A 70,365-nucleotide genomic window follows, 5' to 3' on the forward strand; every position below is an offset into this window, starting at 1 on the left:
ACTGTGCCTTTCCTGCCCGTCTGCCGTGGGTGAGTGGACACAGCCTGATCCGCACTGCGCCCTGCCTGCCCATCTGCCGTGGGTGAGTGGACATACCCAGATCCACACAGCACCCTCTCTGGCCGTCTCCCGTGGGTGACTGGACACAGCCAGATCCACACTGCGCCTTGACTGCCTGTCTCCTGTGGGTGAGTGCACACAGCCAGTTCCGCACAGCACCCTGCCTGCCCGTCTGCCGTGGGTGAGTGGACGCAGCCAGATCCACACTGCGCCTTGCCTGCCCCACTCCCGTTTTTGAGTGGACACAGCCAGATCCGCACTGTGCCCTGCCTGCCCGTCTGCCATGGGTGAGTGGACACATCCATGTCCACACAGCACCCTCTCTGCCCGTCTATCGTGGGTGAGTGGACACAGCCAGATCCTCACTGTTCCTTGCCTGCCCGTCTCCCATTTGTGAGTGGACACAGCCAGATCCACACTGCGCCTTGCCTGCCCGTCTGCCGTGGGTCAGTGGACACAGCCAGATCCACACTGCGCCTTGCCTGCCCGTCTCCCGTGGGTGAGTGGACACAGCTAGATCCGCACTGCGCCCTGCCTGCCCGTCTGTCGTGGGTGAGTGGACACAGCCAGATCCGCACTGCGCCCCGCATACCCGTCTGCGGTGGGTCAGTGGACATAGCCAAATCCACACAGCACCCTCTCTGCCCGTCTACCGTAGGTGAGTGGTCACAGCCAGATCCACACTGAGCTCTCACTGCTCGTCTCCCGTGAGTGAGTGTACACTGCCAGATCCACACTGAGCCCTCACTGCCCGTCTCCCGTGGGAGTGTGGACACAGCCAGATCCACACTGTGTTCTGCATGCCCGTCTTCCGTTGGTCAGTGGACATAGCCAGATTCACACAGCACCCTCTTTGTCCGACTCCTGTGTGTGAATGGACACAGCCAAATCCACACTGCACATTGCCTACCCGTCTCCCGTGGGTGAGTGGACACAGCCAGATCCGCACTGCGCCCTGCCTGCCCGTCTGCCGTGGGTCAGTGGACATAGCCAGATCCAAACAGCACCCTCTCTGCCCGTCTGCCGTGGGTCGGTGGACATAGCCAGATCCACACAGCACCCTCTCTGCCCGTCTCCCGAGGGTGAGAGGACACAGCCAGATCCACACAGCACCCTCTCTGCCTGTCTCCCGTGGGTGAGTGGACACAGCCAGATCCGCACTGCGCCCTGCCTGCCCATCTGCCGTGGGTGAGTGGACACAGCCAGATCCGCACTGCGCCCTGCCTGCCCGTCTGCCGTGGGTCAGTGGACATAGCCATATCCACACAGCACCCTCTCTTCCCGTCTCCCGTGGGTGAGTGGACACAGCCAGATCCGCACTGCGCCCTGCCTGCCCGACTGCCGAAGGTCAGTGGACATAGCCAGATCCACACAGCACCCTCTCTGTCCGTCTCCCGTGGGTGAGTGGACACAGCCAGATCCGCCCTGCGCCCTGCCTGCCCGTCTGCCGTGGGTCAGTGGACATGGCCAGATCCACACATCACCCTCTCTGCCCGTCTCCCGTGTGTAGTGGACACAGCCAGATCCATACTGCGCCTTGCCTCCCTGTCTGCCGTGGGTCAGTGGACATAGCCAGATCCACACAGCACCCTCTCTGCCCGTCTCCTGTGGGTGAGTGGACACAGCCAGATCCACACTGCGCCTTGCCTGACCGCCTCCCGTGGGTAAGTGTACACAGCCAGATCCGCACTGCGCCCTGCCTGCCCGTCTACCGTGGGTCAGTGGACACAGCCAGATCCACACTGCGCCTTGCCTGCCCGTCTCCCCTGGGTGAGTGAACACAGCCAGATCCGAACTGCGCCCTGCCTGCCCGTCTCCCATGGGTGAGTGGACACAGCCAGATACGCACTGCGCCCTGCCTGACCGTCTGCCGTGGGTGAGTGGACACAGTCAGATCCGCACTGCGCCCTGCCTGCCCATGTGCCGTGGGTGATTGGACACAGCCAGATCCGCACTGCGCCCTGCCTCCCCGTCTGCCGTGGGTCAGTGGACATAGCCAGATCCAAACAGCACCCTCTCTGCCCGTCTCCCGTGGGTGAGTGGACACAGCCAGATCCGCACTGCGCCCTGCCTGCCCGTCTGCCGTGGGTGAGTGGACACAGCCAGATCCGCACTGCGCCCTGCTGCCCGTCTGCAGTGGGTCAGTGGACATAGCCATATCCACACAGCACCCTCTCTTCCCGTCTCCCGTGGGTGAGTGGACACAGCCAGATCCACACTGCGCCTTGCCTACCCGTCTCCCGTGGGTGTGTGGACACAGCCAGATCCACATTGTGTTCTGCCTGCCCGTCTTCCGTGGGTCAGTGGACATAGCCAGATTCACACAGCACCCTCTATGCCCGTCTCCTGTGTGTGAATGGACACAGCCAAATCCACACTGCACATTGCCTGCCCGTCTCCCGTGGGTGAGTGGACACAGCCAGATCCGCACTGCGCCCTGCCTGCCCGTCTGCTGTGGGTGAGTGGACACAGCTAGATCCGCACTGCGCCCTGCCTGCCCGTCTGCCGTGGGTCAGTGGACATAGCCAGATCCACACAGCATTCTCTCTATCCGTCTCCTGTGGGTGAGTGGACACAGCCCGATCCACACTGTGACCTGCCTGCCCATCTCCCGTGGGTGAGTGGACATAGCAGGATCCACACTGCGCACTCATTGCAGGTCTCCCGTGGGAATGTGGACACAGCCAATTCCAAACTGTTCCCTGCCTGCCCGTCACCCGTGGATGAGTGGACACAGCCAGATCCACACTGTCCACTCACTGCCCGTCTCCCGTGAGTGAGTGGACACAGCCAGATCCACACTGAGCCCCCACTGCCCGTCTCCCGTGAGTGAGTGGACACAGCCAGATCCACACTGAGCCCTCACTGCCCGTCTCCCGTGGGTGAGTGGACACAGCCAGATCCACACTGCGCCCTCACTGCCCGTCTCCCGTGTGAGTGTGGACACAGCCAGATCCGCACTGCGCCCTGCTTGCCCGTCTCCCATGGGTGAGTGGACACAGCCAGATCCGCTCTGTGTGATGCCTGCCCGTATGCCATGGGTGAATGGACACTGCTATATCCTCACTGTTCCCTGCCTGCCCGTCTCCCGTGGGTCAGTGGACATAGCCAGATTCACACTGTGCCTTCACTGCCCATCTCCCGTGGTAGTGTGGTCACAGCAAGATCCACACTGAGCCTTGCCTGCCCGTCTCCCGTGGGTGAGTGGACACAGCCAGATCCACACTGCGCCCTGCCTGCCCGTCTCCCGTGGGTGAGTGGACACAGCCAGATCCACACTGCACCCTGCCTGCCCATCTATTGTGGTTGAGTGGACACAGCCATATCCACACAGCACCCTCACTGCCCATCTCCCGTGGGTGAGTGGTCACAGCAGGATCCACACAGCACCCTCAGTGCCCGTCTCCCATGGGTGAGTGGACACAGCCAGATCCACACTGCGCCTTGCCTGCCCGTCTCCCGTGGGTGAGTGGACACAGCCAGATCCGCACTGCGCCCTGCCTGCCCGTCTGCCGTGTGTCAGTGGACATAGCCAGATCCACACAGCACCCTCTCTGCCCATCTCCTGTGGGTGAGTGGACACAGCCAGATCCACACTGCGCCTTGCCTGTCCGTCTCCCATGGGTGAGTGGACACAGCCAGATCCGCACTGCGCCTTGCCTCCCCGTCTGCCGTGGGTGAGTGGACACAGCCAGATCCGCACTGTGCCCTGCCTGAACGTCTGCCGTGGGTCAGTGAACACAGCAAGATCCGCACTGCGCCCTACCTGCCCGTCTGCCGTGGGTCAGTGGACATAGCCAGATCCACACAGCACCCTCTCTGCCCGTCTCCCGTGGGTGAGTGGACACAGCCAGATCCGCACTGCGCCCTGCCTGCCCGACTGCCGTGGGTCAGTGGACACAGCCAGATCCACACTGCGCCTTGCCTGCCCGACTGCCGTGGGTCAGTGGACACAGCCAGATCCACACTGCGCCTTGCCTGCCCATCTCCCGTGGGTGAGTGGACACAGCCAGATCCGCACTGCACCTTGCCTGTCCGTCTCCCGTGGGTGAGTGGACACAGCCAGATCCGCACTGCGCCCTGCCTGCCCGTCTCCCGTGGGTGAGTGGACACAGCCAGATCCGCACTGCGCCCTGCCTGACTGTCTGCTGTGGGTGAGTGGACACAGCAAGATCCGCACTGCGCCCTGCCTGCCCGTCTGCCGTGGGTCAGTGGACATAGCCAGATCCACACAGCCCCCTCTGTGCCCGTGTCCCGTGGGTGAGTGGACATAGCCAGATCCACACAGCACCCTCTCTGGCCATCTCCCGTGGGTGAGTGGACCCAGCCAGATCCACAGTGTGCCCTGCCTGCCCTTCTGCCGTGGGTGAGTGGACACAGCCAGATCCGCACAGCGCCCTGCCTGCCCATCTGCCGTGGGTCAGTGGACATAGCCAGATCCAGAAAACATCCTCTCTGCCCGTCTCCCGTGAGTGAGTGGACACAGCCAGATCCACACTGCGCCTTACCTGCCCGTCTCCCGTGGGTGAGTGGACACAGCCAGATCCTCACAGCGCCCTGCCTTCCGGTCTGCCATGGGTGAGTGGACACAGCCAGAACCACACTGCGCCCAAATGCCCATCTCCCGTGGGAGTGTGGACAGAGCCAGATCCACACTGTGCCCTGCCTGCCCGTCTCCCGTGGGTGAGTGGACATAGCCAGATCCACACAGCACCCTCTCTGGCCGTCTCCCGTGGGTGAGTGGACACAGCCAGATCCACACTGCGCCTTGCCTGTCCGTCTCCCGTGGGTGAGTGGACACAGCCAGATCCTCACAGCGCCCTGTCTGCCCGTCTGCCGTGGGTGAGTGGACACAGCCAGATCCACACTGCGCCCTCACTGCCCGTCTCCCGTGGGAGTTTGGACACAGCCATATCCACACTGTGCCCTGCCTGCCCGTCTCCCGTGGGTGAGTGGACATAGCCAGATCCACACAGCACCCTCTCTGCTCGTCTCCCGTGGGTGTGTGGACACAGCCAGATCCACACGGCGCCCTCACTGCCCGTCTCCCTTGGGTGAGTGGACACAGCCAGATACACACTGCGCCCTCACTGCCCGTCTCCCTTGGGTGAGTGGAAACAGCCAGATCCACACTGCGCCCTTACTGCCCGTCTCCCGTGAGTGAGTGGACACAGCCAGATCCACACTGTGCCCTGCCTGCCCATCTCCCGTGGTTAGTGGACATAGCCAGATCCACACTGCGCACTCACTGCCCGTCTCCCGTGGGAGTGTGGACACAGCCAATTCCCACTGTGCCCTGCCTGCCTGTCACCCGTGGATGAGTGGACACAGCCAGAACCACACTGCGCACTCACTGCCCGTCCCCCGTGTGTAGTGGACACAGCCAAATCCATACTGCGCCTTGCCTGCCTGTCTGCCGTGGGTCATTGGACATGGCCAGATCCACACATCACCCTCTCTGCCCGTCTCCCGTGAGTGAGTGGACACAGCCAGATCCACACTGTGCCCTGCCTGCCCATCTCCCGTGGTTAGTGGACATAGCCAGATCCACACTGCGCACTCACTGCCCGTCTCCCGTGGGAGTGTGGACACAGCCAATTCCCACTGTGCCCTGCCTGTCTGTCACCCGTGGATGAGTCGACACAGCCAGATCCACACTGCGCACTCACTGCCCGTCTCCCGTGAATGAGTGGACACAGCCAGATCCACACTGAGCCCTCACTGCCCGTCTCCCGAGAGGGAGTGGACACAGCCTGATCCACACTGAGCTCTCACTGCTCGTCTCCCGTGAGTGAGTGGACGCAGCCAGATCCACACTGCCCCTTGCCTGCCTGTCTCCCGTGGGTGAGTGGACACAGCCAGATCCACACTGCGCCTTGCCGGCCCCTCTCCCATTGGTGAGTGGACACAGCCAGATCCGCAATGCGCCCTGCCTACCCGTCTTCCGTGGGTGAGTGGACACAGCCAGATCCGCACTGCGAACTGCCTGCCCGTCTGCCGTGGGTCAGTGGACATATCCAGATCAACACAGGACCCTCTCTGCCCGTCTCCCGTGTGTGAGTGGACACAGCCAGATTCACACTGTGCCTTTCCTGCCCGTCTCCCGTGGGTGAGTGGACATAGCCAGATCCGCACTGCGCCCTGCCTTCCCATCTGCCGTGGGTGAGTGGACACACCCTGATCCGCACTGCGCCCTGCGTGCCCATCTCCCGTGGGTGAGTGGACATACCCAGATCCACACAGCACCCTCTCTGGCCGTCTCCCGTGGGTGACTGGAGACAGCCAGATCCACACTGCACCTTGTCTGCCTGTCTCCTGTGGGTGAGTGCACATAGCCAGTTCCGCACAGCACCCTGCCTGCCCGTGCCGTGGGTGAGTGGACGCAGCCAGATCCACACTGCGCCTTGCCTGCCCGACTCCCGTTGGTTAGTGGACACAGCCAGATCCGCACTGTGCCCTGCCTGCCCGTCTGCCGTGGGTGAGTGGACACAGCCATGTCCACACAGCACCCTCTCTGCCCGTCTATCGTGGGTGAGTGGACACAGCCAGATCCTCACTGTTCCTTGCCTGCCCGTCTCCCATTTGTGAGTGGACACAGCCAGATCCACACTGCGCCTTGCCTGCCCGTCTGCCGTGGGTCAGTGGACACAGCCAGATCCACACTGCACATTGCCTGCACGTCTCCCGTGGGTGAGTAGACACAGCCAGATCCGCACTGCGCCCTGCCTGCCCGTCTGCCGTGGGTGAGTGGACACAGCCAGATCCGCACTGCGCCCTGCCTGCCCGTCTGCCGTGGGTCAGTGGACATAGCCAGATCCACACAGCATTCTCTCTATCCGTCTCCTGTGGGTGAGTGGACACAGCCAGATCCACACTGTGCCCTGCCTGCCCATCTCCCGTGGGTGAGTGGACATAGCAGGATCCACACTGCGCACTCACTGCAGGTCTCCCGTGGGAATGTGGACACAGCCAATTCCAAACTGTTCCCTGCCTGCCCGTCACCCGTGGATGAGTGGACACAGCCAGATCCACACTGTCCACTAACTGCCCGTCTCCCGTGAGTGAGTGGACACAGCCAGATCCACACTGAGCCCTCACTGCCCGTCTCCCGTGAGTTAGTGGACACAGCCAGATCCACACTGAGCCCTCACTGCCCGTCTCCCGTGGGTGAGTGGACACAGAGAGATCCACACTGCGCCATGCCTGCCCGTCTCCCGTGGGTGAGTGGACACAGGCAGATCCACACTGCACCCTGCCTGCCCGTCTCTTGTGGTTGAGTGGACACAGCCAGATCCACACAGCACCCTCACTGCCCATCTCCCGTGGGTTACTGGTCACAGCAGGATCCACACAACACCCTCACTGCCCGTCTACCGTGGGTGAGTGTACACATTCAAATCCACACTGCTCCCTGCCTGCACGTCTCCCATGGGTGAGTGGACATTCCCAGATCCACACAGCACCCTCTATGCCCGTCTCCCTTTGGTGAGTGGACACATCCATATCCACACTGCGCCTAGCCTGCCCGTATCCAGTGGGTGAGTGGACACAGCCACATCCACACTGCGCCTTGCCTAACCGTCTCCCGTGGGTGAGTGGACACAGCCAGATCCGCACTGCGCCCTGCCTCACCGTCTGCCGTGGGTGAGTGGACACACCCAGATCCGCACTGCGCCTGCCTGCCCGTCTGCTGTGGGTCAGTGGACATAGCCAGATCCACACAGCACCCTCTGCCCGTCTCCCGTGGGTGAGTGGACACAGCCAGATCCACACTGCGCCTTGCTTACCCGTCTCCCGTGGGTGAGTGGACACAGCCAGATCCGTACTGCGCCTTGCCTGACCGTCATCCATGGGTGAGTGGACACAGCCAGATCCGTACTGTGCCCTGCCTGCCCGTCTGCCGTGGGTAATTGGACACAGCCACATCCGCACTGCGCCCTGCCTGCCCATCTGCCGTGGGTCAGTGGACATAGCAAGATCCACACAGCACCCTCTCTGCCCGTTTCCCGTGGGTCAGTGGACACAGCCAGATCCGCACTGCGCCCTGCCTGCCCGTCCGCCGTGGGTGTGTTGACACAGCTAGATCCACACTGCGCCCTGCCTGCCCGTCTGCCGTGGGTGAGTGGACACAGCCAGATCTGAACTGCGCCCTGCCTCCCGTCTGCCGTGGGTGAGTGGACACAGCCAGATCCGCACTGCGCCTGCCTGTCCGTCTGCCGTGGGTCAGTGGACACAGCCAGATCCGCATTGCGCCCTGCCTGCCCGTCTGCCGTGGGTGAGTGGACAGAGCCAGATCCGCACTGCGCCCAGCTTGCCCGTCTGCCGTGGGTCAGTGGACATAGCCAGATCCACACAGTACCCTCTCTGCCCGTCTCCCGAGGGTGAGAGGACACAGCCAGATCCACACAGCACCCACTCTGCCCGTCTCCCGTGGGTGAGTGGACACAGCCAGATCCGCACTGCACCCTGCCTGCCCGTCTGCCGTGGGTCAGTGGACATAGCCAGATCCACACAGCACCCTCTCTGCCCGTCTCCCCTGGGTGAGTGGACACAGCCAGAACCTCACTGCGCCTTGCCTGCCCGTCTCCCGTGGGTGAGTGGACACAGCCAGATCCGCACTGCGCCTTGCCTGTCCGTCTCCCGTGGGTGAGTGGACACAGCCAGATCCGCACTGCGCCCTGCCTGACTGTCTGCCGTGGGTGAGTGGACACAGCAAGATCCGCACTGCGCCCTGCCTGCCCGTCTGCCGTGGGTCAGTGGACATAGCCAGATCCACACTGTGCCCTGCCTGCCCTTCTGCAGTGGGTGAGTGGACACAGCCAGATCCGCACAGCGCCCTGCCTGCCCATTTGCCGTGGGTCAGTGGACATAGCCAGATCCACAAAACATCCTCTCTGCCCGTCTCCCGTGAGTGAGTGGACACAGCCAGATCCACACTGCGCCTTACCTGCCCGTCTCCCGTGGGTGAGTGGACACAGCCAGATCCTCACAGCGCCCTGCCTGCCCGTCTGCCATGGGTGAGTGGACACAGCCAGAACCACACTGCGCCCAAATGCCCATCTCCCGTGGGAGTGTGGACAGAGCCAGATCCACACTGTGCCCTGCCTGCCCGTCTCCCGTGGGTGAGTGGACATAGCCAGATCCACACAGCACCCTCTCTGGCCGTCTCCCGTGGGTGAGTGGACACAGCCAGATCCACACTACGCCTTGCCTGTCCGTCTCCCGTGGGTGAGTGGACACAGCCAGATCCTCACAGCGCCCTGTCTGGCTGTCTGCCGTGGGTGAGTGGACACAGCCAGATCCACACTGCGCCCTCACTGCCCGTCTCCCGTGGGAGTGTGGACACAGCCATATCCACACTGTGCCCTGCCTGCCCGTCTCCCGTGGGTGAGTGGACACAGCCAGATCCTCACAGCGCCCTGCCTGCCCGTCTGCCATGGGTGAGTGGACACAGCCAGAACCACACTGCGCCCAAATGCCCATCTCCCGTGGGAGTGTGGACTGAGCCAGATCCACACTGTGCCCTGCCTGCCCGTCTCCCGTGGGTGAGTGGACATAGCCAGATCCACACAGCACCCTCTCTGCTCGTCTCCCGTGGGTGTGTGGACACAGCCAGATCCACACGGCGCCCTCACTGCCCGTCTCCCTTGGGTGAGTGGACACAGCCAGATACACACTGCGCCCTCACTGCCCGTCTCCCTTGGGTGAGTGGAAACAGCCAGATCCACACTGCGCCCTTACTGCCCGTCTCCCGTGAGTGAGTGGACACAGCCAGATCCACACTGTGCCCTGCCTGCCCATCTCCCGTGGTTAGTGGACATAGCCAGATCCACACTGCGCACTCACTGCCCGTCTCCCGTGGGAGTGTGGACACAGCCAATTCCCACTGTGCCCTGCCTGCCTGTCACCCGTGGATGAGTGGACACAGCCAGAACCACACTGCGCACTCACTGCCCGTCCCCCGTGTGTAGTGGACACAGCCAGATCCATACTGCGCCTTGCCTGCCTGTCTGCCGTGGGTCATTGGACATGGCCAGATCCACACATCACCCTCTCTGCCCGTCTCCCGTGTGTAGTGGACACAGCCAGATCCACACTGCGCCTTGCCTGCCCGTCTGCCGTGGGTCAGTGGACACAGCCAGATCCATACTGTGCCTTGCCTGCCCGTCTCCCGTGGGTGAGTGGACACAGCTAGATCCGCACTGCGCCCTGCCTGCCCGTCTGCCGTGGGTGAGTGGACACAGCCAGATCCGCACTGCGCCCTGCATACCCGTCTGCCGTGGGTCAGTGGACATAGCCAAATCCACACAGCACCCTCTCTGCCCGTCTCCCGTAGGTGAGTGGTCACAGCCAGATCCACACTGAGCTCTCACTGCTCGTCTCCCGTGAGTGAGTGTACACAGCCAGATCCACACTGAGCCCTCACTGCCCGTCTCCCGTGGGTTTGTGGACACAGCCAGATCCACACTGTGTTCTGCATGCCCGTCTTCCGTTGGTCAGTGGACATAGCCAGATTCACACAGCACCCTCTCTGTCCGTCTCCTGTGTGTGAATGGACACAGCCAAATCCACACTGCACATTGCCTGCACGTCTCCCGTGGGTGAGTGGACACAGCCAGATCCGCACTGCGCCCTGCCTGCCCGTCTGCCGTGGGTGAGTGGACACAGCCAGATCCGCACTGCGCCCTGCCTGCCCGTCTCCCGTGGGTGAGTGGACATAGCCAGATCCACACAGCACCCTCTCTGCTCGTCTCCCGTGGGTGTGTGGACACAGCCAGATCCACACGGCGCCCTTACTGCCCGTCTCCCGTGGGTGAGTGGACACAGCCAGATACACACTGCGCCCTCACTGCCCGTCTCCCTTGGGTGAGTGGAAACAGCCAGATCCACACTGCGCCCTTACTGCCCGTCTCCCGTGAGTGAGTGGACACAGCCAGATCCACACTGTGCCCTGCCTGCCCATCTCCCGTGGTTAGTGGACATAGCCAGATCCACACTGCGCACTCACTGCCCGTCTCCCGTGGGAGTGTGGACACAGCCAATTCCCACTGTGCCCTGCCTGCCTGTCACCCGTGGATGAGTGGACACATCAGATCCACACTGCGCACTCACTGCCCGTCCCCCGTGTGTAGTGGACACAGCAAGATCCATACTGCGCCTTGCCTGCCTGTCTGCCGTGGGTCAGTGGTCATGGCCAGATCCACACATCACCCTCTCTGCCCGTCTCCCGTGTGTAGTGGACACAGCCAGATCCATACTGCGCCTTGCCTGCCTGTCTGCCGAGGGTCAGTGGACATAGCCAGATCCACACAGCACCCTCTCTGCCCGTCTCCTGTGGATGAGTGGACACAGCCAGATCCACACTGCGCCTTGCCTGACCGCCTCCCGTGGGTAAGTGTACACAGCCAGATCCGCACTGCGCCCTGCCTGCCCGTCTACCGTGGGTCAGTGGACACAGCCAGATTCGCACAGCACCCTCTCTGCCCGTCTCCCGTGGGTGAGTGGACACAGCCAGATCCACACTGCGCCTTGCCTGCCCGTCTCTCGTGGGTGAGTGGAAACAGCCAGATCCGCACTGCGCCCTGCCTGCCCGTCTACCGTGGGTCAGTGGACACAGCCAGATCCGCACAGCACCCTCTCTGCCCGTCTCCCGTGGGTGAGTGGACACAGTCAGATCCGCACTGTGCAATGCCTGACCGTCTGCCGTGGGTGAGAGGACACAGCCAGCTCCGCACTGCGCCCTGCCTGCCCGTCTGCCGTGGGTCAGTGGACACAGCCAGATCCGCACTGCGCCCTGCCTGCCCGTCTGCCGCTGGTCCGTGGACATAGCCAGATCCACACAGCACCCTCTCTGCCCGTCTCTGGTGGGTGAGTCGACACAGCCAGATCCACACTGCGCCTTGCCTGCCCATCTCCCGTGGATGCATGGACACAGCAAGATCCGCACTGTGCCCTGCCTGCTCGTCTCCCGTGGGTGAGTAGACATAGCCAGATCCGAACTGCGCCCTGTATTCCCGTCTGCCGTGGGTCAGTGGACATAGCCAGATCCACACAGCACCCTCTCTGCCCGTCTCCCGTGGGTGAGTGGACACAGCCAGATCCACACTGCGCCTTGCCTGCCCGTCTCCCGTGGGTGAGTGGACACAGCCAGATCCGCACTGCGCCCTGCCTGCCCGTCTCCCGTGGGTGAGTGGACACAGCCAGATCCGCACTGCGCCCTGCCTGCCCGTCTGCCGTGGGTGAGTGGACACAGCCAGATTCGCAGTGCGCCCTGCCTGCCCTTGTGCCGTGGGTCAGTGGACATAGCCAGATCCACACAGCACCATCTCTGCCCATCTCCCGTGGGTGAGTGGACACAGCCAGATCCACACTGCGCTTTGCCTTCCCGTCTCCCGTGCGTGAGTGGACACAGCCAGATCCGCACTGCGCCCTGTCTGCCCGTCTGCCATGGGTGAGTGGACACAGCCAGATCCGCACTGCGCCTTGCCTGCCCGTCTGCCGTGGGTCAGTGGACACAGCCAGGTCCACACTGCGCCTTGCCTGCCCGTCTCCCATTGGTGAGTGGGCACAGCAAGATCCCCAAGTGGACACATCCAGATCCGCAATGCGCCCTGCCTGCCCGTCTGCCGTGGGTGAGTGGACACAGCCAGATCCGCACTGCGCCTAGACTGCCCGTCTGCGGTGGGTCAGTGGACATAGCCAGATCCACACAGCACCCTATCTGCCCGTCTCCCGTGGGTGAGTGGACACAGCCAGATCCACACTGCACCTTGCCTGCCCCTCTCTTATTGGTGAGTGGACACAGCCAGATCCGCAATGCGCCCTGCCTACCCGTCTGCCGTGGGTGAGTCGACACAGCCAGATCCGCACTGCGATCTGCCTGCCCGTCTGCCGTGGGTCAGTGGACACACCCAGATCCACACTGAGCTCTCACTGCTCGTCTCCCGTGAGTGAGTGGAAACAGCCAGATCCACACTGAGCCCTCACTGCCCATCTCCCGCGGGTGAGTGGACACAGACAGATCCACACTGTGCCCTGCCTGCCCGTCTTCCGTGGGTCAGTGGACATAGCCAGATCCACAGAGCACCCTATCTGCCCGTCTCCTGTGGGTGAATGGACACAGCCAAATCCACACTGCTCCTTGCCTGTAAGTCTCCCGTGGGTGAGTGCACACAGCCAGATCCGCACTGCGCCCTGCCTGCCCGTATGCCGTGGGTGAGTGGACACAGCCAGATCCGCACTGCGCCCTGCCTGACCATCTGCCGTGGGTGAGTAGACACAGCCAATTCCGCACTGCGCACTGCCTGCCCTTCTGCCGTGGGTCAGTGGACATAGCCAGATCCACACAGCACCCTCTCTGCCCGTCTCTGGTGGGTGAGTGGACACAGCCAGATCAACACTGCGCCTTGCCTGCCTGTCTCCCGTGGGTGAGTGGACACAGCTAGATCCGCACTGCGCCTGCCTGCCCTTCTCCTGTGGGTGAGTGGACACAGCCAGATCCGCACTGCGCCCTGCCTGACCATCTGCCGTGTGTGAGTGGACACAGCCAGATCCGTACTGTGCCCTGCCTGCCCGTCTGCCGTGGGTCAGTGGACATAGCCAGATGCACACTGCGCCTTGCCTGCCCATCTCCCGTGGGTGAGTGGACACAGCCAGATCCGCACTGCGCACTGCCTGCCCGTCTGCGGTGGGTGAGTGGACACAGCCAGATCCGCACTGCGCCCTGCCTGCCTGTCTGCCGTGGGTCAGTGGACATAGCCAGATTCACACAAAACCCTCTCTGGCCGTCTCCCGTGGGTGAGTGGACACAGCCAGATCCACAGTGCGAGTTGCCTGCCCGTCTCCCGTGGGTGAGTGGACACAGCCAGATCCGCACTGCATCCTTCCTGCCCGTCTGTCGAGGGTGAGGGGACACAGCCAGATCCGCACTGCGCCCTTCCTGCCCGTCTGCCGTGTGTAGGTGGACAGAGCCAGATCCACACAGCACCCTCTCTGCCCATCTCCCGTGGGTGAGAGGACACAGCCAGATCCGCACTGCGCCCTGCCTGCCCGTCTGCCGTGGGTGAGTGGACACAGCCAGATCCGCACTGCGCCCTGCCTGGCCTTGTGCCGTGGGTCATTGGACATAGCCAGGTCAACATAGCACCCTCTCTGCCCGTCTCCCGTGGGTGAGTGGACACAGCCAGATCCACACTGAGCCTTGACTGCCCGTCTCCCATGGGTGAGTGGACACAGCCAGATCCGCACTGCGCCTTGTCTGCCCGTCTGCCATGGGTGAGTGGACACAGCCAGAGCCGCACTGCGCCCTGTCTGCCCGTCTGCTGTGGGTCAGTGGACATAGCCATATCCACACAGCACCCTCTCTGCCCGTCTCCCGTGGGTGAATGGACACAGTCAGACCCACACTGCGCCTTGCCTGCCCGTCGCCCGTGGGTGAGTGGACACAGCTAGGTCCGCACTGCGCCCTGCCTGCCCATCTGCCGTGGGTGAGTGGACACAGCCAGATGCACACTGCGCCCTGCATACTCATCTGCCGTGGGTCAGTGGACATAGCCAAATCCACACAGCACCCTCTTTGCCCGTCTCTCGCAGGTGAGTGGTCACAGCCAGATCCACACTGAGCTCTCACTGCTCGTCTCCCGTGAGTGAGTGGACACAGCCAGATCCACACTGAGCCCTCACTGCCCGTCTCCCGTGGGTGAGTGGACACAGACAGATCCACACTGCGCCCTCACTGCCCGTCTCCCGTGGGTGTGTGGACACAGCCAGATCCACACTGTGTTCTGCCTGCCCGTCTTCCGTGGGTCAGTGGACATAGCCAGATTCACACAGCTCCCTCTATGCCCGTCTCCTGTGTGTGAATGGACACAGCCAAATCCACACTGCACATTGCCTGCCCGTCTCCCGTGGGTGAGTGGACACAGCCAGATCCGCACTGCGCCCTGCTTGCCCGTCTGCCGTGGGTGAGTGGACACAGCTAAATCCGCACTGCGCCCTGCCTGCCCGTCTGCCGTGGGTCAGTGGACATAGCCAGATCCACACAGCATTCTCTCTATCCGTCTCCTGTGGGTGAGTGGACACAGCCAGATCCACACTGTGCCCTGCCTGTCCATCTCCCGTGGGTGAGTGGACATAGCAGGATCCACACTGCGCACTCACTGCAGGTCTCCCGTGGGAATGTGGACACAGCCAATTCCAAACTGTTCCCTGCCTGCCCGTCACCCGTGGATGAGTGGACACAGCCAGATCCACACTGTCCACTCACTGCCCGTCTCCCGTGAGTGAGTGGACACAGCCAGATCCACACTGAGCCCTCACTGCCCGTCTCCCGTGGGTGAGTGGACACAGCCAGATCCACACTGCGCCCTCACTGCCCGTCTCCCGTGTGAGTGTGGACACAGCCAGATCCGCACTGCGCCCTGCTTGCCCGTCTGCCATTGGTGAGTGGACACAGCCAGATCCGCTCTGTGTGATGCCTGCCCGTCTGCCATGGGTGAATGGACACTGCTATATCCTCACTGTTCCCTGCCTGCCCGTCTCCCGTGGGTCAGTGGACATAGCCAGATTCACACTGTGCCTTCACTGCCCATCTCCCGTGGTAGTGTGGTCACAGCAAGATCCACACTGTGCCCTGCCTGCCCGTCTCCCGTGGGTGAGTGGACATAGCCAGATCCACACAGCAGGCTCACTGCCCGTCTCCCGTGGGTGAGTGGACACAGCCAGATCCACACTGAGCCTTGCCTGCCCATCTCCCGTGGGTGAGTGGACACAGCCAGATCCACACTGCGCCCTGCCTGCCCATCTCTCGTGGGTGAGTGGACACAGCCAGATCCACACTGCACCCTGCCTGCCCGTCTGTTGTGGTTGAGTGGACACAGCCAGATCCACACAGCACCCTCACTGCCCATCTCCCGTGGGTGAGTGGTCACAGCAGGATCCACACAGCACCCTCAGTGCCCGTCTCCCGTGGGTGAGTGGACACAGCCAGATCCACACTGCGCCTTGCCTGCCCGTCTCCCGTGAGTGAGTGGACACAGCCAGATCCGCACTGCGCCCTGCCTGCCCGTCTGCCGTGGGTCAGTGGACATAGCCATATCCACACAGCACCCTCTCTGCCCATCTCCTGAGGGTGAGTGGACACAGCCAGATCCACACTGCGCCTTGCCTGCCCATCTCCCGTGGGTGAGTGGACACAGCCAGATCCGCACTGCGCCTTGCCTCCCCGTCTGCCGTGGGTGAGTGGACACAGCCAGATCCACACTGTGCCCTGCCTGAACATCTGCCGTGGGTCAGTGAACACAGCAAGATCCGCACTGCGCCCTACCTGCCCATCTGCCGTGGGTCAGTGGACATAGCCAGATCCACACAGCACCCTCTCTGCCCGTCTCCCGTGGGTGAGTGGACACAGCCAGATCCGCACTGCGCCCTGCCTGCCCGACTGCCGTTGGTCAGTGGACACAGAAGATCCACACTGCGCCTTGCCTGCCCGACTGCCGTGGGTCAGTGGACACAGCCAGATCCACACTGCGCCTTGCCTGCCCATCTCCCGTGGGTGAGTGGACACAGCCAGATCCGCACTGCACCTTGCCTGCCCGTCTCCCGTGGGTGAGTGGACACAGCCAGATCCGCACTGCGCCCTGCCTGCCCGTCTCCCGTGGGTGAGTGGACACAGCCAGATCCGCACTGCGCCTTGCCTGTCCGTCTCCCGTGGGTGAGTGGACACAGCCAGATCCGCACTGCGCCCTGCCTGACTGTCTGCCGTGGGTGAGTGGACACAGCAAGATCCGCACTGCGCCCTGCCTGCCCGTCTGCCGTGGGTCAGTGGACATAGCCAGATCCACACAGCCCCCTCTGTGCCCGTCTCCCGTGGGTGAGTGGACATAGCCAGATCCACACAGCACCCTCTCTGGCCATCTCCCGTGGGTGAGTGGACCCAGCCAGATCCACACTGTGCCCTGCCTGCCCTTCTGCCGTGGGTGAATGGACACAGCCAGATCCGCACAGCGCCCTGTCTGCCCATCTGCCGTGGGTCAGTGGACATAGCCAGATCCACAAAACATCCTCTCTGCCCGTCTCCCGTGAGTGAGTGGACACAGCCAGATCCACACTGCGCCTTACCTGCCCGTCTCCCGTGGGTGAGTGGACACAGCCAGATCCTCACAGCGCCCTGCCTTCCGGTCTGCCGTGGGTGAGTGGACACAGCCAGATCCACACTGCGCCCTCACTGCCCGTCTCCCGTGGGAGTGTGGACACAGTCATATCCACACTGTGCCCTGCCTGCCCGACTCCCGTGTGTGAGTGGACATAGCCAGATCCACACAGCACCCTCTCTGCTCGTCTCCCGTGGGTGAGTGGACACAGCCTGATCCGCACTGCGCCCTGCCTGCCCATCTCCCGTGGGTGAGTGGACATACCCAGATCCACACAGCACCCTCTCTGGCCGTCTCCCGTGGGTGACTGGACACAGCCAGATCCACACTGCGCCTTGCCTGCCTTTCTCCTGTGGGTGAGTGCACATAGCCAATTCTGCACAGCACCCTGCCTGCCCGTGCCGTGGGTGAGTGGACGCAGCCGGATCCACACTGCGCCTTGCCTGCCCGACTCCCGTTGGTGAGTGGACACAGCCAGATCCGCACTGTGCCCTGCCTGCCCGTCTGCCGTGGGTGAGTGGACACAGCCATGTCCACACAGCACCCTCTCTGCCCGTCTATCGTGGGTGAGTGGACACAGCCAGATCCTCACTGTTCCTTGCCTGCCCGTCTCCCATTTGTGAGTGGACACAGCCAGATCCACACTGCGCCTTGCCTGCCCGTCTGCCGTGGGTCAGTGGACACAGCCAGATCCACACTGCGCCTTGCCTGCCCGTCTCCCGTGGGTGAGTGGACACAGCTAAATCCGCACTGCGCCCTGCCTGCCCGTCTGCCTTGGGTGAGTGGACACAGCCAGATCCGCACTGCGCCCTGCATACCCGTCTGCCGTGGGTCAGTGGACATAGCGAAATCCACACAGCACCCTATCTGCCCGACTCCCGTAGGTGAGTGGTCACAGCCAGATCCACACTAAGCTCTCACTGCTCGTCTCCCGTGAGTGAGTGTACACAGCCAGATCCACACTGAGCCCTCACTGCCCGTCTCCCGTGGGTGTGTGGACACAGCCAGATCCACACTGTGTTCTGCATGCCCGTCTTCCGTGGGTCAGTGGACATAGCCAGATTCACACAGCACCCTCTCTGTCCGTCTCCTGTGTGTGAATGGACACAGCCAAATCCACACTGCACATTGCCTGCACGTCTCCCGTGGGTGAGTGGACACAGCCAGATCCGCACTGCGCCCTGCCTGCCCGTCTGCCGTGGGTCAGTGGACATAGCCAGATCCACACAGCATTCTCTCTATCCGTCTCCTGTGGGTGAGTGGACACAGCCAGATCCACACTGTGCCCTGCCTGCCCATCTCCCGTGGGTGAGTGGACATAGCAGGATCCACACTGCGCAGTCACTGCAGGTCTCCCGTGGGAATGTGTACACAGCCAATTCCAAACTGTTCCCTGCCTGCCCGTCACCCGTGGATGAGTGGACACAGCCAGATCCACACTGTCCACTCACTGCCCGTCTCCCGTGAGTGAGTGGACGCATCCATATCCACACTGCGCCCTGCCTGCTCGTCTCCCGTGGGTGAGTGGACACAGAGAGATCCACACTGCGCCATGCCTGCTCGTCTCCCGTGGGTGAGTGGACACAGCCAGATCCACACTGCACCCTGCCTGCCCGTCTCTTGTGTTTGAGTGGACACAGCCAGATCCACACAGCACCCTCACTGCCCATCTCCCGTGGGTTACTGGTCACAGCAGGATCCACACAACACCCTCACTGCCCGTCTACCGTGGGTGAGTATACACAGTCAGATCCACACTGTTCCCTGCCTGCACATCTCCCATGGGTGAGTGGACATTCCCAGATCCACACAGCACCCTCTCTGCTCGTCTCCCGTTGGTGAGTGAACACATCCATATCCACACTGCGCCTAGCCTGCCCGTATCCAGTGGGTGAGTAGACACAGCCACATCCACACTGCGCCTTTCCTAACCGTCTCCCGTGGGTGAGTGGACACAGCCAGATCCGCACTGCGCCCTTGCCTGCCCGTCTCCCGTGGGTGAGTGGACACAGCCAGATCCGCACTGCGCCCTGTCTGCCCGTCTGCCATGGGTGAGTGGACACTGCCAGATCCACACTGCGCCTTGCCTGCCCGTCTCCCGTTGGTGAGTGGACACAGCCAGATCCGCACTGCGCCCAGACTGCCCGTCCTCTGTGGGGAGGGAGTTCCAGAAGAAGGCCAGGATGTCATTTTGAGGGAGTATGTGACCAGAACTCGTCCCGTTGCTTTTGGGGTTCTATGGGCTACACGTAGGAATCTTTGGTGGCGGCACCTGATGTTGGGGGATCCAGAGTCACACCCAGACCTGCTCCACAGGCCTCCTTTTACTTTTCTCTTCGGATTCATTATGTTTAAAAAGTGTCTCTGCCGGGCGCGGTGGCTCACGCCTGTAATCCTAGCTCTTGGGAGGCTGAGGCGGGCGGATTGCTCAAGGTCAGGAGTTCAAAACCAGCCTGAGCAAGAGCGAGACCCCATCTCTACTATAAATACAAAGAAATTAATTGGCCAACTGATATATATATAAAAAAATTAGCCGGGCATGGTGGCGCATGCCTGTAGTCCCAGCTACTTGGGAGGCTGAGGCAGAAGGATCGCTTGAGCCCAGGAGTTTGAGGTTGCTGTGAGCTAGGCTGACGCCATGGCACTCACTCTAGCCTGGGCAACAAAGTGAGACTCTGTCTCAAAAAAAAAAAAAAAAAAAAAAAAAAAAAAAAAAAAAAAAAAAAGTGTCTCTTATCTCTATGATTGCATTTTCTTTTCTCTCTCTTTTCAAGCAGATGATGGGAGTCCAAGTATTAAGGTGACATGTGTTGCCCGTGCCCCCTCCCCCCTGTGTTCTTATTCATTAACCTCTGATGTTGTTCCAGCGTATTGTGGGGGTACCAATGTTAAGGTCGGGTACGTTGCCCTCTCCCAGCCTCCCCCCTCGGGTCAGAGCCTCAAGTGCGCCCATCCCCCAGTCGGTGCGCACCCACCCCATTCCTAATGGAGGTGTATGCCCATCCCCTCCCCCCACCCGCCCGACACCCACCCGATGAAGGTGATTCCTCTGTGTCCACTTGGGTGTCCGTCGGTTCGTACCCATTTGCTGGTGAGCGCGAGCACGTGGTGCTCGTGTGTCCATTCTTGGGCTACCTGGCTTACTGGAACGGGTTCCAGCTCTGGCCAGGAGAACCACGAGAGGTGCCCTCTCACCGCTGCTCCTCCTAGCTGAATAGCACTCCGTGGTGTCCACGCGCCACATTTCATTTACGCACTCGTGGGTCGATGGGCACTCGGGTCGCTTCCAGGTCTTTGCGATTGTGACTTGTGCCCTGACTCTAACCCTAACCCTTACCCAGCCCCGTCTCCTCCTCGGCCCCTGCCTGACTGACTCCTTCCCGCCCGGCCTGTCACCTGTCACCGTCCTCTGCCCCTGCCTGACACGCTCCTCCCCGCCCGGGCCGTCACCGTCCTCGGCCCCTGCCTGACGGGGCTCCTCCGTCGCCTGGGCCTTCCAAGGGCTTGGTGTGGACGCTGGTTCCAGGACGCCCTCCCAGCAACCCGGTAGCAGGGCGGCCGCAGCGTCTCGCGCCACCCAACCGTCCGCCGGCCGGCGGCCGTCGCTAAGTGGCCTGCGGGGGACGTGCCCCCACTGTGGGGCGGGCGCCCAGCCTGGTGTCTTCTCTGAGGCCCCGTGGCTGCTTTTCCCCCCCGCAAGGGGAGAGCCGCGGAGGTGGGGACCGCCTCCTCATGGGGACGTACACCCAGCTCTCCACGTCGGATTCCGGGGCTCTCTGTCCTGCCAGAAGGCCCAGCTGGCCTGCGGGTCCTTAGAGTGGCAAAAACATCCGAAAACTGAGATTGAGGGTCCGGTGGTTGTCTGCACTTTTGTGCTGGGCACCCCAGGGAGGCCCGGGGGCTGGCTGGACAACGCGGTCTGCTGGGCGGGGGGGGGTTTGGAGGAGCAACTGATGCCCTTTGCACTTTGGGTAGCAAGTGTCTGAGGTGTCTCTGAGCCCTGCGCCATGTCGGGGGTGGGGGTGGGAGGTCGGGGGGGGTGGAGGAGCAGGAGGAGGAGGAGGAGGAGGAGGTGGGAAGGGCCGTGGCCTGCAGTCGTGTTCCCGGGGTGGCTTCTTCCACAGGCTGCTTGGCCTGGGCTCCCTGCACCTGGGCCTTTGGAGGACTGGCCCTGTGCTTGCCAACGCTTCCCCTGCAGGGACCCAGAGCTGGGAGGTTGCATCTCTCAGCCCTGGGTCGGGCAGAGCCCCAGCGGGCCATGCCCACAACCTCTCTCAGCACGGGTCCCCCAGAAGGCTCCTTTGGGACCAGGATTCTCTTGCGGGTGGCTCTTTAAGGTCTGGCCCCTGGATGGAGGGGCACCAGGAGTAGAGGAGCAGGAAGGGGAAGGGGGTGGCCGTGCGAGGGGACACTTTCAGGCCAAGTCCCAGCTTCAGCCTGATCCTCCTGGGAACCCCGGGGTGTACGTCACACCTCCTGGTTGTCCCGCTCTGAGACAAGGAGCCGGGCTTCGCATTCCCCCAGCAGCCAGTCGTGGGCTGAGGACACCTGGGGCGTTGGGAACTCCCTGGCTTCTCCTTGGCTTAACATCTGGAGCTGCTTGTGAATCGTGCCGCCACACACACCCGAGTGCAGGTGTCTTCTGCACAGACTGCGGGCCTCGCTCTTCTGAATGCCGCTAGCTCGCCACCCACCCACGGGTGAACCTGGTCAGGGTACTTTCTCTCGGGGGCAGACTCTGATCCTGGCGGGCTACCGGTGTCTCTGTTTGCTCGTTTCTTTCTTCCATTTCGGGAAAGGCTTCCTTACTGGGTGTGGAAATCTCCTATGCCTTTCCTCGCCTATTCTGTCAGCTTTAAAATTCTCTTTCAGTTGCCACCCTCACAGATGGATTAGGAAACTCTTTCCGGTGCACTCATTAGTGAAATGACCTCAAGGAAGCTGGAATCCAATATCTAATCGCCGATTTTTAGCGAGTCCACACGCCAGGGTGGTCGGGGTCCAATGCAGCCCCGGCCAGGCCCAGGCCCCTTGGACTGGGCCACAGGAGGACACAGAGGAGGGTCCCGGCCCCCACGGTCGCGTTGCCGGCAGTTCTCCAAGGGCTTGGGCGTTTTCCAGAGGTAGGAGATGGAGGGGACTGATTTCTTCAGCGCCCCACTAACCACGCCACCCCACCCATGGGACACATCCCTAGAGAGAGAGAGAGACGCCCCATACACTCGCTCCCCTCCCCCATGCGCTGTGCCCCAGCCCGGGCCCGGGGGAATAGGCGGCAGCCCACCCACAGGGTGGGGGGCGCAAGGGGTTGTCGGGGAGGGCGGCCCCTGCCTGGGGTCAAAGGGCGGGCGACCCGCGCGTGCGCAATCGGCGGCGGCGGCGGCGGCGGGGGCGGCCACGAGCTGGGGGTGGGCCAGGCGAGGAGAGGAAGGGGGCTGGAAGGTCTCCACCTTGGCGAGTCCAGCCGTGGAGGCGCATCTTGTGTGTGTGTGAGTGAGTGAGTGTGAGTGTGAGTGTGTGTGTGTGTGTGTGTGTGTGTGTGTGTATAGAGAGACAGCCCCCCACCCCGGCCCGCCCCGCCCCGCCTGTCACCCCCGTCCCTCGGAGCCCGCCGGACCCGGCCGGTGAACTCAACAGGCCCGCCCGGTGCGGGTCAGCGCCGGCGCGGGGCCTGGGGCGGGAGGAGGCGGCGGGGAAGCGCAGAGAGGCTCGGCTTCTTGAGCGGGGCAGGGGCGCCCTCCGCCGTCTAGGGCCACACCACCCTGAACGCGCCCGATCTCGTCTGGTCTCGGAAGCTAAGCAGGGTCGGGCCCGGTTAGTACTTGGATGGGAGACCGCCTGGGAATACCGGGTGCCGTAGGCTTCTTCTTTTTTTTTTTTTTGTTTTGTTTTGCCTCTTGTTCTGTCCCCTCTCTGGGAGCGAGGCGGCGGCCCGGGGCGGGGGTCACCCCCACCCTCAGCGCCCGCCGCGGTGCCTGGCGCCCCAGCCCGCACCGTGGGGCCTCCTCTTGTCCCAAGCCGCGACACCGCCGTCACGCGGCAGCATGCGTGGCTTCTGGACTGTCAGGTCTCAGACCAAAGGTCTGCTCTGTGGGAACCGACACGCTGGGGGAAACCTTGAGAGTCTGAGAGGGGAGGGAGTTCCAGAAGAAGGCCAGGATGTCATTTTGAGGGAGTATGTGACCAGAACTCGTCCCGTTGCTTTTGGGGTTCTATGGGCTACACGTAGGAATCTTTGGTGGTGGCACCTGATGTTGGGGGATCCGGAGTCACACCCAGACCTGCTCCACAGGCCTCCTTTTACTTTTCTCTTCGGATTCATTATGTTTAAAAAGTGTCTCTTATCTCTATGATTGCATTTTCTTTTCTCTCTCTTTTCAAGCAGATGATGGGAGTCCAAGTATTAAGGTGACATGTGTTGCCCGTGCCCCCCTCCCCCCTGTGTTCTTATTCATTAACCTCTGATGTTGTTCCAGCGTATTGTGGGGGTACCAATGTTAAGGTCGGGTACGTTGCCCTCTCCCAGCCTCCCCCCTCGGGTCAGAGCCTCAAGTGCGCCCATCCCCCAGTCGGTGCGCACCCACCCCATTCCTAATGGAGGTGTATGCCCATCCCCTCCCCCCACCCGCCCGACACCCACCCGATGAAGGTGATTCCTCTGTGTCCACTTGGGTGTCCGTCGGTTCGTACCCATTTGCTGGTGAGCTTGAGCACGTGGTGCTTGTGTGTCCATTCTTGGGCTACCTGGCTTACTGGAACGGGTTCCAGCTCTGGCCAGGAGAACCACGAGAGGTGCCCTCTCACCGCTGCTCCTCCTAGCTGAATAGCACTCCGTGGTGTCCACGCGCCACATTTCATTTACGCACTCGTGGGTCGATGGGCACTCGGGTCGCTTCCAGGTCTTTGCGATTGTGACTTGTGCCCTGACTCTAACCCTAACCCTTACCCAGCCCCGTCTCCTCCTCGGCCCCTGCCTGACTGACTCCTTCCCGCCCGGCCTGTCACCTGTCACCGTCCTCTGCCCCTGCCTGACACGCTCCTCCCCGCCCGGGCCGACACCGTCCTCGGCCCCTGCCTGACGGGGCTCCTCCGTCGCCTGGGCCTTCCAAGGGCTTGGTGTGGACGCTGGTTCCAGGACGCCCTCCCAGCAACCCGGTAGCAGGGCGGCCGCAGCGTCTCGCGCCACCCAACCGTCCGCCGGCCGGCGGCCGTCGCTAAGTGGCCTGCGGGGGACGTGCCCCCACTGTGGGGCGGGCGCCCAGCCTGGTGTCTTCTCTGAGGCTCCGTGGCTGCTTTTCCCCCCCGCAAGGGGAGAGCCGCGGAGGTGGGGACCGCCTCCTCGTGGGGACGTACACCCAGCTCTCCACGTCGGATTCCGGGGCTCTCTGTCCTGCCAGAAGGCCCAGCTGGCCTGCGGGTCCTTAGAGTGGCAAAAACATCCGAAAACTGAGATTGAGGGTCCGGTGGTTGTCTGCACTTTTGTGCTGGGCACCCCAGGGAGGCCCGGGGGCTGGCTGGACAACGCGGTCTGCTGGGCGGGGGGGGGGGTTTGGAGGAGCAACTGATGCCCTTTGCACTTTGGGTAGCAAGTGTCTGAGGTGTCTCTGAGCCCTGCGCCATGTCGGGGGTGGGGGTGGGAGGTCGGGGGGGGGGTGGAGGAGCAGGAGGAGGAGGAGGAGGAGGAGGTGGGAAGGGCCGTGGCCTGCAGTCGTGTTCCCGGGGTGGCTTCTTCCACAGGCTGCTTGGCCTGGGCTCCCTGCACCTGGGCCTTTGGAGGACTGGCCCTGTGCTTGCCAACGCTTCCCCTGCAGGGACCCAGAGCTGGGAGGTTGCATCTCTCAGCCCTGGGTCGGGCAGAGCCCCAGCGGGCCATGCCCACAACCTCTCTCAGCACGGGTCCCCCAGAAGGCTCCTTTGGGACCAGGATTCTCTTGCGGGTGGCTCTTTAAGGTCTGGCCCCTGGATGGAGGGGCACCAGGAGTAGAGGAGCAGGAAGGGGAAGGGGGTGGCCGTGCGAGGGGACACTTTCAGGCCAAGTCCCAGCTTCAGCCTGATCCTCCTGGGAACCCCGGGGTGTACGTCACACCTCCTGGTTGTCCCGCTCTGAGACAAGGAGCCGGGCTTCGCATTCCCCCAGCAGCCAGTCGTGGGCTGAGGACACCTGGGGCGTTGGGAACTCCCTGGCTTCTCCTTGGCTTAACATCTGGAGCTGCTTGTGAATCGTGCCGCCACACACACCCGAGTGCAGGTGTCTTCTGCACAGACTGCGGGCCTCGCTCTTCTGAATGCCGCTAGCTCGCCACCCACCCACGGGTGAACCTGGTCAGGGTACTTTCTCTCGGGGGCAGACTCTGATCCTGGCGGGCTACCGGTGTCTCTGTTTGCTCGTTTCTTTCTTCCATTTCGGGAAAGGCTTCCTTACTGGGTGTGGAAATCTCCTATGCCTTTCCTCGCCTATTCTGTCAGCTTTAAAATTCTCTTTCAGTTGCCACCCTCACAGATGGATTAGGAAACTCTTTCCGGTGCACTCATTAGTGAAATGACCTCAAGGAAGCTGGAATCCAATATCTAATCGCCGATTTTTAGCGAGTCCACACGCCAGGGTGGTCGGGGTCCAATGCAGCCCCGGCCAGGCCCAGGCCCCTTGGACTGGGCCACAGGAGGACACAGAGGAGGGTCCCGGCCCCCACGGTCGCATTGCCGGCAGTTCTCCAAGGGCTTGGGCGTTTTCCAGAGGTAGGAGATGGAGGGGACTGATTTCTTCAGCGCCCCACTAACCACGCCACCCCACCCATGGGACACATCCCTAGAGAGAGAGAGAGACGCCCCATACACTCGCTCCCCTCCCCCATGCGCTGTGCCCCAGCCCGGGCCCAGGGGAATAGGCGGCAGCCCACCCACAGGGTGGGGGGCGCAGCTGAAAGGGGTTGTCGGGGAGGGCGGCCCCTGCCTGGGGTCAAAGGGCGGGCGACCCGCGCGTGCGCAATCGGCGGCGGCGGCGGCGGCGGCGGCGGCGGCGGCGGCCACGAGCTGGGGGTGGGCCAGGCGAGGAGAGGAAGGGGGCTGGAAGGTCTCCACCTTGGCGAGTCCAGCCGTGGAGGCGCATCTTGTGTGAGTGTGAGTGAGTGAGTGTGAGTGTGAGTGTGTGTGTGTGTGTGTGTGTGTGTGTATAGAGAGACAGCCCCCCACCCCGGCCCGCCGCTCCCTGCCCGCCCCGCCCCGCCTCGCCTGTCACCCCCGTCCCTCGGAGCCCGCCGGACCCGGCCGGTGAACTCAACAGGCCCGCCCGGTGCGGGTCAGCGCCGGCGCGGGGCCTGGGGCGGGAGGAGGCGGCGGGGAAGCGCAGAGAGGCTCGGCTTCTTGAGCGGGGCAGGGGCGCCCTCCGCCGTCTAGGGCCACACCACCCTGAACGCGCCCGATCTCGTCTGGTCTCGGAAGCTAAGCAGGGTCGGGCCTGGTTAGTACTTGGATGGGAGACCGCCTGGGAATACCGGGTGCCGTAGGCTTCTTTTTTTTTTTTTTTTTGTTTTGTTTTGCCTCTTGTTCTGTCCCCTCTCTGGGAGCGAGGCGGCGGCCCGGGGCGGGGGTCACCCCCACCCTCAGCGCCCGCCGCGGTGCCTGGCGCCCCAGCCCGCACCGTGGGGCCTCCTCTTGTCCCAAGCCGCGACACCGCCGTCACGCGGCAGCATGCGTGGCTTCTGGACTGTCAGGTCTCAGACCAAAGGTCTGCTCTGTGGGAACCGACACGCTGGGGGAAACCTTGAGAGTCTGAGAGGGGAGGGAGTTCCAGAAGAAGGCCAGGATGTCATTTTGAGGGAGTATGTGACCAGAACTCGTCCCGTTGCTTTTGGGGTTCTATGGGCTACACGTAGGAATCTTTGGTGGTGGCACCTGATGTTGGGGGATCCGGAGTCACACCCAGACCTGCTCCACAGGCCTCCTTTTACTTTTCTCTTCGGATTCATTATTTTTTAAAAGTGTCTCTTATCTCTGAGGACTGAACTCTAATTTTTTGCTAAAAACTCCTTCCTAAGGAGGCCAGCTGGGTTAGGCTGGCAAATGGTAAGGAGGCCAGCAGGGTTAGGCTGACAAACAGTAAATTCCCACTAAGCGGCTTTTGTTAACCAAACGAAGCAGTGGTTTACTTCCTGACCTGATTCTGGTATGGCATTAACATCACCTAAAAAATAAGAAGCCCCTGTCTTAACTCAAGCATCCTAGCAGATGCCTATTCTTAAATTTAAACCATCTTAAAACATCCTAGCAGGCGCCTATTGTAAATTTAAAGTGTCCTCCTGTCTGGACCTCCCAGAGTGCTCATACCCTTATCTTAAAGTAAGCATATCTTTTCTGGTCTTCTAGATAAAGACTAACTCTCTCAGCCAATTGCCAGCCAAAGAATCTTTAAACCCACCTATAACCTGTAAGCCCCCGCTTCGAGATGTCCCACCTTTTTTGGGCCAAACCAATGTATGCCTCTCATGTATTGATTTGTGACTTTGCCTGTAACCCCTGCCTCTCTGAAAATGTATAAAACTGAACTGTAGCCCAGCCACAGCGAGTCCACTTGCCCAAGGCCTCTTGGCAGTGGCTCTGGGTCATGGTCCTCAAATTTGGCTCAGAATAAATCTCTTTAAAATTATTTTACAGAGTTTGGCTTTTTTCCGTCGACAATTTTGGCGTAGCCGGCAGGATCTCAGAGAAGACTCAGGACCGCCTAAGGAGCAGCGCGGACTCGGCGCCAGGTACCGGCACGGCCCTTTTAGGCCTCGGACTCCGAGCTTCTCCTTCAGCGGGACTGGTAAGTCCTCCTGAGATCCGGACCTCCCGCTTTTGGTTGATGGTCTTGGTTTATTCTGAGCTGGTTCTTTTCCTAGGAATTGTTGTTTGGGATCCTAATTTAGGTTTGGAGGTGCACTCTAAAGGGCTTTCTCCGTTGCCTTTTTTTTCCCTCTCAAAACTAGTTTCAATTGGCTTGTCTGCGCATTTGGCAAGGAACCCAACTGTCCTATTTGTAGATAGATGAGAGACTGAGTTTCTCAGCTCCGAAGAAAAGGGGCAGCTTTCTCCTCCCAGACCTAAGGCAGCTCTGGGTGACCAGGGCCCTGAATGGGAGTTGCCTGGGGCGATTCCCCAAGGCGTGAGTAGCCCCACAGGGAACCCCCCAACAAATTAATTAAAAAAAGGCTCGTTCAGGAAACGCACATAAGAGCTGATCACTCAGCGTTTTGAGCCCTCTCGGAGGTACTAGACCCCCGAGAGAGAAACTGAGACACGTAAGAGGGTGGGACCGACTCAATGGTGAAACATTGAGGAGCCCCACCCACAAGCAGCACACTGTGATCCAGGACACCAAACCCTAGACCGCAGTTCGGTTCCTTGAAGAAAAAAAAAAGAAGAGGAAGGGCAAGGAAAATGACTCTTTTGGGGGCACCCCAGTTGGTTTGTGGTACCTCTACTTGCAAGTATTTTTGTAAACAAAAAGATTCAAAGGCATGCCAGGTTTTCTAGGGCTCCAGCTGGTTATAGCTAATTCTTGTGCACAAGGTTTTAAGAAAGGGCAAAATTACATCAAGAAAAATTCAGAGCTGAAATGGTCGACCCCCCACTATTAAAATGTCTCAAGCTATCTCTCTTCCTTTCTGGCTACTCTAAAATCTGCTAACTTTTTCTAGTGATGTTAAGATAACTCATTGTTTGTGGTATTTACAATTGAAAGGCTGCCTGGAGACCTTGCAGCCAGTTCTAGCTAAAATGCTAACACAGAATACTCATTTTGCACTGAAGAAAAAAATCAAACTGCCATAGAAACTGCTTTACCCAAAACTTTGATCCACAGGTCTAATTAAGTTACCTATCAGGTCAACTAAAGTTTGCCAGGTGTACAAGTTCCAGTCTCATCAGAAGAAATTTAGATCCAGCTTTCTGTTACAGACTGGTGAGTTTGTGTTACCATTTCATGGCTAACATTCTAAGGTAAAATTTATCAGAAACTTTGTGTGTATGTATGCGTCTGAGAGAGTGTATATGTTTGGGTATGTTTTATGTCTGTCCATGTATCACATGTTTGTGCTTATAGGTTTCAGACTGTTTTAAAATTAAGGAAGCGCTCATAAATTAAACCCAAATGCTTCATGTGAATTTAGTAACTGTTGGTAAATAAGCTGTGTTATTATTAATAAATAAGGTGTTATTAGTAAAGTAATAGTAAAAATGCTTTCAAACTGTCAGCATACATTTGTTTTTGCCTGGCTTTTACTGGACATTTTTAAGTTCTTGAGGTGTAAAGGTTTGATAAAAATGTAATGGGTGATTTTTGTTAAGTAAATTTAATATTTGGTCAAATGATATTAACTGAATCTGGGTTACCAACAAAAATACTTATGTGTTTAACTTTAAGGTAAAAATGCAAATGTACCTGAGTCAACAAATTAGAATAAATAAAACACCAAGTATAGGAAAAAAAAATCCAAATTTAATTGTTAAAGGTGTATAAAAAAAAAAAACATTTTGGTTTTGGTCTTTTAATCCTAACTGCAGAAATAGTTTACCTCCACTCATTCAATGCCTGTAGAGAGGTGCACAAGGTGTGTTCAACTCATTTAACAGTACTGTTAGGAATTCAAAGTTGTCCTGAAAGTTGTAAAGAACTTAAATTGAAAGCTTTAGTTTTACCTTGGTCTTGTCCATTTTTGTCCTACTCTTTACAATCTAGCTGGTTATGATTACATTGTGTTACTGTAATAGAGTTTTTGCCTAAAAAAAAATTCTAAATTATTAATTTTTATATAGCAATTTAAGATAAAAAGTGACTGATGGCTAAAATCCATGAGACTCTCAAAGTAATCTTACTCTATAAATGTGCTAAAGTTTATGCACTAAACATTGTTTTGAGATCATTTAGATAGTTTGTTTTTTTTAACAGCTTAATCTTGAACCTCATGTAAAAAGCATGTTACCACTTTGTATCATTGTTTGAGGTGCTAACAAATGGTGCTGAAAGTTTTTTTCCTCAGTCTACAGCCAGGAGATCTTATGTTGATGGGATTTAAAAAAAAAAAAAAACTAGCTTAAAATAAAGGCTTCAAAAGCAAAATTTTCTGACCTTGCTCACCTCTTGTGCCAATTCTTCCCTAAAGCTAGCCATAAAACCTAAAATTATTCATGTAAAATGCCCATAAAGCAATTATCTGACCTACTTTGTTTTTACTTTGTTTTACTGTAAAACCCCATGCCAGAAAGGGCTTTGTCCTACACCCAAAAGGGAAAAATGCACACTCAAGAGGCCAAGCAAAATCTAAATATAAAATGCCTTGCTGGTTCTGCCACTAAGCCTGTTAGAATTAGCTCATATCCTTTTTGTCCAATCATCTTTCTACACAGCTGTCCATACTTTAAACATAAAAAATGGACAATTTCCCCTGCATCTTTGTGTTCATTCTAAAAACGTCCATGTATAAGTTTTAAGTCCTTCTCTTATTAATCCTATTACTTTTAATGTCAGTAGATTTTCAGCAAGCCTTTAGGAGAACAGTGGCCTTTGCTCCCAAACTTTGGGTGCCAGAGACATTCCCCTATGATGCCAATAGATTTTGTTTGGGGATGTGATGTTTTGGAAGGATCTAATTAGCAAATACCTTTAAACAAGATATTCTAAAATGACTACTATGTTTACAAAATTTAGAAGTGATGTTATATTTTGTTTAAAATAACAAGTCTTATTTAAATGCTTATTGTTTCTGATAAGATTTGAGTTTGTATTTTAATCCGTGTTCTGTTATATATATCTAATTTACAGGGTATAAAAATGGTTAATAAAGTAACTTAAACTTTTAATAGCTAGGATCTAAGTAAGCTGCTAATATAGATGAATTACGTAAATACAAATGCAATAAATACAAATAAATCTTAAAGTCATGTTAAGTTAAAAAATAATCATAAAATGTCATTATATGTCCCTTAGAAATGGGTCATTTATAAGGTAAAGTACTAGAACATCAGTTCTTAAATATAAGTTTAAGTTTATACCTTCATAGCCTTATATTTAGGAATACTAATACAATTGGTGACTAATAGTTCAAAGTTAATTTAACTTCCTAAGTTTTTCTAAGAGTTGACATTATGATTAGTACGTGTAATTAAAACTTCTAGATAAAAGAAGAACAACTCTGTACAAAAATTCTTTTAATAAAATGTTATACAGCATAAGTATTAGTTTGTTAAAAGATAATTTTGTTTATAGGCATTTATGGAAACAAACTTTCCTCTCAGGACTGCTTTAGCTGTGTCCCACAGGTTTTGACAACTTGTGTTTGATAACTTGTGTTAAAAAAAAAAAAATCTTTTGATTTCCATCTTGATTTCCTCATTTATGAAGTGATCATTTAGTAGAAGGTTGTTTAGTTTCCATGATTTTGTGTAAAAATGAGAGTTCCTGTTAGGGTCGATCTCTACATTTACTCCATTGTGATCTGAAAAAAGACACGGTATAATTTCTATTTTTTAAAAAAAAAAAAAAAATTGTTTGAGATATGCTTTGTCCTAGGATATGGTCAATCTTAGAGAATGACCTATGAGTTAATGAGAAGAATGTGTATTCAGTGGTTTTGAGGTAGAATGTCCTATAAAATGTAAGTCAGGCCCAATTGTTCTAGAGTTCTGTTTAAGTCCATTATTTTGTTTAATTGGTTTTTTGAAACTACTTATCCAATATGTAAATGATCATTAAAAATTAAGTAGATATAAAAGTTAAAGGTTATAAAAGGTTTATAAAAGTCTTATAGTCTTATAGGTTAAAATTAGATTGATTTGTTTATAAGATTTTATTAAAATTAACTTTGATGATTAGTACACTAACACAATGAAATTTGGCTTTCTCTTTTAAACTAGATTGTCATATGATATTAATAGGAATAACAAGATTTTTTATTCATCTTTTAATAAACTGCAAAAAAGACACAGATTCAGCTTCCTTATTAACTTGTACTGCAGTCTGTCTATTTAGGTCTTATACTTGTTTGAGACACTGAGTCTCCTTTCTCTAAAAAAATAGGATTTTGGCACTTAAAAAAATATATATATATTTGAATTATTAATTTGGCTATAATTTTACAGTAACCTACAATCTTGTTTCATGACAAGTGTCTTAGGATAAACAATTCATGACTTCCTACTTTTTAAAGTTTTCACTAAAATTTAAAGTTACTAAAAATAAAAATTCTAGTCATTGTATGTAATTCTACATATAAGGTGTACCAAAGAATATAAAACAGAATGTTCTTATTAAAATGTGTAACTTTGTCTAATAAGGGCTGAATCAAAATAAATTTAGAAAGAAAATACAAAATTCCACTTGTGTAAGAAAAAGATGTAAAGGGACAATGAATATAGAAATATATTTTGGTAAGAAAGGTTAAACAGAAAGAATAATGTAAAGAAAGGATCTTGCATGAAATTTTTGTCCTAAAATGAATGGTTATTTAGAAAAAGGGAATGTTAGGACAAAATCGAAAGTTTTAAGGTATGTTTTGTAAATGGTTTGTGGTACGTGCAGGTGAGGATGAAGTTTATAAAAAATTTATTAAAAAATTTTGGCTAAAACAAAGATTTCTGTCAATATTAATTTACTCTTAATGAAATAACATGATGTGTACTCATTTTGATTTTATAACATGTTTTTTTTCCTCTTAATATAAAAGGTAGTGTAGTACAAAAGGTTTTTGTTTAATTTTGGTAATTGGCATTTTATGCTTTGGTAAAACATTTTATACTTTGTCAGATAATCTCTGTGCTCTCTTTATTAGGTTTTGACTAACTAGAAAAACTAAAAAAGGGTTAAGATTTGTATCCATATAACTTTATCACCTTTAGATTTATTTGATATCTATCTCTTTGTTAAATTATTTTATAGTGGTTTGTGATTATATATGCACAAATGCTTTAAGCCTTTGATATTTGACAACCTTTCCAAAACTTAAATTCTGAATCCAGCCTTTTGACCTTAAACTAGCTTTTTACACATTAGGATCACCAAAAGTCTAAGACAGACTTTAGATTTATTTTAATGTGTCAAAACTATCCAGGGAACATTATCAAATATAAAATGGTGTTTAACTTTCTTTGGGCTGTACTTATAAGTATATTATTAATATACTAGTATTGTAAAATATTGACATGTCTTGGTATGTGTTATCAGTAATAATTATGGTTATTAGGTAAATTGCTATATGTCACAAAATAACCAATTTGGACTCTCTGTAACCATGGCTGGTCAAGTTTTATCATCTTTTAAGTTATTATTTTACTTTGATTCATCTCAGAAAATGATTCTTTCTGGCTAAGTCTAAAATTGGCTTCTTCAAGTAAAGGCCATGGAAAGGACTGACAAATCCACTTAAATACTGGTTTCTAATAACTTTGGAGATTATATATACCACTGGACTAAAAGAAAACGAAATTCCAAGACTTTAATTAAAAATCTGATATGACCATGAGTATAGCTAATTCAAACCTCATGAGACGGAACTAAATTTTCATATAAAGACTCTTTATTTAAAACATTACTAACTCTTTTATTTTGTTTTCCAGAGTCCTGACAAATTTTAAGTAATTAGCAAGTTTACCTGATCTCTGGGACCTTAAAACCATAGAAATCTGCCAAAGCCCTGTTCAAATGTCCTCCCTCTAAGCCCAGGGAATATCTTGGAAGAGGGGGCGTGCCAGATTGTAAGGGCCAATTCTGAGGGATGGAATTAGTTTAGACCCTCCAGATGAAGGAGGGACACACAAAAGCCTAAAGGAATACTAAATAAGATACTCCGTCTTTTCAGGCCACATGCTGCAGATAGCCATCCCAATCATAAAAGTCTTTCTCTGCTTCCTATAGACTTAGAACTTACTAAGTATAATTTTTATCAGTTATGGATTTATCCAAAAAGAAATATAATAAGTAATTTATCAGCCACCTTACTATAAATTACTAAATTTCCTCCTTAGCTTAATTGTTAATAATGCTTATATTTTGCTACAAGTTGTAGGTAAATTAGTTTTATAACTTTGCCTTTAAAATATTAAAGATCAAATGTTTCTCAAGTTTAATTTATGCCCTCCTCAGGATGTTATACCTATGGAGACTAATTGTCCAGAGGAAAAATTAAATTTATTAGATTCTGAATTGGTATCAGTTTTGTAATCCTCAAATAAAATTTACCATAAAGTTCAATTGACTGTTGATACAGAGGGTAAACGCATTGTAAGTCTGATTAAAAAAAATATGATGATGCATGCAAAGGATTTTTTTGGCTGGTTAGGCTGCTTGTTACCTTCTGATTCTACCTATGACTCTTATTAAGTTTCCTGTAAATGCTATACCAGATACAGGAAAAGGAAAAAAAATCAATCAAAGGCCCAGATCATGATAGCTCGCAAAACAGATCTGGTTCAAGATGTTTTTTTTTCAGAGTAGGCCGGAGGCCTGACTCTATCTGGCCCCCTTTAACAATTGGCTATTAAATCAAGTGGAGTCATGTCCCCCCCCTAAGATATAACACCGCCTATTTCACAACACCATGCGACCAGATAGACAACTCTAGGAATGAGCCTTCCTAGCACCATGGGACCAGACATCTCTAGGAATGAGCCTTCCTAGCACCGTGGGACCTCATGCTAGTTATTGGCCTACATATGCATTCCATGGAATAATCTTTGGCCAACAGGGGGAACTGAGGACTGAACTCTAATTTTTTGCTAAAAACTCCTTCCTAAGGAGGCCAGCTGGGTTAGGCTGGCAAATGGTAAGGAGGCCAGCAGGGTTAGGCTGACAAACAGTAAATTCCCACTAAGCGGCTTTTGTTAACCAAACGAAGCAGTGGTTTACTTCCTGACCTGATTCTGGTATGGCATTAACATCACCTAAAAAATAAGAAGCCCCTGTCTTAACTCAAGCATCCTAGCAGATGCCTATTCTTAAATTTAAACCATCTTAAAACATCCTAGCAGGCGCCTATTGTAAATTTAAAGTGTCCTCCTGTCTGGACCTCCCAGAGTGCTCATACCCTTATCTTAAAGTAAGCATATCTTTTCTGGTCTTCTAGATAAAGACTAACTCTCTCAGCCAATTGCCAGCCAAAGAATCTTTAAACCCACCTATAACCTGTAAGCCCCCGCTTCGAGATGTCCCACCTTTTTTGGGCCAAACCAATGTATGCCTCTCATGTATTGATTTGTGACTTTGCCTGTAACCCCTGCCTCTCTGAAAATGTATAAAACTGAACTGTAGCCCAGCCACAGCGAGTCCACTTGCCCAAGGCCTCTAGGCAGTGGCTCCGGGTCATGGTCCTCAAATTTGGCTCAGAATAAATCTCTTTAAAATTATTTTACAGAGTTTGGCTTTTTTCCGTCGACATCTCTATGATTGCATTTTCTTTTCTCTCTCTTTTCAAGCAGATGATGGGAGTCCAAGTATGAAGGTGACATGTGTTGCCCGCGCCCCCCTCCCCCCTGTGTTCTTATTCATTTACCTCTGATGTTGTTCCAGCGTATTGTGGGGGTACCAATGTTAAGGTCAGGTACGTTGCCCTCTCCCAGCCTCCCCCCTCGGGTCAGAGCCTCAAGTGCGCCAATCCCCCAGTCGGTGCGCACCCACCCCATTCCTAATGGAGGTGTATGCCCATCCCCTCCCCCCACCCGCCCGACACCCACCCGATGAAGGTGATTCCTCTGTGTCCACTTAGGTGTCCATCGGTTCGTACCCATTTGCTGGTGAGCACGAGCACGTGGTGCTCGTGTGTCCATTCTTGGGCTACCTGGGGGGGGGGGGTTTGGTGGAGCAACTGATGCCCTTTGCACTTTGGGTAGCAAGTGTCTGAGGTGTCTCTGAGCCCTGCGCCATGTCGGGGGGGGGGTGGGAGGTCGGGGGGGGGGTGGAGGAGCAGGAGGAGGAGGAGGAGGAGGTGGGAAGGGCCGTGGCCTGCAGTCGTGTTCCCGGGGTGGCTTCTTCCACAGGCTGCTTGGCCTGGGCTCCCTGCACCTGGGCCTTTGGAGGACTGGCCCTGTGCTTGCCAACGCTTCCCCTGCAGGGACCCAGAGCTGGGAGGTTGCATCTCTCAGCCCTGGGTCAGGCAGAGCCCCAGCGGGCCATGCCCACAACCTCTCTCAGCACGGGTCCCCCAGAAGGCTCCTTTGGGACCAGGATTCTCTTGCGGGTGACTCTTTAAGGTCTGGCCCCTGGATGGAGGGGCACCAGGAGTAGAGGAGCAGGAAGGAAAGGGGGTGGCCATGCGAGGGGACACTTTCAGGCCAAGTCCCAGCTTCAGCCTGATCCTCCTGGGAACCCCGGGGTGTACGTCACACCTCCTGGTTGTCCCGCTCTGAGACAAGGAGCCGGGCTTCGCATTCCCCCAGCAGCCAGTCGTGGGCTGAGGACACCTGGGGCGTTGGGAACTCCCTGGCTTCTCCTTGGCTTAACATCTGGAGCTGCTTGTGAATCGTGCCGCCACACACACCCGAGTGCAGGTGTCTTCTGCACAGACTGCGGGCCTCGCTCTTCTGAATGCCGCTAGCTCGCCACCCACCCACGGGTGAACCTGGTCAGGGTACTTTCTCTCGGGGGCAGACTCTGATCCTGGCGGGCTACCGGTGTTTCTGTTTGCTCGTTTCTTTCTTCCATTTCGGGAAAGGCTTCCTTACTGGGTGTGGAAATCTCCTATGCCTTTCTTCGCCTATTCTGTCAGCTTTTAAATTCTCTTTCAGTTGCCACCCTCACAGATGGATTAGGAAACTCTTTCCGGTGCACTCATTAGTGAAATGACCTCAACGAAGCTGATGGGTCCAATGCAGCCCCACAAACCACGCCCCACAAACCACGCCACCCCACCCATGGGACACATCCCTAGAGAGAGAGAGAGACGTCCCATACACTCGCTCCCCTCCCCTATGTGCTGTGCCCCAGCCCTGGCCATGGAGAATAGGCGGCAGCCCACCCACAGGGTTGGGGGCGCAGCTGAAAGGGGTTGTGGGGGAGGGCGGCCCCTGCCTGGGGTCAAAGGGCGGGCAACCCGCGCGTGCGCAATTGGCGGTGGCGGCGGCCAGGAGCTGGGGGTGGGGGGCGGGTAGGTGAAGGAGGCCAGGCAAGGAGAGGAAGGGGGCTGGAAGGTCTCCACCTTGGCGAGTCCAGCCGTGGAGGCGCATCTTATGTGAGTGTGAGTGAGTGAGTGTGAGTGTGTGTGTGTGTGTGTGTATAGAGAGAGACAGCCCCCCACCCCGGTCCGCCGCTCCCTGCCTGCCCCGCCCCTCCCCGCCTGTCACCCCTGTCCCTCAGAGCCCACCGGACCTGGCCTGTGAACTCAACAGACTGGCCCGGCGCGGGGCCTGGGGCGGGAGGAGGCGGCGGGGAAGCGCAGAGAGGCTCGGCTTCTTGAGCGGGGCAGGGGCGCCCTCCGCCGTCTAGGGCCACACCACCCTGAACACGCCTGACCTCGTCTGATCTCGGGAGCTAAGCAGGGTCTGGCCTGGTTAGTACTTGGATGGGAGACCGCCTGGGAATACCGGGTGCCGTAGGCTGCTTCTTTTTTGTTGTTGTTGTTTTGCCTCTTGTTCTGTCCCCTTTCTGGGAGCGAGGCGGCGGCCCGGGGTGGGGGTCACCCCCACCCTGAGGGCCCGCCGTGGTGCCTGGCGCCCCAGCCCGCACCGTGGGGCCTCCTCTTGTCCCAAGCCGCGACACCGCCGTCACGCGGCAGCACGCGTGGCTTCTGGACTGTCAGGTCTCAGACCAAAGGTCTGCTCTGTGGGAACCGACATGCTGGAGGAAACCTTGAGAGTCTGAGAGGGGAGGGAGTTCCAGAAGAAGGCCAGGATGTCATTTTGAGGGAGTATGTGACCAGAACTCGTCCCGTTGCTTTTGGGGTTCTATGGGCTACACGTAGGAATCTTTGGTGGCGGCCATGGCTAAGTGGCCTGCGGGGGACGTGCCCCCGCTGTGCCGTGGGGGCCCAGCCTGGTGTCTTCTCTGAGGCCCCGCGGCTGCTTTTCCCCCCGCAAGGGGAGAGCCGCGGAGGTGGGGACCGCCTCCTCGTGGGGACGTACACCCAGCTCTCCACATCGGATTCCGGGGCTCTCTGTCCTGCCAGAAGGCCCAGCTGGCCTGCGGGTCCTTAGAGTGGCAAAAACATCCGAAAACTGAGATTGAGGGTCCGGTGGATGTGGCTGCTTGGCCTGGGCTCCCTGCACCTGGGCCTTTGGAGGACTGGCCCTGTGCTTGCCAACGCTTCCCCTGCAGGGACCCAGAGCTGGGAGGTTGCATCTCTCAGCCCTGGGTCAGGCAGAGCCCCAGCGGGCCATGCCCACAACCTCTCTCAGCACCGGTCCCCCAGAAGGCTCTTTTGGGACCAGGATTCTCTTGCGGGTGACTCTTTAAGGTCTGGCCCCTGGATGGAGGGGCACCAGGAGTAGAGGAGCAGGAAGGGGAAGGGGGTGGCCATGCGAGGGGACACTTTCAGGCCAAGTCCCAGCTTCAGCCTGATCCTCCTGGGATCCCCGCTCTGAGACAAGGAGCCGGGCTTCGCATTCCCACAGCAGCCAGTCGTGGGCTGAGGACACCTCGGGGGTTGGGAACTCCCTGGCTTCTCCTTGGCTTAACATCTGGAGCTGCTTGTGAATTGTGCCGCCACACACACCCGAGTGCCGGTGTCTTCCGCACAGACTGCGGGCCTCGCTCTTCTGAATGCCGCCAGCTCGCGACCCACCCACAGGTGAACCTGGTCAGGGTACTTTCTCTCAGGGGCAGACTCTGATCCGGGGGGCTAACTGTGTCTCTGTTTGCTTGTTTCTTTCTTCCATTTCGGGAAAGTCTTCCTTTTTGGGTGTGGAAATCTCCTATGCCTTTCCTCGCCTATTCTGTCAGCTTTAAAATTCTCTTTCAGTTGCCACCCTCAGAGATGGATTAGGAAACTCTTTCCGGTGCACTCATTAGTGAAATGACCTCAATGAAGCTGGAATCCAATATCTAATGGCCGATTTTTAGCGAGTCCACACGCCAGGGTGGTCGGGGTCCAATGCAGCCCCGGCCAGGCCCAGGCCCCTTGGACCGGGCCACAGGAGGACACAGAGGAGGGTCCCAGCCCCCAGGAAGCGGTGCCGGCAGTTCTCCACGGGCTTGGGCGTTTTCCAGAGGTAGGAGATGGAGGGGACTGATTTCTTCAGCGCCCCACAAACCACGCCACCCCACCCCACCCCACCCATGGGACACATCCCCAGAGAGAGTCCCCATACACTGGCTCCCCTCCCCCTTGCGCTGTGCCCCAGCCCTGGCCCGGGGGAATAGGCGGCAGCCCACCCACAGGGCGAGGGGGGGGCGCAGCTGAAAGGGGTTGTGGGGGAGGGCGGCCCCTGGCTGGGGTCAAAGGGCGAGCATCTGGCGCGGCGCGCTGTGGGCAGTCAGCGGTGGCGACGGGCTGGGGGTGGGCAGCGGGTAGGTGATGGAGGCCGGGGGAGGAGACGAGGGGGGCTGGAAGGGCTCCACCTTGGCGAGTCCAGCCATGGAGGCGCATCTTGTGTTAGTGTGAGTGTGTGTGTGTGTATAGAGAGACAGCCCCCCACCCTGCCCCGCCCCGCCCATCACCCCCTTCCTTCCCTGGGAGCCCACGGGGCCTGGGGCTGGAGGAGGCGGCGGGGAAGCACAGAGGGTGGCCACACCACCCTGAATGCCCCTTATCTCATCTGGTCTTGGAAGCTAAGCAGGGTCGGGCCATCGTTAGTACCTGGATGGGAGACCGCCTGGGCATACCGGGTGCCACAGGCTTCTTCTTCTTCTTCTTCTTTTTTTTGCCTCTTGTTCTGTCCCCTTTCTGGGAGGGCGGCAGCGGCCGGGGTGGGGGTGACCCCCACCCTCGGCGCCCGCCGTGGTGCCTGGCGCGCCAGCCCTCACCGTGGGGCCTCCTCTTGTCCCAAGCCGCGACACCGCTGCCACGCGGCAGCATGCGTGGCATCTGGACTCTCAGGTCTCAGACCAAAAGTCTGGCACCCTGTCTGACCGTCCCCCATGGGTGTGTGGACACAGCCAGATCCACACCGCGCCCTGCCTGCCCGTCTCCGGTGGGTGTGTGGACACAGCCAGATCTACACAGCGCCCTGCCTGCCCGTCTCCGGTGGGTGAGTGGACACAGCCACATCCACACAGCACCCTTTCTGGCCAGATCCAAACAGCACACTCTCTGCCCGTCTCCCGTGGGTGTGTTGACACAGCCACATCCACACAGCACCCTTCCTGCCCGTCTCCCATGGGTGAGTGGACACAGCCAGATCCACACCGCGCCCTGCCTGCCCGTCTCCGGTGGGTGTGTGGACACAGCCAGATCCACACCGCGCCCTGCCTGCCCGTCTCCGGTGGGTGAGTGGACACAGCCACATCCACACAGCACCCTTTCTGACCATCTCCCATGGATGTGTGGACACAGCATGTTCCACACAGCGCCCTGCCTGCCCATCTGCCGTGGGTGAGTGGACAGAGCCAGATCCACATAGCGCCCTCCCTGCCCGTCTCCCGTGAGTGTGTGTTCACGGCAACATCCACACGGCGCCCAGCCTGCCCGTCTCCCGTGCGTGAGTGGACACAGCCACATCCACACAGCGCCCTGCCTGCTCGTCTACCGTGAGTCAGTGGAAACAGCCAGATCTACACTGCGCCCTGCCTACCCATCTCCCGTGGGTGAGTGGACACAGCCACATCCACACTGCAACCTGCCATCCCGTCTCCCGTGGGTGTGTGGACACGGCAAGATCCACACTGCGCCCTGCCTCCCCGTCTCCCGTGGCTGTGTGGACACGGCAAGATCGACACTGCGCCCTGCCTCCCTGTCTCCTGTGGGTGAGTGGACACAGCCAGTTCCACACAGCGCCCTGCCTGACCATATCCCATGGGTAAGTGGACACACCCAGATCCAAACAGCGCCCTGCCTTCCCGTCTCCATTGGGTGTGTGGACAAAGCCAGATCCACACAGAGCTCTGCCTGCCCATCACCCATGGGTGAGTGGACACAGTCAGATCCACACTGCGCCCTGCCTGCCCGTCTCCCGTGGTTGAGTGGAAACAGCAGGATCCACACTGCGCGCTGCCTGCCCATCTCCAGTGGGTGAGTGGACAGAGCCAGATACACACGGCGCCCAGCCTGCCCGTCTCCCATTGGTGAGTGGACACAGCCACATCCACAAAGCACCTTGCCTGACCATCTCCCATGGGTGTGTGTACACAGCAAGTTCCACACTGCGCTCTGCCTGCCCATCTCCCGTGGGTGAGTGGACACAGCCACATCAACACTGCGCCCTGCCTCCCGTTTCCCGTGGGTGTGTGGACACACCAGTTCCACACTGCACCCTGTCTGCCCGACACCCCTGGGTGAGTGGAACCAGCCAGTTCAACACTGGGCCCTGCCTGCCCGTCTCCCATGAGTGTGTGGACACGGCAAGATCCACACTGTGCCCTACCTGCCCGTCTCCTGTGGTTGAGTGGACACAGCCAGTTCCACACTGCACCCTGCCTGCCCGTCTCCCGTGGCTGAGTAGACACAGGCAGATCCACACAGCGCCCTGCCTGCCCGTCTCCCGTGGGTGAGTAGACACAGCCAGATCCACACAGCGCCGCGACCTGCCTGCCCGTCTCCCGTGGGTTAGTGGACATAGCCAGATCCACACAGTGCCCTGCCTGTCCGTCTCTCATGAGTGTGTCGACACAACCAGATCCACACGGCGCCCAGCCTGCACGTCTCCCATGGGTGTGTGGACACAGCCAGATACAGCGCCCTGTCTGCCCGTCTCCCGTGGGTGAGTGGACACAGCCAGATCCACACTGCACCCTGCCTGCCCGTCTCCCGTGGGTGAGTGGACACAGCCAGATTGTCACGGTGCCCAGCCTGCCCATCTCGTGTGGGTGAGTGGACACAGCCACATCCACACAGCACCCTTCCTGCCAGTCTCACGTGGGTGAGTGGACACAGCCAGATCCACACTGCGCCCTGCCTTCCCGTCTCCCGTGGGTGAGTGGACACAGCCAGTTCTACACTGTGCCCTGTGTGCCCGTCACCCATGGGTGAGTGGACACAGCCAGTTCCACACTGTGCCTTGCCTGCCCGTCTCCCGTGGGTGTGAGGACACGGCAAGATCCACACTGCACCCTACCTGCCTGTATCCCGTGGGTGAGTGGACACAGCCGGTTCCACACTGCGCCCTTCCTGCCCATCTCTTGTGGGTGAGTGGACACAGACACATCCACAATGTGCCCTGCCTGTCCGTCTCCCGGGAGTGTGTGGACACAGCCAGATCCACACGGCGCCCAGCCTGCCCGTCTCCCGTGGGTGTGTGGACACAGCCACATCCACACAGCACCCTGCCTGACCGTATCCCATGGTTGTGTGGAAACATCTAGATCCACAAAGCGCCGTGCCTGCCCGTCTCCTGAGGGTGTGTAGACACAGCCAGTTCCACACTGCTCCCTGCCTGCCCGTCTCCCGTGGGTGTGTGAACACAGCCAGATCCACACAGCGCCCTGCCTGCCCGTCACCCATGGGTAATTGGACACAGCCAGATCCACACTGCGCCCTGCCTGCTTGTCTCTGGTGAGTGTGTGGACACAGCAAGTTCCACACAGTGCCCTGCCTGACCGTCTCCCATGGGCTGTGTAGACAGCCAGTTCCACACAGAGCCCTGCTTGCCCGTCTCCCGTGGGTGAGTGGACACAGCCAGTTCCACACTGCGCCCTGCCTGCCCGTCTCCCGTGGGTGTGTGGACACACCCAGATCAACACAGCGCACGGCCTGCCAGTCTCCCATGGGTGTGTGGACACACCCAGATCAACACAGCGCACGGCCTGCCGTCTCCCATGGGTGTGTGGTCACAGCCAGTTCCACACTGCGCCCTGCCTGCCTGTCACCCATGGGTGAGTGGACACAGCCAGATCCACTGCGCCCTGCCTGCCCGACTCCCGTGGGTGTGTGGACACACCCAGTTCCACACTGCGCCCTTCATGCCCATCTCTAATCGGTGTGGGGACACATCCAGATCAACTCAGCGCCCAGCCTGCCCGTCTCCCGTGGGTGAGTGGACACAGCCAGATCAACACAGCGCACGGCCTGCCCGTCTCCCATGGGTGTGTGGACACAGCCAGTTCCACACTGCGCCCTGCCTGCCCATCACCCATGGGTGAGTGGACACAGCCAGATCCACACTGCACCCTGCCTGCCCGTCTCCCGTGGTTGAGTGGACACAGCCAGATCCACACTGCACCCTGCCTGCCCGTCTCCCGTGGGTATGTGGACATAGCCATTTCTATACAGAGCCCTGCCTGCCCCTCTCCGGTGGGTGTGTGGACACAGCCAGTTCCAAATTGTGCCCTGCCGGCCCATCACCCATGTTTGAGTGGACACAGCTAGTTCCACACTGCGCCCTACCTGCCCGTCTCCCATGGGTGAGTGGATACAGCCACATCCACACTGCGCCCCGACTGCCCGTCTCCCGTGGGTGTATGGACACAGCAAGATGCACACTGCGCCCTGCCTGCCCGTCTCCTGTGGGTGTGTGGACACAGCCAGATCCACACGGCACCCAGCCTGCCCATCTCCCGTGAGTGAGTGGACACAGCCAGATCCACACTGCGCCCTGCCTGCCCGTCTCGCGTGCGTGTGTGGTCACAGCAAGTTCCACACAGAGCTCTGCCTGCCCGTCTCCTGTGCTTGTGTGGACACAGCTAGTTCACTCTGTGCCCTGCCTGCCCATCACCCATGGGTGAGTGGACACAGCCAGATCCACACGGCACCCAGCTTGCCCGTCTCCCATGGGTGAGTGGACACAGCCACATCCACACAGCGCCCTGCCTGCCCGTCTCCCATGGGTGAATGGACACAGCCACATCCACACAGCGCCCTGCCTGCCCGTCACGCATGGGTGTGTGGACACAGCCCGATCCACACTGCACCCTGCCTGCAAGTCTGCCGTGGGTGTGTGGACAGGGCAAGATCCACACTGTTCCCTGCCTGCCCGTCAGGCATGGGTGAGTAGACACAGCCCGATCCACACTGCGCCCTGCCTGCAAGTCTCCCGTGGGTGAGTGGACATAGCCACATCCACACTGCGCCCTGTCTGCCCATCACCCATGGGTGAGTGGACAAAGCCAGTTCCACACTGCGCCCTGCCTGCCCATCCTCGGTGGGTGTGTAGACACGGCAAGATCCACACTTTGCCCTACCTGCCCGTCGCCCATGTGTGAGTGGACATAGCAAGTTCCACACTCTGCCCTACCTTCCCGTCTCCCGTGGGTGAGTGGAAACAGCCACATCCACACTGCGCCCTGCCTGCCCGTCTCCCGTGGGTGTGTGGACACGGCAAGATCCACACTGCACACTGCCTTCCCGTCTCCCGTGGGTGAGTGGACACAGGCACATCCACACTGCGCCCTGCCTGCCTCTCTCCTTTGGGAGAGTGGACACAGCCACGTCCACAGAGCGCCCTGCCTGCCTGTCTCCCGTGGGTCAGTGGAAACAGCCATGTACACAAAGCGCCCTTCCTGCCAGTCTCCAGTGGGTATGTGGACACAGCAAGTTCCACACTGTGCCCTGACTGCTCGTCTCCCGTGGGTGTGTGGACACGGCCAGATCCACACAGCACCCTGCCAGACCGACCCCCATGGGTGCGTGGACACAGCCAGTTCCACACTGAGCCATGCCTGCCCGTCTCCTGTGGGTGAGTGGACACAGCCAGTTCCACACAGCGCCCAGCCTGCCCATCTCCCTTGGGTGTGTGGACACAGCCAGATCCACACAGCAACCTGCCTGACCGTTTTCCAAGGGTTTGTGGACACAGCCTGTTCCAACTGCGCCCTGCATGCCCGTCTCCCGTTGGTGTGTGGACACACCCAGATCCACACAGCGCCCTGCCTGCCTGTCTCCTTTGGGTGAGTGGACACAGCCAAGTCCACAGAGCGCCCTGCCTGCCCATCTCCTGTGGGTCAGTGGAAAAAGCCATGTCCACACAGCGCCCTTCCTGCCAGTCTCCGGTGGGAGTGTGGACACAGCAAGTTCCACACTGTGCCCTGCCTTCCCGTCACCCATGGGTGTGTGGACACAGCCAGTTACACACAGCGTCCTGCCTGCCCGTCTCCCGTGGGTGTGTGGACTCAGCCAGATCAACACAGCGCACGGCCTGCCAGTCTCCCAAGGGTGTGTGGACACACCCAGATCAGCACAGCGCACGGCCTGCCCGTCTCTCATGGGTGTGTGGACACAGCCAGTTCCACACTGAGCCCTGCCTGCTCATCTCTCGTGAGTGTGTGGACACAGCCAGTTCCACACTGCGCCCTGCCTGCCCGTCACCCATGGGTGAGTGGACACAGCCAGGTCCACAATGCGCCCTGCTTGCCCGTCTCCCTTTGGTGTGTGCCGACAGCCAGTTTCACACTGCACCCAGCCTGCCAGTCTACCGGGGGTGAGTGGACACAGTCACATCCACACTGTGCCCTACCTGCCCGTCTCCCTTGGGTGTGTGGACTCAGCCCGATCCACTAGGCGCCCAGCCTGCCCATCTCCCATGGGTGTGTGGACAAGCCACATCCACACAGCATTCTGCCTGACCGTCTCCCGTGGGTGTGTGGATACAGCCACATCCACACTGCGCCCTGCCTGCCCATCTCCCGTGGGTGAGTGGACACAGCCAGTTCCACTCAGAGCTCTGCCTGCCCGTCTCCCATGGGTGAGTGGACACAGCAACATCCACACTGAGTCCTGCCTGCCCGTCTCATGGGTGAGTGGACACAGCCGGATCCACACCGCGCCCGGCCTGACCATATCCCATGGGTGTGGGGAAACAGCCAGTTCCAACTGCGCCCTGCCTGCCCGTCTCCCGTGGGTGTGTGGACACACCCAGATCCACACAGCGCCCTACCTGCCCGTCTGCCGTGAATCAGTGGAAACAGCCATGTCCACACAGCGCCCTTCCTGCCCATCACCAGTGGGTGTGTGGACACAGCAAGTTCCACACTGTGCCCTGCCTGACCATCACCCATAGGTGTGTGGACACAGCCAGTTCCACACACGACCCCGCCTGCCTGTCTCCCGTGGGTGTGTGGATAAGGGAAGATCCTCACAGCGTCTGCTCTTTGGGAACCGACACGCTGGAGGAAACCTTGAGAGTCTGAGAGGGGACGGAGTTCCAGAAGAAGGCCAGGAGGTCATTTTGAGGGAGTATGTGACCAGAACTCGTCCCATTGGTTTTGGGGTTCTATGGGCTACACGTAGGATTCTAGAGTGGTGGCACCTGATGTTGGGGGATCCGGAGTCACACCCAGACCTGCTCCACAGGCCTCCTTTTACTTTTCTCTTCGGATTCATTATTTTTAAAAAGTGTCTCTACCTCTATCATTGATTTTCTTTTCTCTCTCTTTTCAAGCAGATGATGGGAGTACAAGTATTCAGGTGACATGTGTTGCCCGTGCCCCCCTCCCCCCTGTGTTCTTATTCATTTACCTCTGATGTCGTTCCAGCGTATTGTGGGGGTACCAATGTTAAGGTCGGGTACATTGCCCTCTCCCAACCTCCCCCCTCAGGTCAGAGCTTCAAGTGTGCCCATCCCACAGTCGGTGCACACCCACTCCATACCTAATGGAGGTGTATGCCCATCCCCTCCCCCCACCCGCCCGAAACCCACCCGATGAAGGTGATTCCCCTCTGTCCACTTAGGTGTCCATCCGTTCCTACCAATTTGCTGGTGAGCGCGCTCACGTGGTGCTCGTGTGTCCATTCTTGGAATACTTGGCTTACTGGAATGGGTTCCAGCTCTGGCCAGGAGAGCACGAGAGGTGCCCTCTCACCGCTGCTCCTCCTAGCTGAATAGCACTCCGTGGTGTCCACGCGCCACATGTTATTAATGCACTCCTGGATGGATGGGCACTCGGGTCGCTTCCACATCTTTGCGATTGTGAATTGTGCCCTAACTGTAACCCTAACCCTTACCCAGCCCGTCTCCTCTGCCCCTGCCTGACGCGCTCCTCCCCGGCCAGGCCCGTCACTGTCCTGGGCCCCTGACTGACCGGCTCCTTCCCGCCCGGCCTGTCACCTTCCTCTGCCCCTGCCTGACACCCTCCTCCCCGCCCGGCCCCTCACCTCGGCCCCTGCCTGACTCGCTCCTCCCCACCCGGCCGGTCACCGTCCTGGGCCCCTGCCTGACCGGCTCCTTCCCGCCCGGCCTGTCACCGTCCTCTGCCCCTGCCTGACACCCTCCTCCCCGCCCGGCCCCTCACCTCGGCCCCTGCCTGACTCGCTCCTCCCCACCCGGCCGGTCACCGTCCTGGGCCCCTGCCTGACCGGCTCCTTCCCACCCGGCCTGTCACCGTCCTCTGCCCCTGCCTTACACGCTCCTCCCCGCCCGTCACCCTCCTAGGACCCTTCCTGACCGGCTCCTCCATCGCCTGGGCCTTCCAAGGGCTTGGTGTGGACGCTGCTTCCAGGAAGCCCTCCGGGAACCCGGCAGCAGGGCGGCCTCAGCAGTCTGGCTCAGGTGCCCCGCTGTGCCGCGGGGGCCCAGCCTGGTGTCTTCCCTGAGGCCCTGCAGCTGCTGCTCCCCGCAAGGGGAGAGCCGGGGAGGTGGGGACCGCCTCCTGATGGGGACGTACACGCAGCTCTCCACGTCGGATTCCGGGGCTCTCTGTCCTGCCCGAAGGCCCAGCTGGCCTGCGGGTCCTTAGAGTGGCAGAAACATCCTCAAACTGACATTGCGAGTCCGGTGGTTGTCTGCACTTTTGTGTGGGCACCCCAGGGAGGCCCAGGGGCTGGCTGGACAACGCGGTCTGCTCGGGTGCTTTGGAGTAGCAACCGATGCCCTGTGGACTTTGGTAGCAGCGTCTGAGGTGTCTCTGAGCCCTGCGCCATGTCGGGGGTGGGGAGGAGGAGGTGGAGGAGGAGGAGGAGGAGGAGGAGTGGGGGGAGGGAGGGGCCGTGACCTGCAGTCGTGTTCCCGGGGTGGCACGGCATGTGGCTTCTTGCACAGGCTGCTTGGCCTGGGCTCCCTGCACCTGGGCCTTTGGAGGACTGGCCCAGTGCTTGCCAACACTTCCTGCAGGGACCCAGAGCTGGGAGGTTGCATCTCCCAGCCCTGGGTCGGGCAGAGCCCCAGCGGGCCATGCCCACAAGCTCTCTCTGCACGGGTCCCCCAGAGGGCTCCTTTGGGACCAGGATTCTCTTGCGGGTGATTTTTTAAGGTCTGGCCCCTGGATGGAGGGGCACCAGGGGTAGAGGAGCCGGAAGCGGAAGGGGGTGCCCATGCGAGGGGACACTTTCAGGCCAAGTCCCAGCTTCAGCCTCATCCTCCTGGGAACCCCCGGAGTGGACATCACACCTCCTGGTTGTCCCGCTCTGAGACAAGGAGCCGGGCTTCGCATTCCCACAGCAGCCAGTCGTGGGCTGCGGACACCTGGGGCGTTGGGAACTCCCTGGCTTCTCCTTGGATTACCATTTGGAGCTGCTTGGGAATTGTGCCGCCACACACACCCGAGTGCAGGTGTCTTCTGCACAGACTGCGGGCCTCGCTCTTCTGAACGCCGCTAGCTCGCCACCCACCCACGGGTGAACCTGGTCAGGGTACTTTCTCTCAGGGGCAGACTCTGATCCGGGCGGGCTACCGGTGTTTCTGTTTGCTCGTTTCTTTCTTCCGTTTCGGGAAAGGCTTCCTTACTGGGTTTGGAAATCTCCTATGCCTTTCCTCGCCTATTCTGTCAGCTTTAAAATTCTCTTTCAGTTGCCACCCTCACAGTTGGATTAGGAAACTCTTTTCGGTGCATTCATTAGTGAAAAGACCTCAATGAAGCTCGAATCCAATATCTAATCGCCGACTTTTAGCAAGTCCACACCCCAGGGTGGTTGGGGTCCAATGCAGCCCCGGCCAGGCCCAGGCCCCTTGGACTGGGCCACAGGAGGACACAGAGCAGGGTCCCGGCCCCCACGGTCGCGGTGCCGGCATTCTCCAAGGGCTTGGGGGTTTTCCAGAGGTAGGAGATGGAGGGGACTGGTTTCTTCAGCGCCCCACAGGCCACGCCACCCCACCCCACCCATGGGACACATCCCGAGAGACGCCCCTACACTCGCTCGCCTCCCCCATGCGCTGTGCCGCAGCCCTGGCCCGGGGGAATAGGCGGCAGCCCACCCACAGGGCTGGGGGCGCAGGTGAAAGGGGTTGTGCGCGAGGCCGGCCCCTGGCTGGGGGCAAAGGGCGAGCGCCCCACGCGTGCGCAGTCAGCGGCGGCCGGCGCCCTGGGAGTGGGGAGTGGGTAGGTGAAGGAGGCGAGGTGAGGAGAGGAGGGGGGCTGGAAGGTCCCCACCTTGGCGGGTCCAGCCGTGGAGGCACATCGTGTGTGTGTGTGTGTGTGTCTGTGTCTGTGTGTCTGTGTGTCTGTGTGTGGAGAGACAGCCCCCCACCCCGCCCCGTCCCTCACCTCAGTCCCGCGAACTCAACAGGCCCTGTCCGACCGGCGAACTCAACAGGCCCGGCCCGGCGCGGGGCAGAGCTATCGCGGGGAAGTGCAGTGAGACTCGGCTTCTTGAGCGGGGCAGGGGCGCCCTCCGCCGTCTAAGGCCACACCACCCTGAACGCTTCCCATCTCTTCTGATCTCCGAAGCTAAGCAGCTTCCGTCCTGGTTAGTACTTGCATGGGAGACCGCCTGGGAATACCGGGTGCCGGAGGCTTTTTTTTTTCTTTACTTTTCTTTTTTTTTTGCCTCTCATTCTGTCCCCTTTCTGGGAGTGCTACTGCGGTGGCGGCGGCGGGTCCCGCGGATCGCCCCCACCCTCAGCGCCCCCCGGGGTGCCTGCCACCACAGCCCACACCGTGGGGCCTCCTCTTGTCCCGAGCCGCGGCACCGCCGCCACGCGGCAGCATGCGTGCCATCTGGACTGTCAGGTCTCAGACCAAAGGTCTGGTCTGTGGGAACCGACACGCTGGAGGAAACCTTGAGAGTCTGAGAGGGGAGGGAGTTCCGGAAGCATTCCAGGATGTAATTTGAGGGAGTATGTGACCAGAACTCGTCCCGTTGCTTTCGGGGTTCTATGGGCTACACCTAGGAATCTTTGGTGGTGGCACCAGATGTTGGGGGATCCGGAGTCACACCCAGACCTGCTCCACAGGCCTCCTTTTACTTTTCTTTTCGGATTCATTTTCTTAAAAAGTGTCTCTTATCTCTATTATTGCATTTTCTTTTCTCTCTCTTTCCAAGCAGATGATGGGAGTCCAAGCATTGAGGTGACATGTATTGCCCCTGCCCCCCAGCCCCTGTTTTCTTATTCATTTATTTCTCATTTTCTCCCAGCCTATTGTGAGGGTACCAAGGTTAAGGTCAGGTGCATTGCTCTTTCCCCGCCTCCCCCCTCGGGTCAGAGCTCCAAGCGCGCCCATCCCCCAGTTGGTGAGCACCCACCCCCTCCCTAATGGATGTGTATGTCCACCCCCTCCCCACGCCCGCCCGACACCCACCCGATGAAGGTGATTCCCCTCAGTCCACTTAGGTGTCCATCCGTTCCTACCAATTTGCTGGTGAGCGCGCTCACGTGGTGCTCGTGTGTCCATTCTTGGGATACTTGGCTTACTGGAACGGGTTCCAGCTCTGGCCAGGAGAGCACGAGAGGCGCCCTCTCACCGCTGCTCCTCATAGCCGAATGGCACTCCGTGGTGTCCACGCGCCACATGTTATTAATGCACTCCTGGATGGATGGGCACTCGGGTCGCTTCCACATCTTTGCGATTGTGAATTGTGCCCTAACTGTAACCCTAACCCTTACCCAGCCCGTCTCCTCTGCCCCTGCCTGACGCGCTACTCCCCGGCCAGGCCCGTCACTGTCCTGGGCCCCTGCCTGACCGGCTCCTTCCCGCCCGGCCTGTCACTGTCCTCTGCCCCTGCCTGACACCCTCCTCCCCGCCCGGCCCCTCACCTCGGCCCCTGCCTGACTCGCTCCTCCCCACCCGGCCGGTCACCGTCCTGGGCCCCTGCCTGACTCGCTCCTCCCCACCCGGCCGGTCACCGTCCTGGGCCCCTGCCTGACCGGCTCCTTCCCGCCCGGCCTGTCACCGTCCTCTGCCCCTGCCTGACACCCTCCTCCCCGCCCGGCCCCTCACCTCGACCCCTGCCTGACTCGCTCCTCCCCACCCGGCCGGTCACCGTCCTGGGCCCCTGCCTGACCGGCTCCTTCCCGCCCGGCCTGTCACCGTCCTCTGCCCCTGCCTTACACGCTCCTCCCCGCCCGTCACCCTCCTAGGACCCTGCCTGACCGGCTCCTCCATCGCCTGGGCCTTCCAAGGGCTTGGTGTGGACGCTGCTTCCAGGAAGCCCTCCGGGAACCCGGCAGCAGGGCGGCCTCAGCAGTCTGGCTCAGGTGCCCCGCTGTGCCGCGGGGGCCCAGCCTGGTGTCTTCCCTGAGGCCCTGCAGCTGCCGCTCCCCGCAAGGGGAGAGCCGGGGAGGTGGGGACCGCCTCCTGATGGGGACGTACACGCAGCTCTCCACGTCGGATTCCGGGGCTCTCTGTCCTGCCCGAAGGCCCAGCTGGCCTGCGGGTCCTTAGAGTGGCAGAAATATCCTCAAACTGACATTGCGAGTCCGGTGGTTGTCTGCACTTTTGTGTGGGCACCCCAGGGAGGCCCAGGGGCTGGCTGGACAACGCGGTCTGCTCGGGTGCTTTGGAGTAGCAACCGATGCCCTGTGGACTTTGGTAGCAGCGTCTGAGGTGTCTCTGAGCCCTGCGCCATGTCGGGGGTGGGGAGGAGGAGGTGGAGGAGGAGGAGGAGGAGGAGGAGGAGGAGGAGGAAGAGGAGTGGGGGGAGGGAGGGGCCGTGACCTGCAGTCGTGTTCCCGGGGTGGCACGGCATGTGGCTTCTTGCACAGGCTGCTTGGCCTGGGCTCCCTGCACCTGGGCCTTTGGAGGACTGGCCCAGTGCTTGCCAACACTTCCTGCAGGGACCCAGAGCTGGGAGGTTGCATCTCCCAGCCCTGGGTCGGGCAGAACCCCAGCGGGCCATGCCCACAAGCTCTCTCAGCACGGGTCCCCCAGAGGGCTTCTTTGGGACCAGGATTCTCTTGCGGGTGATTTTTTAAGGTCTGGCCCCTGGATGGAGGGGCACCAGGGGTAGAGGAGCCGGAAGCGGAAGGAGGTGCCCATGCGAGGGGACACTTTCAGGCCAAGTCCCAGCTTCAGCCTCATCCTCCTGGGAACCCCCGGAGTGGACATCACACCTCCTGGTTGTCCCGCTCTGAGACAAGGAGCCGGGCTTCGCATTCCCACAGCAGCCAGTCGTGGGCTGCGGACACCTGGGGCGTTGGGAACTCCCTGGCTTCTCTTTGGATTACCATTTGGAGCTGCTTGGGAATTGTGCCGCCACACACACCCGAGTGCAGGTGTCTTCTGCACAGACTGCGGGCCTCGCTCTTCTGAACGCCGCTAGCTCGCCACCCACCCACGGGTGAACCTGGTCAGGGTACTTTCTCTCAGGGGCAGACTCTGATCCGGGCGGGCTACCGGTGTTTCTGTTTGCTCGTTTCTTTCTTCCGTTTCGGGAAAGGCTTCCTTACTGGGTTTGGAAATCTCCTATGCCTTTCCTCGCCTATGCTGTCAGCTTTAAAATTCTCTTTCAGTTGCCACCCTCACAGATGGATTAGGAAACTCTTTTCGGTGCATTCATTAGTGAAAAGACCTCAATGAAGCTCGAATCCAATATCTAATCGCCGACTTTTAGCAAGTCCACACCCCAGGGTGGTTGGGGTCCAATGCAGCCCCGGCCAGGCCCAGGCCCCTTGGACTGGGCCACAGGAGGACACAGAGCAGGGTCCCGGCCCCCACGGTCGCGGTGCCGGCATTCTCCAAGGGCTTGGGGGTTTTCCAGAGGTAGGAGATGGAGGGGACTGGTTTCTTCAGCGCCCCACAGGCCACGCCACCCCACCCCACCCATGGGACACATCCCGAGAGACGCCCCTACACTCGCTCGCCTCCCCCATGCGCTGTGCCGCAGCCCTGGCCCGGGGGAATAGGCGGCAGCCCACCCACAGGGCTGGGGGCGCAGGTGAAAGGGGTTGTGCGCGAGGCCGGCCCCTGGCTGGGGGCAAAGGGCGAGCGCCCCACGCGTGCGCAGTCAGCGGCGGCCGGCGCCCTGGGAGTGGGGAGCGGGTAGGTGAAGGAGGCGAGGTGAGGAGAGGAGGGGGGCTGGAAGGTCCCCACCTTGGCGGGTCCAGCCGTGGAGGCACATCGTGTGTGTGTGTGTGTGTCTGTGTCTGTGTGTCTGTGTGTCTGTGTGTGGAGAGACAGCCCCCCACCCCGCCCCGTCCCTCACCTCAGTCCCGCGAACTCAACAGGCCCTGTCCGACCGGCGAACTCAACAGGCCCGGCCCGGCGCGGGGCAGAGCTATCGCGGGGAAGTGCAGTGAGACTCGGCTTCTTGAGCGGGGCAGGGGCGCCCTCCGCCGTCTAAGGCCACACCACCCTGAACGCTTCCCATCTCTTCTGATCTCCGAAGCTAAGCAGCTTCCGTCCTGGTTAGTACTTGCATGGGAGACCGCCTGGGAATACCGGGTGCCGGAGGCTTTTTTTTTTCTTTACTTTTCTTTTTTTTTTGCCTCTCATTCTGTCCCCTTTCTGGGAGTGCTACTGCGGTGGCGGCGGCGGGTCCCGCGGATCGCCCCCACCCTCAGCGCCCCCCGGGGTGCCTGCCACCACAGCCCACACCGTGGGGCCTCCTCTTGTCCCGAGCCGCGGCACCGCCGCCACGCGGCAGCATGCGTGCCATCTGGACTGTCAGGTCTCAGACCAAAGGTCTGGTCTGTGGGAACCGACACGCTGGAGGAAACCTTGAGAGTCTGAGAGGGGAGGGAGTTCCGGAAGCATTCCAGGATGTAATTTGAGGGAGTATGTGACCAGAACTCGTCCCGTTGCTTTCGGGGTTCTATGGGCTACACCTAGGAATCTTTGGTGGTGGCACCAGATGTTGGGGGATCCGGAGTCACACCCAGACCTGCTCCACAGGCCTCCTTTTACTTTTCTTTTCGGATTCATTTTCTTAAAAAGTGTCTCTTATCTCTATTATTGCATTTTCTTTTCTCTCTCTTTCCAAGCAGATGATGGGAGTCCAAGCATTGAGGTGACATGTATTGCCCCTGCCCCCCAGCCCCTGTTTTCTTATTCATTTATTTCTCATTTTCTCCCAGCCTATTGTGAGGGTACCAAGGTTAAGGTCAGGTGCATTGCTCTTTCCCCGCCTCCCCCCTCGGGTCAGAGCTCCAAGCGCGCCCATCCCCCAGTTGGTGCGCACCCACCCCCTCCCTAATGGATGTGTATGTCCACCCCCTCCCCACGCCCGCCCGACACCCACCCGATGAAGGTGATTCCCCTCAGTCCACTTAGGTGTCCATCCGTTCCTACCAATTTGCTGGTGAGCGCGCTCACGTGGTGCTCGTGTGTCCATTCTTGGGATACTTGGCTTACTGGAACGGGTTCCAGCTCTGGCCAGGAGAGCACGAGAGGCGCCCTCTCACCGCTGCTCCTCATAGCCGAATAGCACTCCGTGGTGTCCACGCGCCACATGTTATTAATGCACTCCTGGATGGATGGGCACTCGGGTCGCTTCCACATCTTTGCGATTGTGAATTGTGCCCTAACTGTAACCCTAACCCTTACCCAGCCCGTCTCCTCTGCCCCTGCCTGACGCGCTCCTCCCCGGCCAGGCCCGTCACTGTCCTGGGCCCCTGACTGACCGGCTCCTTCCCGCCCGGCCTGTCACCTTCCTCTGCCCCTGCCTGACACCCTCCTCCCCGCCCGGCCCCTCACCTCGGCCCCTGCCTGACTCGCTCCTCCCCACCCGGCCGGTCACCGTCCTGGGCCCCTGCCTGACCGGCTCCTTCCCGCCCGGCCTGTCACCGTCCTCTGCCCCTGCCTGACACCCTCCTCCCCGCTCGGCCCCTCACCTCGGCCCCTGCCTGACTCGCTCCTCCCCACCCGGCCGGTCACCGTCCTGGGCCCCTGCCTGACCGGCTCCTTCCCGCCCGGCCTGTCACCGTCCTCTGCCCCTGCCTTACACGCTCCTCCCCGCCCGTCACCCTCCTAGGACCCTGCCTGACCGGCTCCTCCATCGCCTGGGCCTTCCAAGGGCTTGGTGTGGACGCTGCTTCCAGGAAGCCCTCCGGGAACCCGGCAGCAGGGCGGCCTCAGCAGTCTGGCTCAGGTGCCCCGCTGTGCCGCGGGGGCCCAGCCTGGTGTCTTCCCTGAGGCCCTGCAGCTGCTGCTCCCCGCAAGGGGAGAGCCGGGGAGGTGGGGACCGCCTCCTGATGGGGACGTACACGCAGCTCTCCACGTCGGATTCCGGGGCTCTCTGTCCTGCCCGAAGGCCCAGCTGGCCTGCGGGTCCTTAGAGTGGCAGAAACATCCTCAAACTGACATTGCGAGTCCGGTGGTTGTCTGCACTTTTGTGTGGGCACCCCAGGGAGGCCCAGGGGCTGGCTGGACAACGCGGTCTGCTCGGGTGCTTTGGAGTAGCAACCGATGCCCTGTGGACTTTGGTAGCAGCGTCTGAGGTGTCTCTGAGCCCTGCGCCATGTCGGGGGTGGGGAGGAGGAGGTGGAGGAGGAGGAGGAGGAGGAGGAGGAGGAAGAGGAGTGGGGGGAGGGAGGGGCCGTGACCTGCAGTCGTGTTCCCGGGGTGGCACGGCATGTGGCTTCTTGCACAGGCTGCTTGGCCTGGGCTCCCTGCACCTGGGCCTTTGGAGGACTGGCCCAGTGCTTGCCAACACTTCCTGCAGGGACCCAGAGCTGGGAGGTTGCATCTCCCAGCCCTGGGTCGGGCAGAGCCCCAGCGGGCCATGCCCACAAGCTCTCTCAGCACGGGTCCCCCAGAGGGCTTCTTTGGGACCAGGATTCTCTTGCGGGTGATTTTTTAAGGTCTGGCCCCTGGATGGAGGGGCACCAGGGGTAGAGGAGCCGGAAGCGGAAGGGGGTGCCCATGCGAGGGGACACTTTCAGGCCAAGTCCCAGCTTCAGCCTCATCCTCCTGGGAACCCCCGGAGTGGACATCACACCTCCTGGTTGTCCCGCTCTGAGACAAGGAGCCGGGCTTCGCATTCCCACAGCAGCCAGTCGTGGGCTGCGGACACCTGGGGCGTTGGGAACTCCCTGGCTTCTCTTTGGATTACCATTTGGAGCTGCTTGGGAATTGTGCCGCCACACACACCCGAGTGCAGGTGTCTTCTGCACAGACTGCGGGCCTCGCTCTTCTGAACGCCGCTAGCTCGCCACCCACCCACGGGTGAACCTGGTCAGGGTACTTTCTCTCAGGGGCAGACTCTGATCCGGGCGGGCTACCGGTGTTTCTGTTTGCTCGTTTCTTTCTTCCGTTTCGGGAAAGGCTTCCTTACTGGGTTTGGAAATCTCCTATGCCTTTCCTCGCCTATTCTGTCAGCTTTAAAATTCTCTTTCAGTTGCCACCCTCACAGATGGATTAGGAAACTCTTTTCGGTGCATTCATTAGTGAAAAGACCTCAATGAAGCTCGAATCCAATATCTAATCGCCGACTTTTAGCAAGTCCACACCCCAGGGTGGTTGGGGTCCAATGCAGCCCCGGCCAGGCCCAGGCCCCTTGGACTGGGCCACAGGAGGACACAGAGCAGGGTCCCGGCCCCCACGGTCGCGGTGCCGGCATTCTCCAAGGGCTTGGGGGTTTTCCAGAGGTAGGAGATGGAGGGGACTGGTTTCTTCAGCGCCCCACAGGCCACGCCACCCCACCCCACCCATGGGACACATCCCGAGAGACGCCCCTACACTCGCTCGCCTCCCCCATGCGCTGTGCCGCAGCCCTGGCCCGGGGGAATAGGCGGCAGCCCACCCACAGGGCTGGGGGCGCAGGTGAAAGGGGTTGTGCGCGAGGCCGGCCCCTGGCTGGGGGCAAAGGGCGAGCGCCCCACGCGTGCGCAGTCAGCGGCGGCCGGCGCCCTGGGAGTGGGGAGCGGGTAGGTGAAGGAGGCGAGGTGAGGAGAGGAGGGGGGCTGGAAGGTCCCCACCTTGGCGGGTCCAGCCGTGGAGGCACATCGTGTGTGTGTGTGTGTGTGTCTGTGTCTGTGTGTCTGTGTGTCTGTGTGTCTGTGTGTGGAGAGACAGCCCCCCACCCCGCCCCGTCCCTCACCTCAGTCCCGCGAACTCAACAGGCCCTGTCCGACCGGCGAACTCAACAGGCCCGGCCCGGCGCGGGGCAGAGCTATCGCGGGGAAGTGCAGTGAGACTCGGCTTCTTGAGCGGGGCAGGGGCGCCCTCCGCCGTCTAAGGCCACACCACCCTGAACGCTTCCCATCTCTTCTGATCTCCGAAGCTAAGCAGCTTCCGTCCTGGTTAGTACTTGCATGGGAGACCGCCTGGGAATACCGGGTGCCGGAGGCTTTTTTTTTTCTTTACTTTTCTTTTTTTTTTGCCTCTCATTCTGTCCCCTTTCTGGGAGTGCTACTGCGGTGGCGGCGGCGGGTCCCGCGGATCGCCCCCACCCTCAGCGCCCCCCGGGGTGCCTGCCACCACAGCCCACACCGTGGGGCCTCCTCTTGTCCCGAGCCGCGGCACCGCCGCCACGCGGCAGCATGCGTGCCATCTGGACTGTCAGGTCTCAGACCAAAGGTCTGGTCTGTGGGAACCGACACGCTGGAGGAAACCTTGAGAGTCTGAGAGGGGAGGGAGTTCCGGAAGCATTCCAGGATGTAATTTGAGGGAGTATGTGACCAGAACTCGTCCCGTTGCTTTCGGGGTTCTATGGGCTACACCTAGGAATCTTTGGTGGTGGCACCAGATGTTGGGGGATCCGGAGTCACACCCAGACCTGCTCCACAGGCCTCCTTTTACTTTTCTTTTCGGATTCATTTTCTTAAAAAGTGTCTCTTATCTCTATTATTGCATTTTCTTTTCTCTCTCTTTCCAAGCAGATGATGGGAGTCCAAGCATTGAGGTGACATGTATTGCCCCTGCCCCCCAGCCCCTGTTTTCTTATTCATTTATTTCTCATTTTCTCCCAGCCTATTGTGAGGGTACCAAGGTTAAGGTCAGGTGCATTGCTCTTTCCCCGCCTCCCCCCTCGGGTCAGAGCTCCAAGCGCGCCCATCCCCCAGTTGGTGAGCACCCACCCCCTCCCTAATGGATGTGTATGTCCACCCCCTCCCCACGCCCGCCCGACACCCACCCGATGAAGGTGATTCCCCTCAGTCCACTTAGGTGTCCATCCGTTCCTACCAATTTGCTGGTGAGCGCGCTCACGTGGTGCTCGTGTGTCCATTCTTGGGATACTTGGCTTACTGGAACGGGTTCCAGCTCTGGCCAGGAGAGCACGAGAGGCGCCCTCTCACCGCTGCTCCTCATAGCCGAATGGCACTCCGTGGTGTCCACGCGCCACATGTTATTAATGCACTCCTGGATGGATGGGCACTCGGGTCGCTTCCACATCTTTGCGATTGTGAATTGTGCCCTAACTGTAACCCTAACCCTTACCCAACCCGTCTCCTCTGCCCCTGCCTGACGCGCTACTCCCCGGCCAGGCCCGTCACTGTCCTGGGCCCCTGCCTGACCGGCTCCTTCCCGCCCGGCCTGTCACTGTCCTCTGCCCCTGCCTGACACCCTCCTCCCCGCCCGGCCCCTCACCTCGGCCCCTGCCTGACTCGCTCCTCCCCACCCGGCCGGTCACCGTCCTGGGCCCCTGCCTGACTCGCTCCTCCCCACCCGGCCGGTCACCGTCCTGGGCCCCTGCCTGACCGGCTCCTTCCCGCCCGGCCTGTCACCGTCCTCTGCCCCTGCCTGACACCCTCCTCCCCGCCCGGCCCCTCACCTCGACCCCTGCCTGACTCGCTCCTCCCCACCCGGCCGGTCACCGTCCTGGGCCCCTGCCTGACCGGCTCCTTCCCGCCCGGCCTGTCACCGTCCTCTGCCCCTGCCTTACACGCTCCTCCCCGCCCGTCACCCTCCTAGGACCCTGCCTGACCGGCTCCTCCATCGCCTGGGCCTTCCAAGGGCTTGGTGTGGACGCTGCTTCCAGGAAGCCCTCCGGGAACCCGGCAGCAGGGCGGCCTCAGCAGTCTGGCTCAGGTGCCCCGCTGTGCCGCGGGGGCCCAGCCTGGTGTCTTCCCTGAGGCCCTGCAGCTGCCGCTCCCCGCAAGGGGAGAGCCGGGGAGGTGGGGACCGCCTCCTGATGGGGACGTACACGCAGCTCTCCACGTCGGATTCCGGGGCTCTCTGTCCTGCCCGAAGGCCCAGCTGGCCTGCGGGTCCTTAGAGTGGCAGAAACATCCTCAAACTGACATTGCGAGTCCGGTGGTTGTCTGCACTTTTGTGTGGGCACCCCAGGGAGGCCCAGGGGCTGGCTGGACAACGCGGTCTGCTCGGGTGCTTTGGAGTAGCAACCGATGCCCTGTGGACTTTGGTAGCAGCGTCTGAGGTGTCTCTGAGCCCTGCGCCATGTCGGGGGTGGGGAGGAGGAGGTGGAGGAGGAGGAGGAGGAGGAGGAGGAGGAGGAGGAAGAGGAGTGGGGGGAGGGAGGAGCCGTGACCTGCAGTCGTGTTCCCGGGGTGGCACGGCATGTGGCTTCTTGCACAGGCTGCTTGGCCTGGGCTCCCTGCACCTGGGCCTTTGGAGGACTGGCCCAGTGCTTGCCAACACTTCCTGCAGGGACCCAGAGCTGGGAGGTTGCATCTCCCAGCCCTGGGTCGGGCAGAGCCCCAGCGGGCCATGCCCACAAGCTCTCTCAGCACGGGTCCCCCAGAGGGCTTCTTTGGGACCAGGATTCTCTTGCGGGTGATTTTTTAAGGTCTGGCCCCTGGATGGAGGGGCACCAGGGGTAGAGGAGCCGGAAGCGGAAGGGGGTGCCCATGCGAGGGGACACTTTCAGGCCAAGTCCCAGCTTCAGCCTCATCCTCCTGGGAACCCCCGGAGTGGACATCACACCTCCTGGTTGTCCCGCTCTGAGACAAGGAGCCGGGCTTCGCATTCCCACAGCAGCCAGTCGTGGGCTGCGGACACCTGGGGCGTTGGGAACTCCCTGGCTTCTCTTTGGATTACCATTTGGAGCTGCTTGGGAATTGTGCCGCCACACAAACCCGAGTGCAGGTGTCTTCTGCACAGACTGCGGGCCTCGCTCTTCTGAACGCCGCTAGCTCGCCACCCACCCACGGGTGAACCTGGTCAGGGTACTTTCTCTCAGGGGCAGACTCTGATCCGGGCGGGCTACCGGTGTTTCTGTTTGCTCGTTTCTTTCTTCCGTTTCGGGAAAGGCTTCCTTACTGGGTTTGGAAATCTCCTATGCCTTTCCTCGCCTATTCTGTCAGCTTTAAAATTCTCTTTCAGTTGCCACCCTCACAGATGGATTAGGAAACTCTTTTCGGTGCATTCATTAGTGAAAAGACCTCAATGAAGCTCGAATCCAATATCTAATCGCCGACTTTTAGCAAGTCCACACCCCAGGGTGGTTGGGGTCCAATGCAGCCCCGGCCAGGCCCAGGCCCCTTGGACTGGGCCACAGGAGGACACAGAGCAGGGTCCCGGCCCCCACGGTCGCGGTGCCGGCATTCTCCAAGGGCTTGGGGGTTTTCCAGAGGTAGGAGATGGAGGGGACTGGTTTCTTCAGCGCCCCACAGGCCACGCCACCCCACCCCACCCATGGGACACATCCCGAGAGACGCCCCTACACTCGCTCGCCTCCCCCATGCGCTGTGCCGCAGCCCTGGCCCGGGGGAATAGGCGGCAGCCCACCCACAGGGCTGGGGGCGCAGGTGAAAGGGGTTGTGCGCGAGGCCGGCCCCTGGCTGGGGGCAAAGGGCGAGCGCCCCACGCGTGCGCAGTCAGCGGCGGCCGGCGCCCTGGGAGTGGGGAGCGGGTAGGTGAAGGAGGCGAGGTGAGGAGAGGAGGGGGGCTGGAAGGTCCCCACCTTGGCGGGTCCAGCCGTGGAGGCACATCGTGTGTGTGTGTGTGTGTGTCTGTGTCTGTGTGTCTGTGTGTCTGTGTGTCTGTGTGTGGAGAGACAGCCCCCCACCCCGCCCCGTCCCTCACCTCAGTCCCGCGAACTCAACAGGCCCTGTCCGACCGGCGAACTCAACAGGCCCGGCCCGGCGCGGGGCAGAGCTATCGCGGGGAAGTGCAGTGAGACTCGGCTTCTTGAGCGGGGCAGGGGCGCCCTCCGCCGTCTAAGGCCACACCACCCTGAACGCTTCCCATCTCTTCTGATCTCCGAAGCTAAGCAGCTTCCGTCCTGGTTAGTACTTGCATGGGAGACCGCCTGGGAATACCGGGTGCCGGAGGCTTTTTTTTTTCTTTACTTTTCTTTTTCTTTTGCCTCTCATTCTGTCCCCTTTCTGGGAGTGCTACTGCGGTGGCGGCGGCGGGTCCCGCGGATCGCCCCCACCCTCAGCGCCCCCCGGGGTGCCTGCCACCACAGCCCACACCGTGGGGCCTCCTCTTGTCCCGAGCCGCGGCACCGCCGCCACGCGGCAGCATGCGTGCCATCTGGACTGTCAGGTCTCAGACCAAAGGTCTGGTCTGTGGGAACCGACACGCTGGAGGAAACCTTGAGAGTCTGAGAGGGGAGGGAGTTCCGGAAGCATTCCAGGATGTAATTTGAGGGAGTATGTGACCAGAACTCGTCCCGTTGCTTTCGGGGTTCTATGGGCTACACCTAGGAATCTTTGGTGGTGGCACCAGATGTTGGGGGATCCGGAGTCACACCCAGACCTGCTCCACAGGCCTCCTTTTACTTTTCTTTTCGGATTCATTTTCTTAAAAAGTGTCTCTTATCTCTATTATTGCATTTTCTTTTCTCTCTCTTTCCAAGCAGATGATGGGAGTCCAAGCATTGAGGTGACATGTATTGCCCCTGCCCCCCAGCCCCTGTTTTCTTATTCATTTATTTCTCATTTTCTCCCAGCCTATTGTGAGGGTACCAAGGTTAAGGTCAGGTGCATTGCTCTTTCCCCGCCTCCCCCCTCGGGTCAGAGCTCCAAGCGCGCCCATCCCCCAGTTGGTGCGCACCCACCCCCTCCCTAATGGATGTGTATGTCCACCCCCTCCCCACGCCCTCCCGACACCCACCCGATGAAGGTGATTCCCCTCAGTCCACTTAGGTGTCCATCCGTTCCTACCAATTTGCTGGTGAGCGCGCTCACGTGGTGCTCGTGTGTCCATTCTTGGGATACTTGGCTTACTGGAACGGGTTCCAGCTCTGGCCAGGAGAGCACGAGAGGCGCCCTCTCACCGCTGCTCCTCATAGCCGAATAGCACTCCGTGGTGTCCACGCGCCACATGTTATTAATGCACTCCTGGATGGATGGGCACTCGGGTCGCTTCCACATCTTTGCGATTGTGAATTGTGCCCTAACTGTAACCCTAACCCTTACCCAGCCCGTCTCCTCTGCCCCTGCCTGACGCGCTCCTCCCCGGCCAGGCCCGTCACTGTCCTGGGCCCCTGCCTGACCGGCTCCTTCCCGCCCGGCCTGTCACCTTCCTCTGCCCCTGCCTGACACCCTCCTCCCCGCCCGGCCCCTCACCTCGGCCCCTGCCTGACTCGCTCCTCCCCACCCGGCCGGTCACCGTCCTGGGCCCCTGCCTGACCGGCTCCTTCCCGCCCGGCCTGTCACCGTCCTCTGCCCCTGCCTGACACCCTCCTCCCCGCTCGGCCCCTCACCTCGGCCCCTGCCTGACTCGCTCCTCCCCACCCGGCCGGTCACCGTCCTGGGCCCCTGCCTGACCGGCTCCTTCCCGCCCGGCCTGTCACCGTCCTCTGCCCCTGCCTTACACGCTCCTCCCCGCCCGTCACCCTCCTAGGACCCTGCCTGACCGGCTCCTCCATCGCCTGGGCCTTCCAAGGGCTTGGTGTGGACGCTGCTTCCAGGAAGCCCTCCGGGAACCCGGCAGCAGGGCGGCCTCAGCAGTCTGGCTCAGGTGCCCCGCTGTGCCGCGGGGGCCCAGCCTGGTGTCTTCCCTGAGGCCCTGCAGCTGCCGCTCCCCGCAAGGGGAGAGCCGGGGAGGTGGGGACCGCCTCCTGATGGGGACGTACACGCAGCTCTCCACGTCGGATTCCGGGGCTCTCTGTCCTGCCCGAAGGCCCAGCTGGCCTGCGGGTCCTTAGAGTGGCAGAAACATCCTCAAACTGACATTGCGAGTCCGGTGGTTGTCTGCACTTTTGTGTGGGCACCCCAGGGAGGCCCAGGGGCTGGCTGGACAACGCGGTCTGCTCGGGTGCTTTGGAGTAGCAACCGATGCCCTGTGGACTTTGGTAGCAGCGTCTGAGGTGTCTCTGAGCCCTGCGCCATGTCGGGGGTGGGGAGGAGGAGGTGGAGGAGGAGGAGGAGGAGGAGGAGGAGGAAGAGGAGTGGGGGGAGGGAGGGGCCGTGACCTGCAGTCGTGTTCCCGGGGTGGCACGGCATGTGGCTTCTTGCACAGGCTGCTTGGCCTGGGCTCCCTGCACCTGGGCCTTTGGAGGACTGGCCCAGTGCTTGCCAACACTTCCTGCAGGGACCCAGAGCTGGGAGGTTGCATCTCCCAGCCCTGGGTCGGGCAGAGCCCCAGCGGGCCATGCCCACAAGCTCTCTCTGCACGGGTCCCCCAGAGGGCTCCTTTGGGACCAGGATTCTCTTGCGGGTGATTTTTTAAGGTCTGGCCCCTGGATGGAGGGGCACCAGGGGTAGAGGAGCCGGAAGCGGAAGGGGGTGCCCATGCGAGGGGACACTTTCAGGCCAAGTCCCAGCTTCAGCCTCATCCTCCTGGGAACCCCCGGAGTGGACATCACACCTCCTGGTTGTCCCGCTCTGAGACAAGGAGCCGGGCTTCGCATTCCCACAGCAGCCAGTCGTGGGCTGCGGACACCTGGGGCGTTGGGAACTCCCTGGCTTCTCCTTGGATTACCATTTGGAGCTGCTTGGGAATTGTGCCGCCACACACACCCGAGTGCAGGTGTCTTCTGCACAGACTGCGGGCCTCGCTCTTCTGAATGCCGCTAGCTCGCCACCCACCCACGGGTGAACCTGGTCAGGGTACTTTCTCTCAGGGGCAGACTCTGATCCGGGCGGGCTACCGGTGTTTCTGTTTGCTCGTTTCTTTCTTCCGTTTCGGGAAAGGCTTCCTTACTGGGTTTGGAAATCTCCTATGCCTTTCCTCGCCTATTCTGTCAGCTTTAAAATTCTCTTTCAGTTGCCACCCTCACAGTTGGATTAGGAAACTCTTTTCGGTGCATTCATTAGTGAAAAGACCTCAATGAAGCTCGAATCCAATATCTAATCGCCGACTTTTAGCAAGTCCACACCCCAGGGTGGTTGGGGTCCAATGCAGCCCCGGCCAGGCCCAGGCCCCTTGGACTGGGCCACAGGAGGACACAGAGCAGGGTCCCGGCCCCCACGGTCGCGGTGCCGGCATTCTCCAAGGGCTTGGGGGTTTTCCAGAGGTAGGAGATGGAGGGGACTGGTTTCTTCAGCGCCCCACAGGCCACGCCACCCCACCCCACCCATGGGACACATCCCGAGAGACGCCCCTACACTCGCTCGCCTCCCCCATGCGCTGTGCCGCAGCCCTGGCCCGGGGGAATAGGCGGCAGCCCACCCACAGGGCTGGGGGCGCAGGTGAAAGGGGTTGTGCGCGAGGCCGGCCCCTGGCTGGGGGCAAAGGGCGAGCGCCCCACGCGTGCGCAGTCAGCGGCGGCCGGCGCCCTGGGAGTGGGGAGTGGGTAGGTGAAGGAGGCGAGGTGAGGAGAGGAGGGGGGCTGGAAGGTCCCCACCTTGGCGGGTCCAGCCGTGGAGGCACATCGTGTGTGTGTGTGTGTGTGTCTGTGTCTGTGTGTCTGTGTGTCTGTGTGTGGAGAGACAGCCCCCCACCCCGCCCCGTCCCTCACCTCAGTCCCGCGAACTCAACAGGCCCTGTCCGACCGGCGAACTCAACAGGCCCGGCCCGGCGCGGGGCAGAGCTATCGCGGGGAAGTGCAGTGAGACTCGGCTTCTTGAGCGGGGCAGGGGCGCCCTCCGCCGTCTAAGGCCACACCACCCTGAACGCTTCCCATCTCTTCTGATCTCCGAAGCTAAGCAGCTTCCGTCCTGGTTAGTACTTGCATGGGAGACCGCCTGGGAATACCGGGTGCCGGAGGCTTTTTTTTTTCTTTACTTTTCTTTTTTTTTTGCCTCTCATTCTGTCCCCTTTCTGGGAGTGCTACTGCGGTGGCGGCGGCGGGTCCCGCGGATCGCCCCCACCCTCAGCGCCCCCCGGGGTGCCTGCCACCACAGCCCACACCGTGGGGCCTCCTCTTGTCCCGAGCCGCGGCACCGCCGCCACGCGGCAGCATGCGTGCCATCTGGACTGTCAGGTCTCAGACCAAAGGTCTGGTCTGTGGGAACCGACACGCTGGAGGAAACCTTGAGAGTCTGAGAGGGGAGGGAGTTCCGGAAGCATTCCAGGATGTAATTTGAGGGAGTATGTGACCAGAACTCGTCCCGTTGCTTTCGGGGTTCTATGGGCTACACCTAGGAATCTTTGGTGGTGGCACCAGATGTTGGGGGATCCGGAGTCACACCCAGACCTGCTCCACAGGCCTCCTTTTACTTTTCTTTTCGGATTCATTTTCTTAAAAAGTGTCTCTTATCTCTATTATTGCATTTTCTTTTCTCTCTCTTTCCAAGCAGATGATGGGAGTCCAAGCATTGAGGTGACATGTATTGCCCCTGCCCCCCAGCCCCTGTTTTCTTATTCATTTATTTCTCATTTTCTCCCAGCCTATTGTGAGGGTACCAAGGTTAAGGTCAGGTGCATTGCTCTTTCCCCGCCTCCCCCCTCGGGTCAGAGCTCCAAGCGCGCCCATCCCCCAGTTGGTGAGCACCCACCCCCTCCCTAATGGATGTGTATGTCCACCCCCTCCCCACGCCCGCCCGACACCCACCCGATGAAGGTGATTCCCCTCAGTCCACTTAGGTGTCCATCCGTTCCTACCAATTTGCTGGTGAGCGCGCTCACGTGGTGCTCGTGTGTCCATTCTTGGGATACTTGGCTTACTGGAACGGGTTCCAGCTCTGGCCAGGAGAGCACGAGAGGCGCCCTCTCACCGCTGCTCCTCATAGCCGAATGGCACTCCGTGGTGTCCACGCGCCACATGTTATTAATGCACTCCTGGATGGATGGGCACTCGGGTCGCTTCCACATCTTTGCGATTGTGAATTGTGCCCTAACTGTAACCCTAACCCTTACCCAGCCCGTCTCCTCTGCCCCTGCCTGACGCGCTACTCCCCGGCCAGGCCCGTCACTGTCCTGGGCCCCTGCCTGACCGGCTCCTTCCCGCCCGGCCTGTCACTGTCCTCTGCCCCTGCCTGACACCCTCCTCCCCGCCCGGCCCCTCACCTCGGCCCCTGCCTGACTCGCTCCTCCCCACCCGGCCGGTCACCGTCCTGGGCCCCTGCCTGACTCGCTCCTCCCCACCCGGCCGGTCACCGTCCTGGGCCCCTGCCTGACCGGCTCCTTCCCGCCCGGCCTGTCACCGTCCTCTGCCCCTGCCTGACACCCTCCTCCCCGCCCGGCCCCTCACCTCGACCCCTGCCTGACTCGCTCCTCCCCACCCGGCCGGTCACCGTCCTGGGCCCCTGCCTGACCGGCTCCTTCCCGCCCGGCCTGTCACCGTCCTCTGCCCCTGCCTTACACGCTCCTCCCCGCCCGTCACCCTCCTAGGACCCTGCCTGACCGGCTCCTCCATCGCCTGGGCCTTCCAAGGGCTTGGTGTGGACGCTGCTTCCAGGAAGCCCTCCGGGAACCCGGCAGCAGGGCGGCCTCAGCAGTCTGGCTCAGGTGCCCCGCTGTGCCGCGGGGGCCCAGCCTGGTGTCTTCCCTGAGGCCCTGCAGCTGCCGCTCCCCGCAAGGGGAGAGCCGGGGAGGTGGGGACCGCCTCCTGATGGGGACGTACACGCAGCTCTCCACGTCGGATTCCGGGGCTCTCTGTCCTGCCCGAAGGCCCAGCTGGCCTGCGGGTCCTTAGAGTGGCAGAAACATCCTCAAACTGACATTGCGAGTCCGGTGGTTGTCTGCACTTTTGTGTGGGCACCCCAGGGAGGCCCAGGGGCTGGCTGGACAACGCGGTCTGCTCGGGTGCTTTGGAGTAGCAACCGATGCCCTGTGGACTTTGGTAGCAGCGTCTGAGGTGTCTCTGAGCCCTGCGCCATGTCGGGGGTGGGGAGGAGGAGGTGGAGGAGGAGGAGGAGGAGGAGGAGGAGGAGGAGGAAGAGGAGTGGGGGGAGGGAGGGGCCGTGACCTGCAGTCGTGTTCCCGGGGTGGCACGGCATGTGGCTTCTTGCACAGGCTGCTTGGCCTGGGCTCCCTGCACCTGGGCCTTTGGAGGACTGGCCCAGTGCTTGCCAACACTTCCTGCAGGGACCCAGAGCTGGGAGGTTGCATCTCCCAGCCCTGGGTCGGGCAGAACCCCAGCGGGCCATGCCCACAAGCTCTCTCAGCACGGGTCCCCCAGAGGGCTTCTTTGGGACCAGGATTCTCTTGCGGGTGATTTTTTAAGGTCTGGCCCCTGGATGGAGGGGCACCAGGGGTAGAGGAGCCGGAAGCGGAAGGGGGTGCCCATGCGAGGGGACACTTTCAGGCCAAGTCCCAGCTTCAGCCTCATCCTCCTGGGAACCCCCGGAGTGGACATCACACCTCCTGGTTGTCCCGCTCTGAGACAAGGAGCCGGGCTTCGCATTCCCACAGCAGCCAGTCGTGGGCTGCGGACACCTGGGGCGTTGGGAACTCCCTGGCTTCTCTTTGGATTACCATTTGGAGCTGCTTGGGAATTGTGCCGCCACACACACCCGAGTGCAGGTGTCTTCTGCACAGACTGCGGGCCTCGCTCTTCTGAACGCCGCTAGCTCGCCACCCACCCACGGGTGAACCTGGTCAGGGTACTTTCTCTCAGGGGCAGACTCTGATCCGGGCGGGCTACCGGTGTTTCTGTTTGCTCGTTTCTTTCTTCCGTTTCGGGAAAGGCTTCCTTACTGGGTTTGGAAATCTCCTATGCCTTTCCTCGCCTATGCTGTCAGCTTTAAAATTCTCTTTCAGTTGCCACCCTCACAGATGGATTAGGAAACTCTTTTCGGTGCATTCATTAGTGAAAAGACCTCAATGAAGCTCGAATCCAATATCTAATCGCCGACTTTTAGCAAGTCCACACCCCAGGGTGGTTGGGGTCCAATGCAGCCCCGGCCAGGCCCAGGCCCCTTGGACTGGGCCACAGGAGGACACAGAGCAGGGTCCCGGCCCCCACGGTCGCGGTGCCGGCATTCTCCAAGGGCTTGGGGGTTTTCCAGAGGTAGGAGATGGAGGGGACTGGTTTCTTCAGCGCCCCACAGGCCACGCCACCCCACCCCACCCATGGGACACATCCCGAGAGACGCCCCTACACTCGCTCGCCTCCCCCATGCGCTGTGCCGCAGCCCTGGCCCGGGGGAATAGGCGGCAGCCCACCCACAGGGCTGGGGGCGCAGGTGAAAGGGGTTGTGCGCGAGGCCGGCCCCTGGCTGGGGGCAAAGGGCGAGCGCCCCACGCGTGCGCAGTCAGCGGCGGCCGGCGCCCTGGGAGTGGGGAGCGGGTAGGTGAAGGAGGCGAGGTGAGGAGAGGAGGGGGGCTGGAAGGTCCCCACCTTGGCGGGTCCAGCCGTGGAGGCACATCGTGTGTGTGTGTGTGTGTCTGTGTCTGTGTGTCTGTGTGTCTGTGTGTGGAGAGACAGCCCCCCACCCCGCCCCGTCCCTCACCTCAGTCCCGCGAACTCAACAGGCCCTGTCCGACCGGCGAACTCAACAGGCCCGGCCCGGCGCGGGGCAGAGCTATGGCGGGGAAGTGCAGTGAGACTCGGCTTCTTGAGCGGGGCAGGGGCGCCCTCCGCCGTCTAAGGCCACACCACCCTGAACGCTTCCCATCTCTTCTGATCTCCGAAGCTAAGCAGCTTCCGTCCTGGTTAGTACTTGCATGGGAGACCGCCTGGGAATACCGGGTGCCGGAGGCTTTTTTTTTTCTTTACTTTTCTTTTTTTTTTGCCTCTCATTCTGTCCCCTTTCTGGGAGTGCTACTGCGGTGGCGGCGGCGGGTCCCGCGGATCGCCCCCACCCTCAGCGCCCCCCGGGGTGCCTGCCACCACAGCCCACACCGTGGGGCCTCCTCTTGTCCCGAGCCGCGGCACCGCCGCCACGCGGCAGCATGCGTGCCATCTGGACTGTCAGGTCTCAGACCAAAGGTCTGGTCTGTGGGAACCGACACGCTGGAGGAAACCTTGAGAGTCTGAGAGGGGAGGGAGTTCCGGAAGCATTCCAGGATGTAATTTGAGGGAGTATGTGACCAGAACTCGTCCCGTTGCTTTCGGGGTTCTATGGGCTACACCTAGGAATCTTTGGTGGTGGCACCAGATGTTGGGGGATCCGGAGTCACACCCAGACCTGCTCCACAGGCCTCCTTTTACTTTTCTTTTCGGATTCATTTTCTTAAAAAGTGTCTCTTATCTCTATTATTGCATTTTCTTTTCTCTCTCTTTCCAAGCAGATGATGGGAGTCCAAGCATTGAGGTGACATGTATTGCCCCTGCCCCCCAGCCCCTGTTTTCTTATTCATTTATTTCTCATTTTCTCCCAGCCTATTGTGAGGGTACCAAGGTTAAGGTCAGGTGCATTGCTCTTTCCCCGCCTCCCCCCTCGGGTCAGAGCTCCAAGCGCGCCCATCCCCCAGTTGGTGCGCACCCACCCCCTCCCTAATGGATGTGTATGTCCACCCCCTCCCCACGCCCGCCCGACACCCACCCGATGAAGGTGATTCCCCTCAGTCCACTTAGGTGTCCATCCGTTCCTACCAATTTGCTGGTGAGCGCGCTCACGTGGTGCTCGTGTGTCCATTCTTGGGATACTTGGCTTACTGGAACGGGTTCCAGCTCTGGCCAGGAGAGCACGAGAGGCGCCCTCTCACCGCTGCTCCTCATAGCCGAATAGCACTCCGTGGTGTCCACGCGCCACATGTTATTAATGCACTCCTGGATGGATGGGCACTCGGGTCGCTTCCACATCTTTGCGATTGTGAATTGTGCCCTAACTGTAACCCTAACCCTTACCCAGCCCGTCTCCTCTGCCCCTGCCTGACGCGCTCCTCCCCGGCCAGGCCCGT

General features: G+C 59.4%; 2 non-coding genes and 2 pseudogenes across 2 annotated transcripts; all 4 read left to right on the forward strand.

The window, feature by feature from the left end:
* Positions 1-22,954: 22,954 nt before the first annotated feature.
* On the forward strand, positions 22,955-23,073 carry LOC142864993 (5S ribosomal RNA). Its single transcript, XR_012915281.1, has one exon. It is a non-coding gene; the product is annotated as a 5S ribosomal RNA (ribosomal RNA).
* A 3,524-nt stretch (positions 23,074-26,597) lies between these two features.
* On the forward strand, positions 26,598-26,716 carry LOC142864936 (5S ribosomal RNA). The gene has a single exon (XR_012915231.1). It is a non-coding gene; the product is annotated as a 5S ribosomal RNA (ribosomal RNA).
* Positions 26,717-37,650: 10,934 nt separating this feature from the next.
* LOC142864923 (uncharacterized) lies at positions 37,651-37,769 on the forward strand (annotated as a pseudogene).
* A 2,116-nt stretch (positions 37,770-39,885) lies between these two features.
* Positions 39,886-40,005, forward strand: LOC142864929 (uncharacterized; annotated as a pseudogene).
* The last annotated feature ends 30,360 nt before the right edge of the window (positions 40,006-70,365 follow it).

Source organism: Microcebus murinus, chromosome 27 (assembly GCF_040939455.1).
Source record: "Microcebus murinus isolate Inina chromosome 27, M.murinus_Inina_mat1.0, whole genome shotgun sequence".
NCBI lineage: Eukaryota > Metazoa > Chordata > Mammalia > Primates > Cheirogaleidae > Microcebus > Microcebus murinus.